The sequence below is a fragment of the Dermacentor variabilis genome, chromosome 5 (assembly GCF_050947875.1).
Source record: "Dermacentor variabilis isolate Ectoservices chromosome 5, ASM5094787v1, whole genome shotgun sequence".
Taxonomy (NCBI): Eukaryota; Metazoa; Arthropoda; class Arachnida; order Ixodida; family Ixodidae; genus Dermacentor; species Dermacentor variabilis.
In genome coordinates, this window is record NC_134572.1 from 17,752,597 (window position 1) to 17,824,685 (window position 72,089).

Below are 72,089 nucleotides of genomic sequence, written 5' to 3' on the forward strand. Positions count from 1 at the left end.
ATAAATAAAATATATAAAAAAAGATAAACTAGAACACAACCGAACCTACTTTGATTTCTTAGGTTTCGGAAATGTTCGGCGTCGCTGGGTCTGATCTTTTGGAACGTCTTCGTAATACATTTTGCCTTTTCTACGCGTATTACATCAAGTTGAAGGCGTTTGAAAAATGGTCACAGAGATAGTTCCGCATCTAAGTGGCAATATCGCTTGAGAGTGTATTTCCAAAAGTGTCAAATGTACGAATCGTGTATAGGGACCCAGTAAATGAATTTGCATTGGCAAGATCTTTATGAGGGCTGGTTGGTCCATATTTAGAACTCAGGTTAACCAGCGTGAATCAAACAAGGACACAAGGAAACAAATACCACAAACAAGCGCTATTTGAAATGATCCCGCCATTTATACCTTTTTCAGCATAGGCATTCGTACACCAGTCGCAAAATCATCTGCGAAATCAGCAACATCATAATATTTCATCCAAAAAAGCTATTTCTTTTCCCGACAAGGCAAGAGATGGAGCGCTTACACATTTATCTCCTTCCTTTCTTATGCAATAAGCCTCTATTATCTCCCTTTCCCTCTTACCTTTTCCTTTCCCTAAGAATTTTTTTTTCAAAAATGGGAGTGCAGTGACACTTGTTACAATAACCTGCTAAATGACTCCCATAGCCATTCTGTTGGTTACCGCTGTGCTGACGAGCGCATTCATTGAAACACTGTCCCGTTTGACCTATATAAGCTTTTCCATAGCTGAACGGTATCTGATAGACAACGCTGCGCCTGCAGTCAGTGAAACGGGATTTATGATTTCTCGTTCACAGGGGCCTTTCGCACGTTTTCATATGATTACATATCGAGGAAAGCTTACACGGGGCATTGAAAAGCAGAATAATATTATGTCTATTGGAAACTTTCTTTAGATTGTGTGACAACTTGTGCAAGTATGGCACCACCTGCGCTTGTCTCTTGTCTCGATCCTTTTCTTTTTGTGATTAAAAGGACGTCTTGTTGGGCGAGTTGGTCCCAATTCATCTTGGGTACTAGGCGCCAACACACACAACAAACAAGGAAGGAGACGGGACAGGCGCTCTATCCCGTCTCCTTCCTTCTCAAGATGGATTCGCATACTGAAGTGATCACAGAACTGGGAAAGCCTGCGTTCGGTAATCGCGCAATCTGATTAAAAAAATTGATAGCACTCATGCTCACACGACTTACTAAGTACTGCCTTGGAAGATTTAGCTCGGGTGCTCCACTCTAAATACATGTAAAACGAGAATTTGTTTTTCTCGGCAACCTCTGCACGAAATTTGACGAGGTTTGTTGCATTTGAAATAAAAACTTAAAATCTCGTGACTGCTGGTTTCAAATTCTTTGTTGTGGTTGTCAATTTTTTATTAAAAATTGGCAAAAATATAAAATTTTCAAGAACGAAACTATCAAGTTTACAACTCTGTAAGTCAGCAACGAAAAACTATAGTACAATGCTGTGAATTGAATGTATTAGTACATCTAAAGCAGACAAAATTGAAGCAGACACATGAATCCCAAAAAATTTAGTAATATGGAAATGCAGCTTTTGCAGAGCCCTTGTAACAATCCTAACCGATTCACGTAAGATCTAAATTAATGTATCGAAATTGTCCGCTTTCAATCATCTAATGGATACCGTTTGCAGAACCGCGATATCTATGCTTAATTAAGGGGTATGAATTTCTAAACTTCGTGCGTCTACTTTTTCCAAACGTCCGCATTTTTAGAAATCTTTTTTAAAAAATTCAGAGCCTAAATCAAAATTCCGCTTCGCGCAGTCACTAACATTCAACTCTCTCATTCAAACGCAGCAAATTTCATTAAAATCGGCCCAGGAGCTATCTCAGAAAAACGTTATTGCGTTTTACATGTATTTGAATAGGCCGCGTCGGAGTTGGGCCCGAGCTAAAGCTTCCTCTTAATGCACGTAGTTGCTATGCCTCTCTTTATCAACTTGGAGTGTGCGCTGTCGTAGCGCCGCAAGGTTTTCTTAGATATGGGGTAATATCCCCGGCATACCATGCTCGTCCAAAGAAAAACAGATATTAATATCTAGAAACTGAATACCGTTCTTAATTGGCAATTCATACGTACACTTAAGTCCTGCCGATGAGTTAAGGAACAAGTCCAAAATTTCTTCGACCGTCATGAAAATGCATACAGGTATGTTTATTCGTAACAATTAAGTAGTCGTCAACGTATCTAAACACTCGCGTTACAGGCACGTCCACCAACTTATTACAATGTCAAAAATTACATTGTCGACCGAGGATAAAAAATGCCACCTAAAATTGGGTCTATTGCTGATCCTATACAGATGCTATTGCGTTGGATGTAGAACTGCCCGTCATAATTGACAGCAGTTGAATGAAAATAAAAAATCTGAAAGCGTTAAAAATTTGTCTCTGTTCACACCAACAGAATTCTGAAAATTGACTTCTCCAAAATCTTCTATCCTATGGCGCACAGCGCACGTAATCCATGGCGCGGCACTATACAAGTCCTCTACACCTATTGAAAATGCGGTTAGTGCAGTCTCCTGGTCTTCATTTATCGCCAAGATAACTTCTTAAAAGCTTCTTACCAAAAAAGGGTCATTTACCTGCAAATTCTTCAGATGGCCTTGCAGAAATTTTCCTATATGACATTTCCATGACGTCTTCTCGGAAACAATAACCCTAAAAGGGCATTCAGGCTTGTGGGTTTTGCAAGTGAAGAAAACTTCAAGGAGCTCCGTCTCCGCTTTGTTCACACGCTGCCGTAACAAGTCCAGGTGCAAGTCTGAGTAGCTTCAGGGTGGGTTACTTTTTCGGGTCGAAAGAAACAGCTTTGAAATTCTTCGTAATAGCTTGCTTGGATTATTGGTTCATAAGGTTTTTAGGCAGAACGACAAAACCTCCTCCTTCATCTGCCTGTAGTACTTCAAGCGCATCATTCTTTAGGTTCGTCACAATTTTCTTTATGGGTGGCATACCTGATTTTCCACATGGTGCGTGCTTTAGGACACAGTCTACCACTTCCCGACACCGTACATGGTCTTGATCCTCAGCTGTCTCCTATGCTTCTACCCATGGCTAGGAGCTGTGGAGCTGTAAGCTTTGGCTCAAAACTGTATTTCGGGCCTTTTTCCAGGGTCTCCTAAGTTGGTCCGGAATCGCAGCCTCCCCAAGCGTGGTGACTACGTTGGCTCTGGTGATCCTAGCACACGGCTTCGGTGAAAAGATCCTGGTGCGTCGCCACAAGAACTGTGTACATTTCCTGGAAAGTGTCTCGTACTCGCGCAGCGTTCGGTCCTTTTTGCAGGGATATTTTCTTTCTTCAACGAGTTCTTTCAACCAATGATTGTATAGTCGTATTTGGCGCCATTTTTCACACATCAGTAATTTGCACATCCTTTTTGCGTGTCCCCAAGAAGGTTCTACGAAACCAAAAAGGCCTATGATTTCAGCTGGCGTCATGCGTCTTCTGAGGTAGTAGCCCAAGGAACATTACTGGCAAGTAGTTATGGCAATGAGGTTAACACATACGTATGCTGGGTCTTGAAAGGCTGGTGATGAGAGGAAGGAGCCCATTGCAGAAGAAATTTGCATTATTAAGATCTTGTTGAGGGCTAGTTGGTTCATATGTAGAACTGGGGTTACTGCTGTTAATTGCGATGGCCAGTTCTACATCCAATGCACTGGCATCTGTTTAGGATCAGCCATAGTCCCCATTTTATGTGACATTACTTTATCCTTGGTTGACAATGTAATTTCTGCTGAGTTGGTGGACATGCCTGTAACGCGAGTGTTTAGATACGTTGACGACTACTTAATTGTTATGAAGAAAGATACTTGTACGCATTTTGATGACGCGGTCGAAGAAATTTAGACTTGTTCATTAACTCATAGGGAGGTCTTCAGTTCACGTATGAATTGCCGATTAACAACCGTATTCAGTTTCTAGATATTAGTCTCTGTTTTTCTTTGGACGAGCATGTATGCTGGGGATATCATCCCAGATCTAAGAAAATCTTGTTGCGCTACGACAGCGCGCACTCTAAATTGATTAAGAGAGGCATAGCCACCACGTGCATTAAGTAAGCACTTGGTAAGTCGTGTGAGCATAAGTGCGATCATAGTCTTTAAAATCAGGGGCTGTATAACGTAAAACTATTCTAATACGTTTTTATTCCAACCTCCTGACGTCAAATATGCGTAACCACCGACGCAAGCATCGGGCGGTCATCCGCAGCGTTGTCTGAACAGGCCAATCAAACGCTCTACTTGTTAATAGGAGGCCACTTTTGTTTGCTTGAAAAACGAATAACATTGCTTACACTGAACAGCTTGTCATATCTAATTGGCTCAGAAGAGGCGAGGAGCATGCTCAAGTGGAGAAGGGTTCGATGGGGCCGAGCCACTGCATTGAATATCGATAGCCGGATGAAGAGGGTGGTGAAGGCGTCTGCGATTGGTCCGCGTTATCTTACTTAGGTTGCGGTGGCTCGCCAACAATCGCGGCGGCATGCAACGGAAGCTTAAGAATGACGCTAAAACGGGTGCTCAGCTAAGAGGAGTTGGCAGAACGAGGTCGTAAACGTGCCGAAAGTTGTCGAAAACGTTACACGGCCACGCAAAAAGTCTTTTTACACACAGATAAATCTATGCTCTCCGGCAGACGCCAGTAGTCGGTGCCTGAGCGATTGGCGGCAGCCATCTTTTATTCCTTTCGGAACGGGGCAGCCTGCGGCTATTCAGAAGAAAATTCAGTTTTGTTCGGCATATTAATGCATCTTCGACGCCTACACGCCACTTTGACGCGGTGAGCTTTTGCGGTTTTGTGACGTCGCGTGACAGGCAGGTGAACTGGGTGCAGCCCGAAAACTTTTGACCAATAGCCCAGGGCTAATGACAAAAAGGCGTCGAATCAGAAATAATTACTGTTATTTTGTTCGGTCAAATTATGCACAATCAGTGTGTACACATCACATGAGCAGGGGAGCTATCGCGGCTTTCGTGACGTGGCGTGACAGACAGGTTAAGTGGGGGTGGTCCAAAAAGTTTTTGACCAATCGCGGTGGGCTGATTGTAGAATTGGAATAGAAAAGTTTGAATAGTTTTACGTTATAGTGCCCCAGATAGCGCGATTACAGAACGCAGGCTTTCTCAGTTCAATTATGGGGTTTTACGTGCCAAAACCACTTTCTGATGATGAGGCACGCCGTAGTGGAGGACTCCGGAAATTTTGGCCACCCGGGGTTCTTTAACGTGCACCTAAATCTAAGTACACGTGTGTTTTCGCGTTTCGCCTCCATCGAAATGCGGCCGCCGTGGCCGAGATTTGATCCCTCGGCCTCCTGCTCAGCGGCCTAACACCATAGCCACTGAGCAACCACGGCGGGTGCTTTCTCAGTTCTGTGATCACTTCAGCACGCGAAGTCATCTTGCAGAAAGAGAAAATAAGTTCATAAACATCACAAAAAGAAAAGGATAAAGACAAGAGACAAACGCACGTGGTGCCATACTTGCACGGGTTGTCACACAATCTAAAGAAAGTTTACAATAGACATAATATTAATCTGCTTTTCAGTGTCCCGTGTAAGCTGTCCTCGATATGTAATCGTATGAAAACGCGCGAAAAGCACGTGTGCACCACAAATCATAAATCCCTTTTATACTGACTGCAGGCGCAACGTTATCTGTCAGATACCGCTCAGCTGTGGAAAAACTTGTATAGGTCAAACGGGACAGTGTTTCAATGAAAGAGGTCGTCAGCACAGCAGTAACCTAAAGAATGGCTATGGGAGTCATTTAGCAGGACATTGTAACAAGTGTCACTGCACTTCCATTTTTGAAAAAAAATTCATAGGGAAAGGAAAAGGTAAGAGGGAAAGGGTACTAATAGAGGCTTATTGCATTAAAAAGGAAGGAGATAAATGTGTAAGCGCTCCATCACTTGCCTTGTCGGGAAAGGAAATAGCTTTTTTGGATGAAATATTATGATGTTGCTGATTTCGCAGATGATTTTGCGACTGGTGCACGCATGCCTATGCTGAAAAAGGTACAAATGTCGGGAGAATTTCAAATAGACTTCCAGTTGGCAGTCAGCGCTTGTCTGTGGTATTTGTTTCCTCGTGCCCTTGTTTTATTCGCGCTGTTTAGCCTCAGTTCCAGTGGAGAAACTCCTGGCGTAGCTTCTCTTGCGCTTTAGTTTTATTTAACGGGGCCCGTGTACGTATAAGCGACGTCATGTTCTCGTATAAATTCTGCTTAACATAGAAGAAACACGCAGCTGTGTTTCGATTTCTGTGTAATATTCATTATTATCATTATTTTTAGCCTTTCTTATTGAGCTAATATGAAAGGAAAGGAAATAAAGAAAAAAATTGCTCTTGACTTCATGCCATAAACGACGTCTGTAGTCGCTCAGGTGGACCTTCGTTTACCAAGCCTAAGAAAGTCCTCTCCCCGAATCTGCCAGTGGATTATTAAAGCTGTGCATTAATAGCCCTCGATCAAGTGCGGTAGGACAGACGCGGGCATCTAAAAGCAATCCCGCTCCCGCTCCCTCCCACCTACACACACACCCATGCAAGCATGCCACACACACACACAGAGAGACAAAGAGAGAGAGAGAGAGAGACGCGCGCACTAGAATACGCGTCAACAAGCAAAGGCGGAAACACCACATTATTATATAAACAATTACACCAACTCTGCATATAGAACGTTTAATAGAGGTAGCTATTGCTCTCCAGAATTATTATGGTTTTTTTTTAAAGTTGAGCATTACTATTGCAGTGTTTTTGGTCACACTTCGACTTGACCTCATAACAACTTTTAAATGCCGGAGCCGGATTTGCGCGGATTGAGTCGGATTCTCAATTCTCCGCACAATCTTGATAAGCGGGACAGCAGGCGCAATTTCAGCGTCTTATTAAGGATGTTAGATGAGACAGCAAAAGTTTCACTTTCATGCCGCTTGCAAAGAACATACGTGAAATTCAGTTTGCAACAAGAACTGTAAGATGTCAAGCGCAAATTCCTGTTCAAGCAATGAGCAGCAAATCCAGCTTCGGCTTTTTAACCCCATGTGCGTCATCCTGGTTTGTATTGCAGGCTATAAGATGCTGCGAGGCGAAGTCAAAGCATTACCCAACACGTTGGACTGCTGAAGCTGAATTTTAAGATTTGCTTTCTTTGTTAAAGTGAATATTACCAAATGTCTGCGTTGAGAATTATTTAACTTCTCAACGAAATCAGGTTCTCAACGCATTTCTTCAAGGTTCATTTCAGAGTGTTACTAACAGCTATAATCATGACCGAATATAATTTGTTTGTTTTGAACTTAGAATTTTGAGAGCCGATGGGCAGTATTCAGCTTCACATAAAATTTTATCAGTTAGTACGCTCGAGGCACAATTCCATAAATGTAGCTTCAGGTGTGATGGGCGATCACTGTTGTCGAATAATTTCTATAGAATGCTATAATTTGGACTTCCTTAAGTTATTGTTAAACCAAAGAAAACAAGAAAGCATTGTGTAAAAACATTTTTAATTAAACAAAATTATGAAATGATTACAAAAGTTTAATGCAAAAATGCCTGAAACGCTGAGTTATTGGTATCGTCTTCCCTGATAACTGGTCAGCTTTAAATTGCCATCATGTATACGCATTTCTTTGCCAAAATATTTCGGAAAAGTAAAACAGTGTACTTTTTTGTACCTTTCTGAAGGAATTCGAAGATGGTCGAGCGCTGTCCGTTTGGTATTGGCCGGCGTGGAACAACCCTTCTCTCAGCAGAGTCACGAGAATCTATACCACATGCACCGCAGTGGGGAACGTATATATATGTGTTTACTGGCCTGCTAGCGCAACCAGAAAGGACTGCCAAGTTGAACTGAAATTTCTGCAGTATAATTTTGCTGGCCAAGTGTTGAACACAGGATTTATTCGCTGCTTCGATTACGCGAATCTACAATTGGAAGCTCAAAGCACGCCACTTTTGTAGTAAAAACTGAAATATACTCGGCGTATTAAAACGGCAGCCTAAGTGTTAATTAACAGTTGAAGACATCTTTGTATCTCAAACTGCAGACATGCGCGAGATAAGTTTGTCGTCTAGTTTGTGGGGTTCCGAGCGCTCGCAATAGTTGTGCGACGCCGTTCCATTGCGTTGCGTTGGCGAGAGTTCTATGTCCCTTGCCTACCTGCCTGGACGGCAGGGAGGATCCCAAAACACTGTACTTCGACTGTCATCTCCGGCTGAGAAGAGGCTGCAGCTGAGAAGAGGCGACGCCGAGTCGAGGATGACGAGTTTCGGTCCAGGGAACGCGAGAGTCAGCGCCTGAACGCTCGACGTCGTCAAGAAAGTGATCTCGGCCTGCGAGTGCTCTAAAACTTCCAGCGTCAAGCCGGCTGAGACACGGGGGATGCGGACGGCCGATTCCAGCACGAATTTCTAGGCATATAATTTGGGCACTGCTGTCGCGTCTGTGACCTACACGGAAGCTCGGCGCCCGGCTCAGCGGGACTACGATAGACGAAGGAGAGCCGATCGTGCCCATCGCGCCGAGGCCACCACCGACAAACGCTGTCGCCGAGCCGAGGATCCCGAGTTTCGGGTCATAGACAACGAACGCTGATGACTGAATGTTCGGCGCCTCCGGGAATCGGTCACCGGTTCACCAAGAACTTCCATCGCCAAGCCTGCAAATCCATGGGAAGTGCGAACGGCCGCTTCCAGTGCGAATTTCTGAGCATAGAGTTCGGGCACAGCTGCCGCATCTGTGACCGGCTCTGGTTCGACGTGAATTTCTCCACGGTGAGCTGGGTGCGGAACTTTCAACAGAAGAGTTCTGCTTTGCAATTGCTTTGCGAAGCTTTCCCCGACGCCACCGACCACGATGACGACCACAACTACGGCCGGACGTCGAGAATCGACGATGGTGACGACCAGGGGCGTAGCCAGGGGGGGGGGGAGGTGGCTTATGGGGCTTCAGCCCCCCCCCCCCCCCAATTTTTTCGTGCTCTCCATGCACCGCCTACCCAAGCAAGCCCCGGTGCCGGAAATCATTCTGAATTTTCTCTAGGATGTCTTTTTCACGCTCGAAAAGACATTTCAGCGCGAACCTTGCGAACTTAGGCTGGATTTCACGGCAGCGCCCATGCAGCGGGAGTCACATCACGCCAAGCAGCCCCATCCGAGCACAAAGTTTAAGCGGCATTTTGAGGGCGAACGGGCTCGCCACGGCATCTTGCGGAGGCCGCGGAATCTACGCAGCGCACGTCAATTCCGAAATTTATGGGTATAAAGTTCTCATAAACTTTTGATGTGAAAGGTGCATTGACATTTCCAAAGTTGTGCTTTCGATTTTCAATTGCGGAACTTTGAGTGTTTTATGTTACTATAAATACTGGACGCCAAAGGTGCAATGATTTTTCTAATGTCTTACATCGGACCATACAACAAGACAAGCCAAATCAACACAATATTAGACAAGTTGACAAAGCCAGCAGCGAGGTCGGATGAGATGAATCGTTGTGGGGGTTAATTTGTGCCGTCATGACACATAAAAAATATCAACATTCTTTTTTTCACCTGCGTGAAAGCATACGTGTCCAGACACTAAAATCAGCCAAGGTGACTACGTTCTTATTCATTTTTCCTACTTCGACTTTTATTCGCGAGGACACATTGAGCCTCTTCAATTTTTTTGTCCTCGCTACCCTACCCGCGGGCTACCAGAGGTAGCCAGAGCGAATGCGTTTTTCTCGTGTTGCTCCGACCACCGCGCGGCGCACTTCGGTGCGCTTTCTCTTTTCTCTGGCCGAGTGGATTTTCGCATGGCAGAGTTTTGGGAACTTTCTGGCTATCAGACAAGAAAAAAACTATCGTCGCTCGCCGCATCACTGTGGGGACTCGACGAATTGCACCGCGTTCGCTTGAGCGCAACCTCTCCGGAAAGTCTTGTCTCGCCAGTGTAGGATACCGAGCAGTATGCGTTTGGTTCTCGGTGGACCAAGCGTCTCACGTTTTCTTCGATATTCTTTCGGTAGCTACATTAGGTGCCCAAAGTAGGCATTCGATTGTGGCCAACATATTTTGGGCTTTTTCATTTCGGTGCCCCGGCCCCACAAAAAAGAAAAAGACATTGTTGTGGCACAGCGAATTGTCGTATGGTGGAAGTTCAATTTTGTTACTACTTCTTTTGCTGACAGTAATGGGCCACGGGACGCTTCAGTTGTCGAACAGTCTTATTATATAGTATTGCGATAGCAATTATATCGACACCCCAGGCGCATTCCTGCCGTTGCCGTCGCCCTCGTGTTTCGTATAAAGTCCAAGGGCGATAACATCGTGACCGCGCGCCGCATGCTGTATGCGCGAGTGAAAGCGTAGGGAGGGGGATGGGGAGGCTGGAATGGTTGAGACGACGATGGTGGCTCAGTCTTGTGTGCGCAAAAGAGAAAATTGGGGAGCAAGCGCGCCGCCTTCCGTCGCGCGCGATACATCGGGGGGGTGGGGGTTGGATGGAAGGGGGGTAATCTAGGAGTCTGTGAATCTCTAATTGCTCGATATGTTTATTTGCCTTGTTTGACGCATTGTATACAGTGACTTTTTTTAGATACGTAGATTTATTGGAGACTTATACGTATACTTAAATATCTTGTTGCGGGGTTTTTTGTATACGTGCCGTGACTTTTGTTTCCAGTGACACTTTTTAGCCTTTTATCAAGCTGTACCTTCGCATTGGTATATTCCATTGTACCTTCGGATTTCTAATGTAAGAGAGCGAGTTAAATGAAAGTGAGCCAACCCCCCCCCCCCCCCCCCCCCGCGCAATAATTGTTCGGTCCATTATCTGCGAGGCATGCACGTGACACACAGGCATCTCGCTATTACAAAAGTGACACGCAGGTGTGAGTAACAAGCTTGTTTAATGCTCTCATAAACTGGGTTGAACATGGTTGCGCGACATAATGGACGCTCTAGAAGTTGAGCAGTGTGGTGCCCTAAGGTTTTTGACAGCTGAAGGTATTTCCCAAAAGGAAATTAGTCGCCGTATGGCTGCCGAGTACGTTGAACATTGCATTTCATTGGCCACTGTGAAGCGTTCGAGCAAACGGTTCGAAGAAGGACGTGAAAGTTGCAAAGACGACCCAAGGCCGAGCCAAAGCCATCATGCAATCATCCCTAACAAAATTGCAAAGGTTGACGAGCTGATGAGACAAGAATGGAGGATAAGCATCGACGAACTGGCAGAGCGCGTGAGCATCACTCACGGTTCGGTTCACGCCATAATTCATGAACATCTCGGTTATCCGTTCTTGTGTGCGCAATGGTTGCCCAAGATTTTTGAACTACCGCCAGAAGACGGAGAAGTTCAGCGCTGCCTTGACTCATCTGATCCGGTATCGTAATAAGGGTGATGACTTATTGTCTCCAATTGTGATCGGGGACGAACCATGGTGCCACTTCTACGAGCCTGAAACACGACAGCAAAGCTTACAGTGGAAACATTCGAATTCGCCACCCCCAAGAAAGGAAAGGCCGTCATTTCCGCCGGCAAGGTGTTGTTGACTTCTTTTTTTCGATCGTCAGGGGCCATTACTGATAGAATTTGCTAAATCTTGAGAGACTATCAATTTGTTTCGTTATTGTAAAACGCCAGATCGACTGCGTGTCACAATCAAGAACAAACTGCGTGGAAAATTGACGAATGGGGTCACCTTGTTCCACGACAATGCCGTCCCCACGTCGCTGATGTGGTTAATACGAAACTGGCAATGCTCAAGTGGGAAACACTGCAACATCCGCCATGCAGGCCAGACCTGTCGCCTTGCGACTTCCACTTTTTGGAGCATTTGAAAAAAACAGCTCAAGCAAACCAGATTCGTGTCGGACGATGACGTGAAAGAGCCAGTTGCAGACTTTTTGAAGCAGCAACCAAAGGAATTTAATGAGACGGGAATCACGCGACTCGTTAGACAACGGGACAAATGTCTAAATGATCATGTAGACTACCTTTAAACAAGGTACCCCGTTTTTCATAGATTCGAATCGGCTGACTTTTATTTGACTCGCCCTCGTTTATTTTGCAGAACTCCTGCTTTCTATACGTGCTCTCTGTTACGGCTATAATTTCGGTGCAATTACTCACGATACACGACCGGTGACAGCTGCTCCTCCGTAATACATTGGAACAAATGACAGCGTCATTGAGATTTTTCACTGGCCGTTGCATATGTCCAAGAATCTAAACAAGGTTCTCGAATGACAAAGTTTCATTACAATATTTGTCCACAGCTTGTTAATTTCATAGCCTTTACATTTTTCATATCAGCGGCATGCACTGCCTTGCTGGTTTCGAACTGATATAGTTCTAAAGTCTAAATTCTAAAGTCTAAAGTTTTAAATAGATAAAAACATGGAAGCATTGATATCGGTTATTTCGGACACAATTTTTGGGACATACTAGTGTATTTTTTCTCGAAAAAATGCATATTTTACTTGTGTTGACAGTGCGTAGCGTTCAAGAATTCGTTTGCAGCATCTTTAGCAATAATGACAATGCAATGATTATTCAGGTATTTCATCACCAGACAAATTGTTTAAGAGGAAGCTTTAGCTCGCGCCCAACTGCTATGCGGCCTATTGAAATACATGTAAAACGCAGAAACGCTTCTCTGTGATAACCCCCGGATCCCTTTTAATGAAATTTGTTGCACTTGAGAGAGAAAGTTAAATTCTAGTGTCTGTTGGAAGCGGAATTTCTATTTAGGGCCTGAACATTGTTTAATTATTTTGAAAAACTCGAAATTTAAAAAAAAATAAAAGCATGACGTTTACAAACTAGTAGCTCTGCATCAAGCACACATGTCGCTGTTCAGTAAACGGCATCTGTTATAACAGTCAAAGCGTACAAATTTGGTGTGTCAATTCATACCTTACGTGAATTGGTTACATTGTGTACAAGGATTCTGCGAAAGCCGTATTTCTATAATGCTAAATTTTTGGAGATTCACGTGTAACATAGAAATTTTGGCCGCTGTAGATTTACTATTAGGTGCAATTCACAGAATTGTGATATCATTTTTCATTGCTGAGTTTCCTAGTTCTAAACTTAAACGAGAAGAAAGGGGGTTAACCGAGGGGCCCGATTTTTATTAGTCATATCATAAGAAGCCAACAAACACTGACACCAAGGACAACGTAGGGGAAATTACTTATGCTTAATAAATGAAATAAAGAAATTATAGATTATGGAAATTGCAGTGGATTAAAAAACAACTTGCCGCAGGTGGGGAACGATGCGAAGGATGTGGGATCGTTCCCACCTGCGGCAAGTTCTTTTTTTCATCTACTTTAATTTCCATTAATTTATCGTTTCTTTATTTCATTTATTAAGCCCATGTAATTTCTCCTACGTTGTCCTTGGTGTCAGTGTTTGCTGGTTTCTTATGATATAGTTTTAAAATTGATAGTTTAGATTTCTGAAAATTTGCGATGTTGGTGAATTTTTAATAAAGAATTGACAACCTAAATGAAAAATTCATAACCAACAGTCACTAGAATTTAAGTTTTTCTTTTAAATGCAACAAACCTCGTCAAATCTGGTGCATTGGTTGCCGAGAAAAACGAATTCTCCTTTTACATGTATTTGGATACGAGCACCCGAGCTAAAGCTTCCTCTTAAGGAGGAGACCGAGCTGCAATGTGAGGCCCCCCCCCCCCCCCCCACCCCTAACGAAATTTCGGGCTACGCCACTGGTGACGACTGGTAGTGGAGCACTGTGCACAATAAATTATGATGCACGTACTGCGGTTTGTATGCGTGTGACTTGCTGGGGCTTGTGTGGCTTACCGGACTGGGCATGCATGACCTCTCAAAATCTTGCCGAAACTTAGCAAATCTTGGCGACACTTAGTATGAGCATAGCTATGTCATGCATAACCTTGTCAGACTTATTAAAACCTAGAAACACTTAGTGTGAACCTAGCCAAGTCATGCATAACCTCGCAAAACCTAGCAACACTTAGTATGAACTTGCCCGAGCCATGCATAACCTCGCAAAACTTAGAAAAACCTAACAATACTTAGCGAAAGCCGGAACTAGCTCCGCTGTGGCCCACCCTTGCACCACTAGTGGTAACTGCCCACATATTAATTACTACTTTCCGATAAAAAATTATACAGTTTTTCATCATAATTATCCTTCGCTAATGAAACTGTTCCTTTAAATATAACCGCAGTATACTTATAATTACTCCAATTAGTAGAGCACTGGTTTAAAATAAGTTTCTTCATTACAGCTTTTCGGCGTCTATAATCTCGTGCGCCAATCACTATTCCACAATAAATAATCAGTACTCCCTTTCGTTGACGAGACTACAAACTCAGATTTTTTAGTGGTATCTTTCAATATTGCAGAAAGGCTCGCCGCTTTAATATCTCTTTCCATACCTGTGATAGAAGACAAAGTTCAGTGTAAACTATTTAAAAATGTTTAAGAGTCCACAAAATTCTGCGCATGCTTTTTATCGAAATCAGAGGCTTGTTAATATCAATCACAATGGGGCGGCGGTGGTATCAATCACCAGTGGCGGCATCGACCACAGCCCAAGAAGAGATGTAAACACATGAGGTAGCAAATGTCATAGCTAGGACAGATCGCGACTGTGAACGCACGAAAGTGACAACTTTAGCATTTACACATGTGAAATTGTTGACATTAGTCCGATCCCATAAACGTTTTTCAGACTAGTCATTGCGGAATCCCCATGACAGATTATGAACAGCCTGTTGAAAAACCACCAGAAGAGAAAATTGTCCCAGTCCTCCCACTTCCTCCCGGTCCTCCCAGTCCCACTATACGGAGTCCGTTAAAGCACATATCCTCATCATCCATACATGCCTACATAGAGCACGCTTCAACAGACGCTTGGTTTTAGCTTACCATTTATTGAAACGTACGCTGTCCTGTGCCTTCTATGCATGATTTTAATGAGTCTATGCATAGTTAGCTTCACTTTGAGGGATTGTAGTCTCTGTATTACGAGGAGGATGAACCATTGCATTTTTCCTGGCTTAAGGGGTTATGAGGCATTGCTGATAATGGTAATTTTTGTTTACGGACTGACACGAAAAATGCCGAACACCGAGAGGCTAACAGCTTCGCTGTAAAAGAAAACCTGTACTACCGAAGAAGCAAAGGCTCTTGGTCTATTCATTTGCTTTTCAGCCGCTCTAACCAGAAACCGCCGTCAGCACTCGATCCCCATGCGTAAAGAACGTCTCGCATGAAGTTGTGGTCATCTGTGCATGGCGCAATGTACTATTATCCCCTAAGCGAGCAACCGCGCCGAGGAAAACTACAGCACACGAGATTCCGGTTTTAAGGAGGCAGCGTAGACATCTGGCCGAGCTGAATGGGTAACCCAATCGTTGGGGCCTCTCACATGAAAAGTTGGCTGTTTTCCACGTGCCGCGTGACACGGGCGCGTAAGTGCGTTTGCATTTTACTTTGTGCACGCTCGTGAGGAGCGTTGTCTCAAATAATCGCGTCAGGAAGCAGCGAAGAAAAAACACACACGTGAAAATAGAGGGACGGCAGGCTACGATTACGAATAAATCGTACAACAACAAAAGAAAACAAAGAAAGAAATAAAGATAGATAGATAGATAGATAGATAGATAGATAGATAGATAGATAGATAGATAGATAGATAGATAGATAGATAGATAGATAGATAGATAGATAGATAGATAGATAGATAGATAGATAGATAGATAGATAGATAGATAGATAGATAGATAGATAGATAGATAGATAGATAGATAGATAGAGCAGGGGCTGTAATAAAAAGATTCTGCTTACTATCACAACCATGACTTCACTGCACAGTCACATATATTATTGAAAACGCAAGACGTTAAACGGACTTTTTTTGCACATACGCTGCTGCAAGAAGTGTTTGTCTCGAAGAGACTCTTCGCCTATTAAAGAATTTTGTGAGATTGATGCATGAAGATTATCTGCGTGCAAAGCAGTCACAAGTATTTTGTGGAAGCTGCAAGTTCTCGCAAATACACCAGAAATAAATTATCTCCAACAATGCACTTTACTACGCCTTGACCTTAGGCCAAAAGACCGATCAATAAAACAATAAATCTTCATTGAACAGAACATAATAAAAGCAAAGAAATTCACTGAGATTTTTTATTAAAATAAAAATAAAGAAACGAAAATAAGTCACTTTATAATGATGACGGCTACTCCTTTTGAAGTTGTAGGAGCATTAACAATAAAAACGTTGAGAGATAAGAAGAAACTCCCTCTTGCATCTATGTAAGAACAGCTATTCAGAAAGGCCGCTCACCTTCGCGAAAGCGAGAGAGATGGTACCCATTCAACCAGGGAATGACACGCCGATCTATAAATAAAACGTGGGCCGGTATTCAGAAAGGAATTCTTAGGTTAGAGTGCTTTCTGAGAAAAGATAACGACCACGTGTGACCGAGAACTTCACAGCAGCGAAGAAAGCTGGTGAACGACAAGCAGTTCTCACGAAAAAAAAAAAAGCTTTGTGAATTGGGTTCTGAAAATTTACCACAAATGCCCAAAGTATAGCCATTATTAGGTCACGCACTCGACATTATAACCAAAAAAAGAGTAAATGTCCGAATAATGAATATTCGAGTGGATTTCTGAGAAAAAGGCAGCCCAGGCGGTTTAGCATAGGGGTTTTCTTCGCTGACTGTTCAGAGTGAGGTTAGGAGAGGGCCTGCCTTCCAAGCAAGGCACGTGAGCCCGGATTTTATAGGACTGATCGAGTTGCGTGAAAATAGCTCTGTTGTTGAATAACCAACTATTTTAATGAGCTACATTATTGATAGACGTGGCCCCACGCTCTTCCATGCATAATTAAGTTAACATCTGCTCTTGGTAGCGGAGAAACCGCAAACGTGTAAGGCGTATTTGGCAGCAGAAATCACGAAAAACAAAGGGCACTGCACCAGGAATCACAAGACAATCATAAGTGTTTTGACTGTTATGACAGGTAACAGGCAGGCGGACAATGTAACGAATTTATTTATGCTTTTGGGCGAATGGTGCCTAGGCACACTGCAATGACGATGAAGTACGCATTAGCAGAGTATGCGGAATAACCATTGTGTAACGTGCGACAGCAGTCGTAGATGGTGCTATGATATCCGCAAGTAGCAATATTCACTCTATGGAAAGCGGCGTCAAGGTTACAGATAGCCCGCAAGTGCAGGCTACCTGTGACGTCTAGATGAGGGCAAAAATAGAAACGAGCAGCATACGAAACAGCTTACGAGGAAGCGCGGTTTCACCCGTCGAGGGCGCTTTGCCGAGCCATTCCGCTTAGGGTATTTTTTTGCAAGGCGCACTCGAGCGAAGAATCAAAGGAGCAAAGGCTGTTTTATGAGAATTCTAAATGGCGCGCTACTCACTATGCGCATGGAGCCTCGCAGCGGCGCTTGTTGTCGGGGCAAATTTTATGCCCCCTGTGTACAGTTCAAATTCGGAACCCATTGTGAGCACCAACACGGGTCTTGTCGTAGGAAAGCGAATGAAGATGAAGGAAGCAAATGTGGACGCATTCCTCGGTATACCGTACGCCACAGCTCCTACCAGTCACCTGCGCTTCGAAAGACCGCGACCGCCCGCAGCCTGGAATGCAACGTACAGAGCCACAACGATGCCGTCTCCTTGTTGGCAGACTACGCTGCGCCTGCTTGACGGCGCGCCTCTCGACTACTACTCCAGCGCTTCCGAAGACTGCCTTTACGTAAATGTCTGGAGACAGTCTTCAATTTGTTCTGGTTCGACAGGATGCGAGGCCAAGAGACCCGTAATCGTGTTCATCCATGGCGGGGGATTCACATGGGGCGACTCGGCGCTGTTCGTTTATGATATGGCGAACTTTGTCTCCCTGTCAGACGTCGTGTTCGTCACCTTCAACTACAGGCTGAGCATCCTGGGCTTCCTGTCCTTAGAAAGACCAGAATTTCCCGGCAACTTGGGCCTTTGGGACCAGAACCTAGTGCTGAAATGGGTGCGCGCCAATATCGCAAGCTTTGGTGGTGACCCGGACGAAGTGACGCTCATGGGTCAAAGCGCCGGCGGTATTAGTGTGGCTCTACACGCCGTGTCCCCGCATAGCCAAGGACTGTTCAAGCGAGCCGTCATGATGAGCGGTGCACCACTGTCAATGATTCTTGGCTCTTCGCACAGGGGCGAAGGGAAGTTCGTAAACATCGTAAGTACCTTGGGCTGTTACGACTTCAAAAGAACCCTGGACGACCAGCTTCGTGACGCAGTGGCGTGCTTAAAAAGATTAGACGCCCATTTCATTTTCAAGACACTGGAAGGTGAAGACCCTATGGTGCAAGTGTTCGTGCCTACGTTCGGCGACGATTTTTTCCCTGAGAGCCCATTTTCGGAAGATACATGGAAGAATATTCCCGTCAAGGAAATTTTACTCGGAAATGTGTTAAACGAGGGAACACTGCTTTTGGACAATTTAGAATACGCATCTCCGCGATTTCGTGCGATACTGTCTACAGACTACAGACTTGCCATTACGCTGGCTATGCAGCCCATGTTTGGCATATCCGTGTCACAGGCGAGGCACATAGTCGAAGCGTACTTTGGAGATCCGGAAATTGAGCACACTCAGCACCAAGTCAGAAAGCTATACAGCGAGCTGCTGGGAGATGCTGTATTTGACTGTCCCGTTCAACTTATGAGCGAATTAACGTCTAAGCAAGGAATGAAAACGTATCGTTATTTATTCGCTCACCGCGGATCGTACAGCTTTTGGCCGGAGTGGATGGGCGTCGCTCACTCAGAAGAAACTATGTACATGCTCGGATCGCTCCCGTTCTTGAATGACACTGCCCACAAAATTGAAGCAATGGCAGAAGTAGCAGCTGAGATGATGATGTCGAAGAACTACACGACCCAAGAAGAGAAGATGATGGAACATATCGTCAGCGCTGTTTCCTGCTTTGCCAAGGCTGGGTAAGCTGTCAATCAATCAATCAATCAATCAATCAATCAATCAATCAATCAATCAATCAATCAATCAATCAATCAATCAATCAATCAATCAATCAATCAATCAATCAATCAATCAATCAATCAATCAATTAATTGATTGATTGATTTAGCGATTTTCTTTGAATTTATCAACGGTATTTGTAAAGAAAGCAGGCACAGCTGGGGAGTTTATTTGTCAGTTTACTTGATCATTTTTCCCTCTTCAGGTCGTCATTTCTTAGTTTTGAGGCAGACAATGCCACTTCGTTCCAAAATTTCTCCTTTAAATCCTGAGCCGGAGTGTATTCTGCAATACTGCCTGACAATTATCGTTTAAGCAGGTCATGAGTCTCGTCCTCCTTCATCAGTGCGCAGATTGTTCGACCTAGAAGCTCGGGTATATGACGCGTGAGCTGATTCTCTGACCTTGGTATTGCAGAACAAGTCAAACTGCCCTTATTCTCTGCACGCACTGGCCTTCTTTCTCCGCAGTTTCTGTTTTTCCGGTCACGAAGCCTGCATTCTTAGCATGGTAACTTCTCAAAGGGACTGAAAGCTGAGCCAGCCTGAACGGCTTAAATTTTTGGCGAGGAAAAGCGCAAGAAACACATCAAGGCGACCGTGAAAAAGCCATACACAGGCATTTATGTTTAGGTGCGTTTGTTTCGTCGTCTCTGCGTCTTTCTTGCACCTCTCTTCAGCCGCACAAACAACTTTCACACAGTGGGCAATTTCACATATGTAGGCAGTCGTCACTTCTTAAGTAGTTATATTACGATAACAGACGCGGAGTTTGAAGGTTTTCGTAATTTTGTTTTCTTACCGAAAGTTAACGTCGACTGCAGTAAAATTTTCCGGTCGAGTCACAGGCAACTGCGGCGCTACGCATCATGTTATGGTACGTATATATGACAAGTGGCATAGAGGTTGTCTGATAACGGCTTCGGTAGCGTTTCTTTAGTACAGCTCTGCCTCCAGGCCCTGAGAATAACAACGAAAATATTGAAGCCCACGCAGCTGTTAACACTACTTGACGGAAAAGTTGTGATGGTTACTTTAATTGTGAAAAGGGGCCCTATTGCAAAAGTTGGTCTGCCTAGTGTAAGAACGTGAAAATAATTGAAGGTGTAAGTTAGAAAAAATACCAAGCACCTCACTTGCACTAAATAGGGTGTAGCATATGATTCACAGAAGACATTGAACCTGAACTAAATGTGCAAAGGAATTGTGTTATTTCTAGCAACCAGAACTTGCTTCAAGGCGACGCTAATAGCGTGGTTACTTCTCACTCTGTGTGAATGATGAGGAATCCAGGCGATGGCAGTAACAAGATATCAAGCACTTTAATATGTAGCATTTGCAGCTTTCAGTTCTACATACAGCGTGTGGAGTTTCGTAACGAAATCGGCAACGATGAAAAAGGATAGGCTACTCACACAGGCCATCGGTTCGCACTACATTTGGACTGCCATAATGCAAATTTGCTGCACATGTTCCCACAGTGTCACATGTACGACAACCAAGCCATGGCATCCAGTCATCACTGTGTGAAACAAATTCCAATGAAGCAGCATTCGTTGCAGATACCGTGCTGAGCACGCCTGCATCGTCTGTACCGGGTGTCCCTATTTATTTATTTTTTTTTATTTATTTATTTGTTTTACCCTCAGGGTACCTTACAGCACATTACAGAGGGGATGGGCAATCGTACATGAACATATTAGTCTCATAATAGGCAAGCTATAATTGAGAAAACAACACGGGTTAAGCAATATAGCAGCAATACAAAAGCAAGTAGGCACATAATTACAATAATATATACAATAAATATATAATACAACACGCAGAAATACAATGAAGTGAATGGAGTTACACAATTGTTAAAGACCAGCTAATCAACTGCTAAGGCATTTTTAAAACATATGGGGTCACGGATGCCCGTTGTAGACCTAGGAAGCTAGTTCCAATCTCTTGCAGTCTTAGCAAAAATGACAATGAATGGGTAACTGTGTTACTTTTGGGAACGTTAAACTTCCGACGGGGACCGAGGCGCACTGATATGAAAGGTGCGGCATCTATCAACAATAAAAACAGATATGGTTTATGATAGTAATTCTTACATAAAAGGCAGACGCGAATATTGCCTGCGAATGGCAAGTGAAAGAAGTTGTAATGATGCTTTCATGGAAGTTAAGCTGGCTGTTCTGAGGAAATTAGACAAGATAAAACGGGCGGTGCGGTTTTGTATCGCCTTGATGTACTGGGTTAATGTCATATGGCGGGGCGGGGGGGTACCACAGTGCTGACGCATATTCAAGCTGTGGCCGAACGTATGCAGTGTATAAAAATAGTTTAGCGGAAGATGGCAGTGTAAAAAGTTAGTTCGGAAATAACCTAGAGTGCGGTTGGCTTTAGATTTCATATGTTCTTTATCCCAAGATAAGTTGTTGGTTATATGGACACCTACGTACTTGTATGATGCTACTTATTCTAATGGTTGGTTATTTATGAGACAGGAAGGATGTGCAATGCTAGCTCGAGAAATTCGCATGGCCTTGCGTTTACTGATATTGAATTCTATGTGCCAGCTACGGCATCACTCGTGCAGTGTTGAATGGGCACAAACAAAATTTAAAAAAAATCAAAGAGCTCCGGAGAAATCGTACCGACTGTACAGTAGCGGCAGTCGTGTGTACTTACAGCCACAATTTTTTTCATGACGAAGTATTATTTAATTAATTGCTTAAAATTTGTGAACTTCCTAATTATCCGTTGAATCGCAAACATGTCAATTAAAATGTTGTAGGGCACGTTAAATAACCCCTGTATCCAGCATTTATTTCGTTCTGAAGTGTCCTGATTGTTTTTTGGATGAAATAACAAAAGCCCGCGAAATACGCGAAATATCAAATAGATGTGCGTTCATGCGCTGCTACTCAAGCGCTTCCAAGCAACCTTTCAAAGATATACGGACGCATTCATTTATCGCTGCATCGTATAAGGCTTCGTCGTGTAGGATGGCTCAAGAGGTTTCGCTACCTAACTAGCGTTGTGCGACAAGCGTCCGCCTCTGAGGACCCAAGAATGCTGTGCTCGATCGTGAGGCACTCGGGATAGCTTTAACCTTCGCGTATCATGAAACAAAGGTACAAAAAATCAACCAATGTTAAAAAAATACAGTGCACAAAAGAGCACGAAAAAGAAAGGCAGATCTCGGGAGAACAGAAAAAGAGATACTCAGGAGTTTATTTCAATAAATAATAGTCCAGAAGCACGTAAGGCGTCTCAGCCGCACACGAAGAAACATCCAAAGGCGCAACTGGTATAACCATCTGCCTTTTCAGTCTTTTGAACTCCGAAAAAGAGGCAGAACAAGCAGTTGTAGCAAGCTTTTTTTATGTAAGGACAGGGTGAGATCATGAAAGTGAGTTAAACAGTCACATTTTAAACCAGTCTTGAGCGTTTATTTTCCACTGCCACTTATAGCACGTGCTCAAACAGGTCACCGTCTGAAGCAATACAGAACTTGCTTCTTTCCAACACTTGTGCTGTTGCAGCTTTGACCAAATGACGACGTTGTGATCTCGCGGCACACTGCTTATTTTTGCCTTTATGGCGTCCGGTGTGGCAGTCTCGCTGCTATGCACGCGATCTTTCACGTAGCCGCACAAGAACAAAGAAGTCCAGCGGTGTCATGTCCGGCGACTTTGCAGGCCAGGGTACAGGTCCGTGCCGGCCAATCTATTGTTCAGGAAAAAGCTTGTAGAGTCACGCTCGAGACTGACCACCACTATGCGCAGGAACCCCATCGTGTTGAAAACATATGTTCCGAAGGTGCGCAAGTGGAACGTTGTAACAAACGTCGTTCATGGAGCTCTCTTGTATGTCGTTGACGTAGCGTTGCGTCGTTAGTGTGTTGTCAAAAGAGATGGGTCCGATGGTGATGCCATCAAAAATACCGCACCACGCATTAAACAACCACTAGTATTGGTGTCGTGTTTGTGCCAGCTGGTAGGGTTTCCTATCATTCCAGAAGTGCGCGTTGTGAAGATCAACTTGTGCGTTTCTCGAGAAATTAGCCTCATCCGTCCAAAACACCTGCGTGAGAAAGTGAAACATTTCGTGAAAATCCAATTGACAAAGTGAAGTATGCTTTCAAGATTTCCGCTTTTAAGTTCTTGATGAAGGTGTGGTACGTGTGCTGCATATAATGTTTTTTTTTAATCTCCTCCATATTGGATGGCCTCGAAGTTCCCGCCTCGGCACTGGTGTCGCGCACGCTACTGTGAGAGTTAGCAGCAAAGGATGCCAAAACATCCGTTTCCGCTTTTTAAACTACCATCGCAGTCCTGTGTCACTTTCCTGTGAAGCTACCTGTCTCCCAAGGGACTTCGTACGTTCTAAGTATTGTTGACGGACTAACGCGTCCTCCACAAGGCCACGTCCGAAATAGCTTGGCTACGTTCCTCTTCTTACCGTGCGCCACCCCCCGAGCCAGGATCATTTTAGCCTTCTGATCATTCATGAAGGGCATGACTGCTTTCTTGAAGAGCAGGTCACTGGCGTTGTACCGTTGAGATCTCCCGTTATTATCTACGCACTGACACGTCAAGCAAAAATGATTTACGTAATCGACAGCAGCATACGCTGGCCGTACAGATCCGCCAAAACGCATCAGATGGACATATATCGTGCGCAAGGTTTGTTTCTATTGTTAAAGGGAACACAATGAACATGCGTTCCAGGCGCGCCAATTTACAGAACAAGATTAGTGCGAAAAATTACAGTCCCAGGTGCGGCGTAACGGTTTCTCGGCTTCGAAATCATCCCCCCCCCCCCTTACGGCTTCGCTATGCTTATCAATGCGTCAGCGGCGTGTTCCCATGGTACAGCGATCATCACATAGCGTGAAGCCCTGTATCGAGCTGCCGCCGTTAGTAAAGCCGTGTATCTGCGGCTATTCACTTGGGAGCGCTTGAGTAGCGGCGGGCGAGAGCGTATCTATTTAGTATTTTGGATGTTTCGCACGCTCTTGTTTTTTCGCGGAAAAACAAATGAGGCGAAGCTGAGCAGGAAAGAAATGTTGATTCGGGTTGAGGCGCCCTACAACTCTGTAATTGATATGTTTGCGATTCAAGCAATAATTAAAGAGCTCATTAATAAATGCAATTAATGAATTAATACTTTGCGATGAACATGTACTGGCTGCAAATACACACGACTACAGCTACTATGCAGTCAGCACGATTCCTCTAGAGCTCTTGGGTTTTCTTTTTTAAATCTTCGTCCAAGTTAACTGGGGCAGCCGGTATATTGAATTAGCTATGTAAAAGAGGCATTAACCGCAAATCACAAAACATTAGTAAGGTTCAAGTTTGCAACTGTTATTCAGCGACGTTCAGTGAGTTTTACGGTTGTTTCGTATTTTGTACCCGCATTTATACCCTGACATTCAGAATCGGGTCTTAACTCGACGCATTTCTTGGCTCTACCGAATGCACGACAGCGCCGCCTTCAGACTTGAGTACTGACTGCCCTGAAACGCTCTCTTCATTTGTTCGAACCGTGAAGAGTCTTCGCACTAACAGCTTTTATGGAAAGTCAATTGTCTTCCTATAGATGCTGAGAGCCAAGTGGGTACGACATTTTAGTTCGAAAACTGCTCTGGAATGTTGTGGACGCGCGGTGACAAGCTGCAGTGGAGATGATCATCTTTGTGGAGTCAAAACGGCTGTCGAGTAAAGAATCGCTTCAGAGTACGGGGCTTAGATACGTTTTCCTCTTGAAGCCCGACTACGTGTTCCCCAACATGACGGTGCGTGAACAAAATCACCATGCGGAAAAATAAGGAAATAAATTGGGCTTTTAAAATTTTTCAATTGCTTGTAGCAGTCAATAAGTAAGTTTGCGACACCGTGCCAAATTCAGTGCCTATACTCTGCTGGGATACTCATACCATGCAATGCCGTGCTTTCGATCCTTGGCGCCCCGTCATATGAAGCAAAACAGCCATTTAGTATCTGCTCTGTTCAAATCGCATCTCAGGGGTTCATTAAGCGCATTGAATGCGCCTGTGTATTTGCGCTTTACCAACATAAAACAGGTGTTGACTAAAGTTTATTTACCTGCAGAACAATGGAGAGCTGGGAGAGTTGCAACAATTTTGGAATACTAAAGACAGCGCAAACAGGATAGTCGAGGGTAACCACCGTGTTGTTTCGCTCACCGTACGTTCTCGTTTTTACGCTGATTCTAGTCTTCGGAAAAAGTTTATTTAGAACTAATTCTGTCTTAGGGAGCGAGAGATACTAAGACGCCCAAAGCTATAGTTGCAACATCTTATCGTTTACCCTCGCCGGCCACAAACTATTCTAGAACGAGAGAGAGAGAGAGAGCAAGGACAGGAAAGGCACGGAGGTCAATCAGACGAGCACTCGGTTTGCTACCCTACACTGGGGGAGAGGAAAAGGGGAATAGAAAGAGGAAAAGAGGGAGAGAGAGAGCCCTCAGCTCTACAACGATGTATCTTGGAAAAGCATGCATCTGGTGGGTTGGGAGAAAAAAAACGCATGAGCCTCACTAAAGAGTCTATCCTTCCAGCCTTATGAAATATTCGTGAATACCTCGTGGTTGCTAGATCGTATAATTCACGGGAACAGCAAAGCATAAATTAAAACGATGCCAACGAAAAATAGCTGAAGTGCAAATTCGCTGAGGTTATTTCCCCAGTTGTTAAATCCAGTCGTTAAAGATGTTTTGAAGGTCCCACGTTAGCAAACGCAGAAACCGAAATCATTCCGAGATCGAAAGACGCTGCTTCGAACGATTATCTTGCTACAGGCACTTTTTTGAACATGCAGAATTGTTCGGTTACTTCACTACTCTTAAGCTACAACTTCATTGAAGGCTCCTTCACAAAAATAACAAGTGTTACGTAGCCCAGCGTCACTATACCGCTTTCCTTTATCACTATCACTATTACGACTATCACTATAGACTTTCCTTAATCACCGTTCCACTCCTGTAAATGCCCTTTGCTAGACCGACATCACCACTAAATACTAAGTAATAAATAAATAAATAAATAAATAAATAAATAAATAAATAAATAAATAAATAAATAAATAAATGTTGCCGCCAGCCGTGCAAGTGAGCATACTGGTAATAGAGACGCTAAACAATAATTTTTTAAGAAAGAGCGCTACGCAAAGGAAATGACAACGAAAGAAACTCTCTGAGCTTCGTCATTTGCTATATTTCAGATTCGTGGCATTCGTGCTTATCAAAAAGTGTTTTGCTACAAACTCGCCGAACTTCCCCTTCGCTAATGCCCAGTAGGCAAAGGCAACAGACTGAAAATACTCCATGCTCGGATAGGTAAGTTATGATATAAACCGGTCTTGCTTGCTCGACGAAGCTAGCGTACTACTGTTAATCAACGTGAGCGTACTTAATTGCAAACAGGAACAGCTATGCCAGCGAAATTTACATGAAAGCCTGGCAGACTGCCATGTCGCCGAATGCATAAAAACACGGCATGCGTCTTCAACCATCGTCAGCATCTATATCAGGTGCTCAGTACTTCTGACATTTTAAGTATACATAAATATTGCTTCACGAGCCGAGAATACGACTGTACGATGTCTCGGTAGGCTTGATCTTACACATTAAGAGATGTCCACATAAATAAAATTATTGTACGATACAAATGGCCACTTCAGGATGTTTCATTTTGTTGTCTAGGACTACATAGATACTTTAGGTGTGCTGTAAACAATTCACCTACAAATGAATACACACTTTGCAGAAAGTAACACTCCCACAATTTCGTTTCTATGGACTTCATAACCCTCGATGTACGGTGAAAGCGTGGCTGTACATGTGCTCTTGCGCACCTGCAATGCTCACTCCTCTCAAGAGCACTCATGTCGTGCCAGTTGAGAGGGCAAAAATAAATATATAAAGTAAGTCGCAGAACTACGTCTTTTCATACTCTAGAATGTGTTTTTTATATATTTATTTAATTATGTATTTATTTAAATACCTTACACACCAGAAGTATAGGCATATGAAAGCATACATTCAGAAAAGATGCCAAGAACCTGGTTTAAGAGCATCCTGTGAATTCCATTTAGCAGATCGCCCATTCACCAAGAGCATTTTAGCGAATGCGTTCGTTTGATGCTCTTGATCCTGGGGCGCACTGTTATTAGAGCCTATCAGCTGTCGGTGCCCCTCATGATTTACCGATGTGAACTCACATCGGTCGTTCCAAGAGCACCGTACATTTGTTTTCTGTTTTGAGCATTGAAATGCTTTCAGCTCCCGTTGTCTGCGACCTTCAAGTGACCTTGAGCCAAAAGCCAGAGCCATTATCTGGGCATGTTGCTGACAAGGAAATTTATTCACCCGTAGGCACGCTTACAACTGTGGTATGAACGAAAAGTACAATGAGGTACAGCACATGTACCTCATAAACTTGATGTACTTGATACTTATGTAAACTTGATACTTGATGTAAACAAAACTTGATGTAAATACTTGATGTAAACAAAACAGATTAGTAAATGAAATAACAAATGGTGTCAGCTTGACACTGGCTTTGCTACACACAACAACAACAACAACTAAACTCATTACAGCGTCCACGCAAAAGCATTATTGTCAGCCTCGAATTTATTAAAGGTACCCGGGGCACATACAGATACAGTGTCAACTGAGGCAACAGAATTGAGCTTTAATCTGGCTGTAGAGAGACTTTGCCTCGGAAGACGGTTATGTACTGTGTAGACCAGCGGCGAAGAAACTCGGCTTCACTAAGTTTGAACAACTGTTCTTCAAGATGACCCCATACTATCACCCGTAATTTTCGCATTCTGGGGTACATTGCTCTATTTGACTGCCGAGATCGTTCTGCGATGTTGCGGAAGCACCACAAAACCTAGCTAGCGCTGTAGTAGACGAGACTGGCAAACAGATCTCGGTACTGTGGTGGCCGCACGATGGATATTCCAAACATTCTTGCAACTAGCTTCCAGAAGGTGCGTGCTACAACGCAGTCCTTTACTACATGCGCGTTGGTTTCTGTTTGTGCGCAATATATGCACTTATCATTCGCTACCATATGCCAGCGTTCAAGCCTGTCTCTTGTAGGTAGAATGCCCCACTGATATTGCCAATGAAAATCCTTCACTTGAGAGGGCAAATCAGGTGAAAGCACGGCTGTCCATGTTTGTGCAGTAGCTGTCCGTGGAGGTACAGCTGTCTCACACAACATTTCACAAAGCCTGGAAACTGGTGTCGCACGCCACATTGTAATTCTTAGTTGTACAAGCTGGCTTTGCAAGCGCGCAGCCGCCGCATACTGCGGTTGCGAGAACGAAATGAAATCATCCGGGCAACCAGTCAAAACTTAAGAAAATGCGGTCTCTGGCCCCCAACCCTTTGTGTAGGACCGCATCACGTACGCTAATTACTGCTCAAACAAGTTACAAAAATATTGTTTCCGAGTTCTTCCTAATGTTTGTACACACTATCACTTAAGCTGTAACTTCTGGTACGCTGACCTTTTATTTGTCCAATAGCGACGTTCAAAAGGCACCTACAGGGCACCAGACACTTCATTGTCATCTTTTGGCGCTGAGACAGGGTTGCCTATGCTCTTTTGAACGCCAGCGGCCCGTGATTCCTGCGGCGCGGGTTTCGCGTCGTCTCGAGAGATGGCGCCACGCTGCGTGGCATCTCCTCCAGGCGCATTTCTTCTAGCTGGGCACTGGAGGCATAGCGCTTAAGAGGAAGCTTTAGCTCGGGTCCAACTCCGACGCGGCCTATTCAAATACATGTAAAACGCAAAAAAAGTTTTTCTGAGATAAGCCTTGCACCGATTTCAATGAAATTTTTTGCAGTTAGGATTGAAAGTTAAATTCTAGTGACTATTGGAAGCGGAATTTCGATTTAGGGCTGGAATTTCGTTAAAAAGATTTTCAAATATTCGACCACTAGAAAGAAATAGAAGCACGAAATTTACAAATTCATAACTCTGCATCAAGAACTGACATCGCGGTTCTGTAAACGGCTTCCATTAGATCATTCAAAGCGGACAAATTCAATATGTCATTTTACATCTTATTTGAATTTGTTACGTTGGTTACAAGGGTTTTGCAAAAGCTGTATTTCCATATTACTAATCTTTTTATATTCATGTGTAACATATCAGTTTTGTCCACTTTAGGTGTACTATTAGATTCAATTCACCGAATTGTATTATCATTTTTCGTTGTTGAGTCAGTGAGTTGTACACTTGATGGTTTCATTTCTTGAAAATTTTCGATTTTTGCAAATTTTTAATAAACATCGACAACCTAACTTAAAAGTTAGAAACCAACAGTCACTAGACTAAGTTTTTCTTTAAAATGCAACAAACCTCCTCAAATTTGGTGCAGTGGTTGCCGAAAAAACGAATTCTCCTTTTAAATGTATTTACATAGGAGCACCCGAGTTAATGCTTCCTCTTAAGCGTCACGTACAAAGACAGACATGGAAATCCATGTGTCTCTGTCTGAGCTCGCGTCACTTAAACGCTAGTATTTCAATATATTAAGCATTGAAATACATAGCCTTTCTGTTTTGAAGCATATGCTAGCGTTTATTGCCAAATGCGCGAAATTGGGAAACCAGACACCACACTAGAAGAGACACACAGAAAGATTGCACTCTATTTTTCAGTGTGTCTCTTGTTTTGTAGTGTCCGGTTTCTCAGTTTTGCGCATTTGGCAATCAGTAATTGGAGCAAGCCAACTGGCACCTAAATACATTTTAATTAATGCGGGTATTCCTGCGCGTTTTCGTGCCAGTAACCGCCAGATTCATTATTGACAGGACCACATGTTTCGGAATGTCTAGTGCTTGATATACTGGAGAATCGTTCGTGATTAGAATAGAAAGTTCTAGGTCACTGTTCCCGCAGAAATTCTGCACTGAAGGCTATATTTGAGCTGCTGAGTTCTCTGAGGTCAGATCTACGGCCTACATAACTAACTTTAAGAACCCAGCCTGGTACCACTAGATTGTGCATGAGATTAACTTTGTGTTCCTCTCTCTTTTCATTTCTATACTCTTAACCAGTCTTTTCGTACAGGATACCCAACACCACCATTGGTTAACTCCCTGCATTTCTATACGCCCTTTACGCATAAACACAAACAACACCAGCTCAATTTTAAAGCCGGGGCTTTTTATGGAAGGTAGTTCGAGGATTGGAATTAGTAATCAAGCCCCCACTCCTGGACACATTACAAGGCTTAATCCCCATCAGGTGGAAACATCTGTCGAATACTTGCCACTGTCGTCGAAAGCGATCTATCTATGACACCCTCGCTTATGCTTGTGTCAATTGCTTATGCCTATGACTCAACACTACTGAAGCATTGTTTAATATGTAATCTGCTCCGGTATGCTAACCGTAGGAACAGCCGTTCCCAACAACTTTATACCAGGTTCCATTATGTTCTCACAGCCACTGCCACTTTGAGCATCCATCTTTCAGACGAGCCTCGTGTTGAATCGGAGGCGACGTGTCTCGGCCCGAATAGTTCTCAGTTCAATTAAATAGCGATGAGGTTAAAAAATAACGACAAATAGTTGAAATACGTCGCTTCACTTATAAAGCGGGTTGTCCTTTTCAGTAAATGAAACAATGACAGATGAACCGTTCTTATAAAGTGAGAGCACTGTATCAATTTGTTTAACGGCGAAGCTGAAATATATTTTTCTTTAGTACTGTATTTGTTTCGATGATGACATGCGGTCGCGCCATGTCGTCACTCTAGGCACAGCTGCTCTTCCCATATAAGTGGTCAGGGAAACCAGAAGAACGTTAAATTAATGTACGGGCCATGCGCGCAGCTTGATACTTGGATTTCAACTGCTCAGGCTGAAATGCAAGTAAAAAAAATGTGGCGATAAATTTCCTTCCTGTGCGCTTAGGTATGAAAACTCAACTAGATTGTTACTTGCAGCGAATGTCGCAAGTTCGTGAGAAGCAATAACGTATCAGCTTATTGAGTATTAGCTTACTGACGAATAAGCTAACATTTGTAGTTTATTCACACTGGCGATCGAACAGCGTGCGGCTGACCCAAAGCAGTCACTTTTCAACCAACCAGACGATGCGATGATGATGATGATGGTGATTTAGTGGCACTCTCTTTGAAGCGGAGCGGTGACAAATAGTCACCCAGACTGCTTTAGTTAACCAGGTCAAGCTACATGCAGCATGCAACTCCCAGATGCAACTGCTACACGTCGGGACACCAGATGGAGTACAACGTATAGCCTCAATGCAAATTTTGTAGGTATCGACGCTACGCGGCGTCCATGTCACATCGCGGGACAAGTGGTACAATACGATGCTAATGGTGATGATGGTGATGATAATGATGATGATTTATTGGCACCCACTTTGACACGCGGTGGTAACAGCCACCTAGCGAGCTTGGTTTAATTAGGTATACAGTACGTGTTATTTTATTCTAGCATTTTCGTATACATCTCCTTAATCTTCTTTTCCTTCCTCAAACCTTCTCTATCTACCTTACACCCCTATCTATGTGACTGCTACATGGCGTGCCACTGAGTGGAATAATATTCAACTGCAATGCGAAGTGTGCATGTCTCGACGCTACGCGCAAGCATATGTCACATCACGTGACAAGTGGCACATTACGATGATGATGGTGGTGATGATGACGATTTATTGGCACCACATTTGAAACGGGACGGCGACAAACAGTCAACTGGGCGGCATGATTTAATCAAGTATGCCGTGCATGTTTTTCATTCTAGCAATTTAGCCTACATCTCTTTAATTATCGATTAATTCCTCAAACATTCTCTATATACCTTGTGCCACTCCCTATGCTACTGCTACATTGCGTGCCACCTTGCGTAATAAAACATTTAAGGAGCACTCAGTTATTGCTACATGGGTGAATGCGAAAGCATTGAGGCCACTGCCCGATGCTTGGACATTATGCCACAGTGCAAGGTCGTGGGTTCGAGTGCATTAATTAACTATATCTTAATTAACAGTACCTTAATTAACTTCGCCTTAACCTTAGACCAACTGGGTCGCGTGATTTCTGTGGGCCGCTAGTGGGAATGAGCCCTACTGCTCAGACCGCAATCACTACTCACACCGCCATTTCGGCATCGTCGAATGCAAAACGTGCCGTTCATTTTGAAAGAATTATCCAGTTTCATCCCGCGTCGTCCTATCTATCACTAACCTACGTGCATATGCACGAGTCCTGCTCTAAGAGCGCCAGCATGTAGGATGCACATCTGGAGCATAATCGCAGCTCTTGGAACTGTCACGGCGGTAATGTTCTACATTGCTCAAGCGCTCACTAGTATAGATGAACATGGCTTTCGGTCTCCACCCTTCTTACAATGAACAGCGCACGCAATCTTCCCCAATTGAGACTACTTCCTTTAGCATACACAAATACACGTGCTGAAGTACTTACAGTTGGCTAACGACAGTCTTTCTTTGCCCTTGCGGCGAATCAAGCAATTTCACTTCATGAAGTCAGTTGATTCAATGACCTCAGATAGTCGCAGTTACAGCTTCCGTGCTTCCCCTTGCGCATAAACTCCGGTCTGCAGAGTAATTATTGAACAGCTTGCTGTTTAAAAGTTGCTGGCGAAGCGACTCCGTCTCGTTCCTTCAGGGATCCTGGATCCTGGAAGGAACGAGATCCTGGATCCTGGACTCAGGGATCCTGGAAGACCAGACAGGCTGCTTGGAGTGAAACCACCCAGAAGCACAAAGCGCCCACGATTGCTCTTTTATCCCGTGTACCTGGCTTAGTTTAACGCACTGTTGACGAACAGAAGGAAGAAAAAAATAATAAGTAGCACTCGGAGCAAAAACTACAGACTAAAGCTTTTGGCAATGCTTCAACTTTCAAGGGAAACGATTGGCACAGGCTGAGCCTTATTAAAGCATGCACGTGCTTCCAAGCCGGCAGCTCAAGGCCGGAGGGAATAATCAATGCAACCACATAACTTCCAAGAAAAAGAAAAGAGTCGAGCGCTTCTGCGGGTAATGTAAAAGAAACGCGTGCTTGGCCACCATAAACCGCTCTTCGCCGCTCAGCGACCACTAGTGTGCACTTAGGACCTGAACAAGTCGGTACGAGCGACTCATTGTCCTCCCAATCATGAAATCTGTGATTTTCGCAGTTGTCAGGTGGGACATATGCCCATATAATGCAGTAATTGCGAAGATATATGTGCTGTTTTTGCTGACAGTGACGGCATTGGCAAGTGATGCACCTGTCGTGCGAATAGATTCGGGACTGGTCACCGGCCAAAGAATAGAGGTCAGCGGAAAGCAACTATACGCCTATCTCGGTATACCTTACGCGCAACCGCCTATTGGTGACTATCGTTTCCGAAAGCCTGTACGTATTGCTCCTTGGGAGGGAGTGTACAACGCCTCGAACAAACCTAAGCCCTGCCGTCAGCTTCCAATACCTCTGATGGGACGCCTATCACTGAACTACTCCGGATCGTCAGAGGACTGTCTTCACATTAACGTTTGGACGCCTTCATCTGCTTGCCTATATAGTAAGACGGAGAACTGCAAGAAGCTTCCGGTAGTCGTCTTTATTCACGGTGGTGGTTTCCAGTGGGGGGACTCGGCCCTCTTCATGCACGATCCGGCCAATTCCGTTGCCCTGTCAGGCATCGTGTACGTGACTTTCAACTACCGGGTGGGTCTTCATGGATTCCTGTCTCTCGAACATTCCGAATTGCCCGGAAACGTTGGCTTTTGGGACCAGAACCTGGCCCTGAAATGGGTGCGCAAGAATGTTGCCGCCTTTGGTGGAAGCCCTGACGAAATCACTGTAGACGGGCAGAGTGCAGGCGCCATATCGGTGGCTCTTCAAGCTGCTTCACCATATAGCAAGGGGCTGTTCCAAAGATTGATTCTGCAAAGCGGATCACCCATGAGCCTTGTTCTGGGTGACTACTTTAGAGGAAACGGTAAATTCATCAGCATAGCTGGGACTCTTGGTTGCTACGACTTGAAGAGAACGCTCGACGAGCAGCTCACCGAATCTATCGGCTGCCTGCGCAGTCTGGAACCCGCTGAACTGATAAAGAAACTCCAGTCGCTTGACATCGTGCAGCAGACTTTTGCGCCCAATGACAACGATGAATTCTTACCTTTCTCAGTTGCCTCTCCGGAACCTTGGAGCAATCTCTATGTCAAGGAGCTGATTGTTGGAACGACGGAGAATGAGGCTGCGATCTTCTTCCATCTGGCCATCATGACATTCCCAGATCTGGCGGAGATCCTTATGACAGAGTACACGACGGTGTGCACGATTGTTATAACTCAGGTACTCGGGCTTCCCATGGTGCAAGCGCGCAGAATAGTGAGCGCTTATTTCGGTGACGTCAGCGACGACATCAGCTACGAAAAGCTCCGAGACGTTGTCAGTCAGATGATTGGCGATGTACTCTTCGACTGCCCTGCGCAGATGTTTGCCGGTACGACGTCTAAAAGTGGCGTCAAGACATATCGGTATGTGTTCGCGCACAAGGGATCCCACAGCTTCTTCCCTAAATGGATGGGTGTAGCGCACGGTGAGGATGTGCTCTACACTCTTGGCTCGCTTCCTTTCCTCAAGGACAAGAGCCGATACACCGACCCGCTTGGCGACATTGGCAAGAGATTCCTGGCAACCCAGGACTACAGCTCTGAAGACGAGTGCTTCATGAAAGAAATCGTTAGCGCCTGGAATTCCTTTGCGAGCACAGGGTGAGACTGGTCGTTGCCGAGAACGACGTGACCTCGGTTTGTTGTTGCACTGTCACACTACTCATATTCTGACGTTGTATTACCGCGAATTAGCCTTTTCTTTATTTTTATTTCGCTACCATTCACATTCTGGCTAATTATAGCTTCTCATTATTTTCTACGCTTATAAGCGCTTGTCAAATGAATTGTAGAAATCATGGAATAAATTATAGGCGCAAAGCACCACGGCTGCTTTTAGTACAGCATTATCAATATACATTCAACTTCTACGCTTAGGTTCATGTAATGCTTACTTCGTGAAAGAGGAGGAGCAGCAAAACAACATACTGAGTGTATGGTGGATACAATGAACTGTAATGAGGAGGAAGCTGCGCCGAATGTTCACGATCACTTATGTTACGGAATTTTTGAAGATAACGCGACAGGGTCATGAACGTGCCAGTAATGTTTAAGGACTGACAAGTTTCCGCAACATTTTACTGTAGCTGTACGGACACTCAAGGCTGTTCGCGCAAGTGGCGCCGCCAGCGTCGTCGCCGTGCTGTCATGACATCAGCAGCACACGCGCGCCTCACGCGTGGGAGGTTATTTCCTTTCATTTCATTTTATTTCAACATTCTTTTTTTTTACAGCCGAAAAAGAACACTAGGGCAAGAACAAAAGGCTGCAAAACAGCAGCTTGACTAGGTCCTTGCCCCTTTTCTTGGCAACAGGCACAGATTGATACATACATTCAGAGTACATATATGCATATACACACACTCATACCAAAAAATTTCCTGTTAATTTGTCAATAAGAGAGACAGAAAAAAAGAAAGAAGTGCGCACATATTCACCGATAGAAAAAAAGAGAAGTACATTTATAGCATTTTCTTGAAACATTGTTCTTTAAACATTGTTACAGCATTCATTTTTCAGAAACTTCCCATTGCAACTCATACAGCCACTTATAAGGGTATAATTTAGTACAGCAACATGCTTTCGCACAAAGGATACTCAAGAAATATAAGCAAAATACCGTTATATACGTCATTTTAGTCATTGCTCAACCGTTTGCGTCACCGGTTCCACGCAAATGCGCCATACTCTGAAAGTTGTGCTGTCAACGTTCGCCTAGAAATATCATTTAGGGTTATACGAACACTCTGTAAGGCGTTTAGTAACTTCGGTACGCGATATTCTAATCTAGTAAAGCCATAATTTGTTCTTGAAAATGGCAGTAGCCAAGCATTCTTTTGCCTCATATTGTACGGTACATGTGTAGGGAAAGTTAATTTGCATATATCTAAGAAAAATGTGTTGTTGTATAGAAGACTGTTTTTGCACTTTAAAACAAAGTTTGTTTCATACGAGTGTTGTACGGGAATCAGATTAAGGGAGCGAAATATTGCAGCTGTATTAGCATCGTAAGAGGCATTCACAATATTGCGAACGGCTTTTTTCTGCAGGACTAGTAGTCTCTGAAGATTCGTTTGGGAAGTGGTTCCCCATACGAGATTGCAAAAATTTATATGAGGAGCAAGAAGGCTGTTGTAGATTAAAAGTTTAATTTTAGGGGTAAAACATGTCTGAATTTGCATAGTATGCCACAAGCCCTGGCCAAAGACGTTGAAACTCTGGCGACGTGATCATCCCCCAATAAATGCTCATTAAAAACTACTCCTAGAGTCTTTACTGTTTTTACAAGCTCTATCCTTTCCGCACCAAGCGTTAAAATTATGTTTCTATCAATTTTTTTCTGTGGTGGAGCAAACAGAATAGCTTTTGTTTTCGTACTATTTATTTCCAACGAGTTAGTTTTACTCCAATTAAGTAAACTACTCAGGGTGTTATTTGCCAGGTTCGAAAGGTAATTAAGCCAGACTAGTTGTCTGGAAAAACAAGCTGCTGTCGTCGGCATAAATTATGGAGCGTGTTTTTTTTTTTTTTTTGCTGATATGAACGATGTCATTTATGAAGATGTTGAACGATGTTGGCCCAAGAACGCTGCCTTGCGGAACTCCTTGCAAAATTTTTTGAAGAGTTGATTGGTGGGATTTAATTGAGACGCACTGCTTTCTATGTCTTAAATATGACTGTATAAGTGCTAATGGAGTGCCGCGAAACCCATAATGTCGTAATTTATCAAATAAAATTAAATGATTAATCCGGTCGAACGCTTTAGAATAGTCAATAAAAACTCCTATTGTTATCTTTTTATCTTCAAAACAGTTAGGAATGAATTCTTTTTGTGACAGTAAAGCAAGCTCTGTCGACATTCCTTTTCGAAAACCAAATTGTTGCTGGGATATGATAGAATGTTTTTCGCAAAATGATCTAACCCTTTTACAGATAATTTTTTCTAATCCTTTTGAAATTACAGGTAATACTGAAACTGGTCTGGAATTTGAAAATTCGTTTTTGTTCCCCGATTTAAACAGTACAGTAACTTTGGCATGTTGCATTCCTTCGGGAAAGACTCCAGTAGATAAAGCAATATTGAATATATGAGTGAGGACAGGTGACAGAAGATCGAGCACAAATTTAATGGGTATTATTTGCAGCCCGTCAATATCACGCGCTTTGCTGTTTTTCAGGGATATGAAAACTAAGAAAACCTCTTCCGGAGACGTTGGCTCAAAAAAGGCTGAATGTTTATTGAGTAGTACACCCAAAAACTCAATTGCTGTTTTGTTGTAATTGCTTGAGGCTAGAGAAGTAAAGTAGTCATTAAAGCTGTATACTAGCTCTTTGCCCCTTAACGAATTGCCACCCACAGTAACTTCCAACACATCTTCACGGTCTGGTCTTAAAAGCTTGTTAAGTTCACGCCAGACTGTTTCGCTTCGACCATTTGCTTGATTAAACTGATGTTCAAAGTATGCACGTTTTGTGTTTTTCAAAAGTTTAGTTATACCATTGCGGCATTTCTTGAATGCTGCGAGATCATTAATGGCCTTTGTTTTCACGAATTGAGCATATAATGAATTTTTCTCGCGAATCATTTTGAGACACTCATTCGTAGCCCATGGCTTGCGTATTTTAGTGGACCTTCTTACCTGTTTAAACGGAAAACAGCAAGTATATGCTTCCTTCAGAATGCTTATAAACGTATTGTAAGCGTTGTCTTTCTCCTGCGGTTGCGCGTCGGCTGCTACAGCACGGCCGCCCGATTGCACAGACTGCACGGAACTGGCAGCCCCGCATGTGTGGAATGCGGCGAAGAAGAGACTCTCGAGCACCTCCTGTTGCATTGCCCATCCTTTGATGTTGAGCGCACTGCGCTTTGTGCCTCGTATCGTCGCGTGGGTCTGCCTTGCGACACGGAGGGAGCCCTTCTGTTTCCCGCAGCGCACGCCTCTATCGTCAAAAGAGTGCTTGCTGCCCTCCTTGACTTTTGCTGCGAAACGCAGCTGAGAGCGCGGCTATAAGCCCCGCATCGCTCCTTCTTCAACCTTGTCCTTTTTTTTTTTTTTGCCGCTTTCTTTCCTTCTCTTCCTGATCCTTTTCTCCCCACTCCCCTTACCCTGTGCAGTGCTGTTGAGGTGTCCTCCTTTGAGAGACAGTTACGGCACTGCACTTCTCTCTTCCTTTCTTCTAAAAATCACTACACATTGTAAGCGTTGTTTGCATCACATACTTCAAGCACAAATCTCCAGTTTATATTTTCAATTTTAGTGCGAAATTCCCCTAATGTTTTGCCGTTGATTTTTGTACGAGAAATGTATCAGCGTGATGTGTATCCTTAAAACAGTGATTAAAACGGCAGAACATATAAATTGGTAAATGGTCACCTAAACTAGTGACAATCACACCTGAATCTGTACAATGTTCAGAAGAATTCGTTATAAATACATCTATTAAACTATCAGAGAGATGGCCGATGCGTGTAGGCTCAGTAATAACATTAGTACAGTGATACGACTCGAGAATCATTCTCAATTCAGAAGATTTTGGTGTCTGGCGTAAAAAATTGATGTTTAAGTCTCCTCCCATAGTAAGGCGCAGTTCGGTCACTGACACAAAGCTGAATAATTTTTCCAAAAAAGAAAAAAAGAGAGTTGGTGTTTCCATCTAGTGGGCGGTATACAGCGACAAACACGCATTTTCCACTCTTTAGTGCTAAAACTTCGTAATCTGCGGTAGCTATGGAAAAGTCGTCGAGCAATCTGCACGATAAGCGCTCTGACACAAGCTGCAACACGCCACCACCGCGACGAGAAGGTCTGTTGACAAAGAAGGTGTTGTAACCAGGCAGGCAGATTACTTCGTTTTCAGACACATACCATGTCTCGGTAATCATGATAACTTGAAAATGGAAAGAAAATTCATTGAAAGGTGTAGTGAGCTGGTCATGCTCATCAGTGAGATGGTCTCAAGAGACGCAAGAGAGGCACAGTGCATTGTTTGTGATGAACATTCGGAAGGATTTGTAAAAAACTTTCGCTTTAACTAAATCAGTACGCGAGAAATGTTTTGATGTAACACACTAGAAACAAGGAGAGCAACTGCAAACCATCGGCGCAACAACTGGAGGCTATGTAATGTTCTTTTGTTTTTCCACACGTTCAGTTTTCCTTTGCACTTGCACGCGTATCTAGCTACACGAAACCAACAGCATGAACAGTTACACTTCAACGAGAAATGGGCCTAAATATTAAGCATTAGTACAGCTATTTGATGTTGCAGGAAGCTATCGCAATTCAACTGTTTTTCTTCTTCATCTTCGTAATTCATTTTCAAAGAACATCAATCACATTTCACGCACTTTCGTTTCGGCTGCATTTGCACCGGAAGACAAAAAGGTAAACCTTAAAGGGTCAATAGGGGCTTGCTACTCATAACGTTGTTAAGCGCACGCGCGCTGTTTAAGAACACACAAAAAAGAAATTGATGACGCTTACAAATTGCGAATAACCGTTTGATTTTAGAACGAACAGGCATGTCTATGCAAAACTCTTGTGTGTGCATCCTGGACTCTTTGACGTGTGTCTCTAGATGCGCCACTGCTTTTTCTGAATTAATAACTGAAAAAATCATGAGCCATTCCACACTGTGAAGACGGATGACCAGCGAAGCCGTTTAGCACAGGACGCAGAGGTGACAGGGAATTTTGAACCAAAGTACGAACTGATTTACCATGATTTTCATATACATTCGCGTGGACGGTGGGACCGCGGCCCCGAGGAGACGGAGGAAACTAGACACGCGTGACGTTTCGACGGGACCAGCACCACGGGAGAGCGGAAGGAAAGGAAGATAGATACGCGAGCGCTTGAAACGCCGACAAAGAAAGGGCAGTGCGAACGCAGACGTGGCCGACGTGGGTCAAAGTGCAGTATCTCTTCTTATCAGTTTAATATGTGGTGTGAGTTCTATTTGGACCAAAGATATTAAACTTATTTTTGCAAATTGGCGGAGTGCTTGTAGCCTTGCTTGCTGAACGCTTGTAGCCTCGGCCTTACGGGGGTATGAACAATTGCTTACGGTGGTGTGAGCCATTGCTGATGATGAGGTTGTCCTTTATTGAAACGTACACTGTCCTGTACGTTGCATGCGTCATTCGAATGAAAGTATGCACTCTTCGCTTCACTTTGGTGAATGCTTGTAGCCTCTGCAATACGAGGGGGATGAGCCATTGCATCTTTGCTTGCTTAGGGGGGTATGACCTTTTACTGTTGACGCTCATAAACATAGATAGAGCCTTAGCCATATACATATTTGCTGTACTTGTTATTTAGAGCTTCGTGGGCATCGTTGCAAGACTTCCTGGTAGTGTTATGTGTTCCGGACAGCACGCCAGTAAATCAAAGGTGTGATAATGAATTACAGAGACACTTCAATATATTCAAGTTTATGCTTTTAGCTCTATTTTCTGTACTTTCCTATGTGCCATTCCATTGGATGGTGCCATTTTTTACTTCTTACGCGTGCTAAGTTTGCTTTATTTAATACCTATGACGATGCTTCCAGAGTGGGACTTCTATGCGTGCGCAGCGCCGTCTACTGTTCAGCAGTGAACGCGAACTACTTTGGTGCATCGGCCTTTGTAGCTTCTTGCCGAAGCAATGTTTGCGATTCTGATTACACGCAGTCACTTGCAAGCGCCGAAGGTTACCCAGGCGGTTCTGCATACTTTAGTAGCCCAGTGGTGCGCGCAGTTGCGCATATGTGATGATTGTTTGCCTCTCTCGGATACTTGAATGTTCTCACTTCGAACTGCAGGAAACCGGTCATTCCTCATTCGAATGTCGACTGGCCCGAGTACACAACAGAAAATCCCCAAATGCTCGTGCTCAAGCCCAACAACTACACCGTCGTCCGAGAGATTAAGCGAGAACGTTGCAAGTTTTGGAAACCACTGCTCTACAAAAGGTAAACAAAACGAAATAATTATCCAAATATAGAAAGAAAGCAATTCGTGATTAAGATGAAAGTAATTAGCGCTTTCTTTTTAACAGTGGGGCGCAACATATAATGCTGAGCCGTGCCCTTGAAAATAGAAGATGTGTGCCCGGAATCAGCTACCTGCTTCGCTAGGCAAAAAGGCTTTTCCTTTTCCACATGGAATAAAGCGGTAGCAATCGCAGAATACTAACTGGGAAATGTTTCAAAGCGAACCGTCCCGGATTTAACTGACCCTGGCTACCGGGTGTTTCTGCCGTTGTCTGGCCGAATAGCTCACACAGAGGACGGCACCAAAATAACGAATTGACTTATATTTCGCCCTGTATGTGCTACCCCTGCGGATATGCCGGTAACCGGCTCTGGAGGAGCTTGCATGAACATTTAATAAGGAAAATAATAACAAATTTTAGAACGCGCTCCTGTGTGTTTCATAGACAATGCCTAGCCCGCAAAAGAACGCGTTCGTAAATTTGTTATTATTTTCGTTATTAAATGTCTGCGCAAGCCGCCCTTGTTCTCTACGAATTACGCAATGAAACGGCAAGCGTAACCGAAATATCTTCACTGCAACAAGTGTACGCCTTCAAGCGTATCATTCCTTTATCAAAGTACAACTTTCTGCTACAGCTTCTGCTAGACCGGCTAAGATGGGCCGAGTAAGATGGGCCGGCCTTTGAGATAGTGCTATAGTAAATTGAGCTTATGCCGGAGATGGCGTGTTCAGAAATGGGCCGATCCAATAGATAGTGTAATATGCGGTCTCCTGGATCACGTTGGAGTTGGAGTTTTCCTGTTTTTCAGAGGCACGTAATAGCTATGCTGCAAAACACGCTTCAGAAGATGAAACGTTTGCAACATGTCAATTAACATTCTAATTAAAGTATCGCTTCAAATAGATACAGAAATGTGCATTGGATCGACATAACTTTTTTTTTCATAGAAATAACAATTTATCTTGGTAGCTAACGTTCTAATTTTCGCAAAGTAGAAGTTCACGACTTTTTTAAAATCAATTTGTAACGAAGTAATCAAATGCGAAATATTTTCTCGCAACTTCAGTATTCCTATTAAACTAAAGCATTCGTTTACAAAATTTCAATTATTGACAACGTGAACTAACCTGTTTCTAGGATAAAAATTTCTACATTGTAGTGGCCGTCTTGTAAACTACAATAAATTTGGACCGCTACCTTTTCATCCTTTAAGCGCATTCCTATATCGGCATAGCATTAAGATTTTAAGTTCAGACTTTATATATTTTGTACTACTAAATAAGTCGGAAAAAGGGCTGAACTTACTAAGAGGGTATAAACAGTTTGATCGTCTGCACTTTTTATGTTATTCCTGAAATGAGAAATTTTACAACTCGGACTGTATGAGGTTGTTGCTAAGTAAAGAATTTTGGTCACAAAATTTGAAAGCAGAGTATGCATTTCTAATTAATGCGAATATTCTATCCTCTGTTTCAGCGACGACTCCTTAAAGACTAGGAACGCGCCGAGCACCATCGCTAAGCCCACCAAGCCAAGTATGCGCACGTCGACGAAGAAGAAAATATCGGGCCTTGGCAAAGGGAACATCGCATCTGCGTCTCCAGCGATAAGCCACTCATCTGACGTGTTGATATCCATGCTTTTAACGTGTTTGTTAATCTGTTTTTGACGCGAGAATTTTCCACAGCTGAAGACCGGTGTGGATACTTCGCTGGTGTACTTTAAAAGATGTATATGTACTCTTTTGTTTTCATTCTTGAGAGTGACTGCTGACGCAATGATGGTGGCTGGGGTCAAGAGCAAGTTGTCAACACTGCTTGAAAGATCCAAGATAATCTCACTCAGTGGTCAGAGGAAATGTTTCGTGTTGTATTTCTTAAAATTATTTTTTTTTTCACGGCAAAAGCATCGCGACCCGCACTCTCACGTGGTTCCCCGCTCACATGGGATCCATCATAGGAGGCCCCACAAGCCTCAACGATCTGGCCCACTCCAAGGCGCGAGGTCTCGCTTTCCGCGACCATGGAGAACTCCAACGCCTGCCCGCAGTGGTCAAGAACAGAGATCAACCGACCCAATACAATGAAATTAGGCAGCAGTTTTATCTCTGCTGGAGAGACTTTCCCCTTCCACACGAGAAGTTAAATAGAGCGTCGGCATTGACCCTCAGATTATTGCAAACAGGCTCGTATGCCAGCCGGGCTTTATTCCACAAGCTTTATCCCGACAGTTATGCCACTAGTTCTTGCAGGCACTGCAATGACTTCGCTAGCCTAGACCATATGCTCTGGCGTCGCCCCACGTTACAAGGCACAGAACAAATAAAAGAGGACAAGTGGCTCTCCACTATCAAGAGTCCGGATGCCGGGACGCAACTATGGGCTGTCCAGAGCGCCCACGATGCGGCCGTCGGGCATTAGAATTAGAACAAATGACTGAGGACCTTAACAGAGAGAATGTAATAGTGGGGCTGAAGATTAATATGCAGAAGACAAAGATAATGATGAATAGCCGGCCAAGGGAACAAGAGTTCAAGATCGCCAGTAAGCCTATAGAATCTGTGAAGGAGTATGTTTACCTAGGTCAATTGCTCACAGGGGACCCTAACGATGAGAAGGAAATTTACAGAATAAAAATGGGTTGGAGCGTATTCGGCAGACATTGTCAGATCCTAACTGGAAGCTTACAATTACCATTAAAACCAAAGATGTATAAGTAATGCATTCTACCAGTGCTTACATATGGGCAGAAACTTGGAGGCTGATAAAGATGGTGGAAAACAAGTTAAGTACCGCTCAAGGAGCGCTGGAACGAAGAATGTTAGGCGTAACGTTAAGAGACAGGAAGAGAGCGGTGTGGATCAGGGAGAAAAAGGGGATAGCCGATATTCTAATTGACATTAAGGGGAAGAAATGGAGCTGGACAGATCATGTAATGCGCGGTTTAGGTAACCGGTGGACCATTAGGGTTACAGGATAGGTTCCAAGAGAAGGGAAGCGCTGTCGAGGACGGCAGAAGACTAGCTGGGGTGATGAAATTAATGAATTCGCAGGCGCTAGTTGGAGTCGGTTGGCGAAGGACAGGGCTAATTGGAAATCGCGCAGAGAGGCCTTCGTCCTACAGTGGACATAACACATGCTGCTGCTGCTGCTGATGATGATGATGATAATTTGTCAATTGCAATATATCCGTAAAATATTTAGCTAGAAGTGAATCAGTAATAATAGTTGATAATTGTACAGTGGATGTTGATTTCGCGTGAAAATAATGTCCGCCTCTTCGAATGATACCTCTGATAAATCAGAATTGTGCTATCTGCCACAGGCAATTTCTAAAAAATCTGCTACATCTAACAACAACAACAACAAAATAACGACTAGGACGTCACGCCCACTTTATATAACGCATCATCATATAACTGTGGTGCAAAACTGTGTCATGCTGGAACTTCAGTAATATTCCATAGTTAGAGTCGATTAAAAGGTATACGTGCACACTTTATGGGCAGTTCATGTTGGAAGGCAGTCACTTTTTGCAATCCCTCTCGCATTTGTCAAGTGCCTTGGTGCAGGGTATGTTGTGATCAGGTAAGTAACTGTAGATACTCGTGAAAGAAAAAAGTGTGCTAGTAAATATTTCTACCTTACAAAAGAATGTGTGTCTACTCTCGACATGATGAACTTCTGGTCGCAAATCACGTAATGGCAATGTGGGCTGAACATGGCAATGTTAAAATATCACATAGCTTAATTTTCCCGCACCGGAAGGCAACAAAGGGATACCAGAAGAGGAAGAATAGCTTGTATTGTACATAATAAGCAACCTTTCTCGCGCCATCAATGACTTTCTGTCCTAGAACTTCTTGCTTAATAAAACGCGCGATGTACAATAAAAATACCACGAGCGCTTTCCACCTGGCTTGAATCATATTGCATCACGGAGAGGGAAATGACTTAGTACCGATATCGCTTTTGCGGAAGAAATGCAAAAGCCTCTCTTTAGGCGACCAAACGATAATTAATTCATGCAGATTTCTAGCCTGTAAAGAATGTTTTGTTGGTTCAGTATGAAAGATGTTGCAGAAAGAAAACTGTGATTTTCTGAATCTATTTCAAGTCCAGCAGGAGCCATATACGGTGAATGGTGCTGTGAATGTTCATATATTGTAAGGAGTACTAAGAAAAGTAAACTTAATAGTTGTACAGCAACAAATTCAACAAATCACGCATTGCAGGTGTGAAATTACAAGAACAAATAGTAGACTACAGGAAATATTTGAGTTACCAACAGCCTCGAAAGGTCTGGCACTTGTACCTTTTGCTATTACTCTAATTGAACAAGTAAAGTCAGTGCAAAACATGAAAGCACACACATGTGAGCACTTACAATGCATATGCACTATGTATAAAAAAGGTCCTGAGAGCGGTTAAAATAATTCGAAAGGTGCAATGTAGATCAAGGGATAAGATCTACGGTTCCACATGAAATACGTGACAATAAACTAGTAAAGCTACTTAGTCCCTAAATACTATGAGCTTCTGCTTAAACGAAGCCAAACTTGAAAATAGATACACAATAGTTTTGCTTATCCGAAATTTCGCTTAGGCGACGCAAGAGTAAATTATGAGATATCCTTTTATTTCAAAAATAACCGAGGAATGATAAAACTGCAGTGCAAACTTCAGCTTCAGCTTTCTTCAGCTTTCTTCAGCTTTCTCACATTATCTTAAACAATGTATGCGAGCGTGCGCAAATTCTCATCCGACAATTCTGCGCAGTTGTCGGGTTCAAAGTATCATTGCATAACGCTGTTTAGATCAACCCCAACAAACTTGCTCTTTCTTGTGATCTCACTTGTGGCACGACGGTACAACCATCCGCTTTGACAGCGTTCATGGTCAAGCGAGCATAGGCGCACTGTACGTTCGCTTTGTACTATTTCCGTCACGATACAGAGCCCGAAGAGAGGGCTAATAGGTTATATCAGCGTTTCTCAAACTCCGGGTCACGACTCCCCCAATGGGTGATAAGCCTTTTGTAGGGTGTCTTGCAAGGTCCAACAATATGTATACCCGTGAGAAAAAGTATATATACGGACCAGGGATTGCGCGATGAAGCCGATTTCTTTACTCTGCCTGTGAAAGCAACTTGAAATTAAAGACTGCAGTCCAATCTTGGCATTGCGAGCTTTCTAGTGCACTCGAAATTTCCATTTATGAATGTTAATTACAAAGAAATTTAGTTTTCTTAAGCGACATGTGGCCCGTGTACTTACGCCCACGTGTGTACATTGTTCTCACTGGAGCAGAGATCAGTTTTCAGTCTCGGTGCCCCTGCTTTTTCTATGCCGTTTTATTTAAGGGCCCATATACCACCATCACAATGCAGACAGATGCCATCAAAGCTTTCCTGGATAAGCTAACTCTTTAGGAGAAAAAGGTCGAGAGCGGAAATGTGGCTTCCTACCAACGTCCGATGAGGTCTTTGGTGAAAAATCATTTGCAGAAGAGCTACAACAGGACCTCAAGCAGCATTTGGCAAGTCTCCAAAGAGAGTTCAGACACTATTTCCATGATATCGTTGCACATGTTGCATATCGTTGCTTTCCGAAGCACTGTGAGCATTGTGGGCGATCTTCCTGATGACGTGCTACGAAGAGCTCCAAGAACAACAGTTCAGATATTTTCCGCTTTCTATAGGATCAGCTAATTCGCCCAGAAGGTTATCCTTCCTTTCTCATCAACCTAACTCCCTGATAGTGGTTTTTCGACTCTTTTAGTGATCCACTGAAAGGCCAGGAACAGGTTGAGTGTTGTAGCAGACATGCGACATCCCTTGAGCCACACATACAAAGCTATTTATTTGCTCGAATAAAGAAAGCAATTGAGTGTAAAACTGGGCAGTTTGCTGATCTTCATGATGAAAGCAGGCATCCATTGTAATCGATTGGTACATGTACTTGTGTTCTTTATAACATTCCACTATAGTGTGGAAGAATGTTAATTAGACCAAAAATAACGTACAGCGCGAAGGACAAGGACAGCGCCAGACGACATACACAGCGCTGTGTATGTCGTCTGTCGCTGTCCTTGTCCTTCGCACTGTACGTTATTTTTGATCATGAATTACCAACTAGCCCAAGCAACCACCCTAGTTCACTTCATTTCTAGTACAATGGGCCCTTTCCCTTCGTCTTTCCCCTGTTCCTCAGCAAGTCCTAGTGTTTTGGCAGCGCTGTGTATGTCGTCTGTCGCTGTCCTTGTCCTTCGCGCTGTACGTTATTTTTATCATGAATTACCAACTAGCCCAAGCAACCACCCTAATGTTAATTAGACACAATGGCGCCCGCCTTAGGTAAAGGTTATGCCAGCACAACAACTTAAACGGCACACCTTCATCACATCTGTCAGCACATTGTCGTTAATGTGGCTATAAACCATTTTTGAAAGAACGCATGCCATCTTCAGGCACGTGGATCTAAAAGCACATGAAATCATTGAAGCTCTCCACGTAAAGAAAAACCATGAACACTGCATTTCCGTCTCAGCACTCAACCTGCACAATTGTGAAATCAGCCTCCCCGCGAGTTGTGGCGAATGCCAATAGCGTGAAGGTGCACGCGCAGGTGGACTGCTTGCATTTATTTATTCAAGTGTGAAATAAACCAATCAGTTGTTAGTTCAGCGCTTGTCCTGTGTATTTGTCGCTCTTCTGTCGCCGTTATTTTTGCGCTTCTTTTAGCACTAAAAAGACAAATACAGCCTTACATTAAAACACATCATTTAATCAATACTGGTTACACAAGCATGCATGGTCTGACCTGGCTAATGTATTTTAAATAAATTAAAATATAAATGTCTCTGCGCCACCGAAAAAAGTAAATTTTCAACAGACTTAGGAAAGTGGCGCGCAGTGGGGGAGGGGGGGATGTCATGGTAGGTTCGGTACCACTCAAGGGAGTCACGTACATCGAACAGTTTGAGAAATACTGGGCTATACAAAATGTGAGCACATCAGCGTAGTGACTGGCATCCCACACTGTGGTCGGACTTACAGTGCTCAGCACATTATCAACAGTCCACTGAAAGATACCAAATCTTCGTTCAAATTGCATTGAACCGAAGTTTAAGAAACGAAAATGTTCAATTTTAGCGATGCAGTTTGTAATTATGCCTGTTGGTGACCAACCTGGTCAGTATTAGAGTTCTCCTAGAGCGATTTTCGCTTACCACAACAACAAACACTGAACAAAACCTCGCACATTTTTTTCCCGAGAATGAAAGAAAAGAGGCTAATGCAACTGTGGAATATTAAATAAAGTATTCGACAGTTTAGTCAACTGTACGAATACAGAAATAGAAGCAGAATGAAGCCATCGTTTGGAAACAAGAACAAAAACTAGTAAGAAGACAAGGAAGACCACAGGACGATTGCCGGTCTTCCTTGTTTTCGTATTATTTCGGGCTCGTGCTTGCGTATCCTTGAGCTCCACTAGCATGTTATTTTGCTTGTGTCAATCTCCACGCAAATGACACACGTGCGGATCATAGTATCTATATGCCGTTCCAAGACCTGTAGTTTTCCTGCCTAATCGAGCATTTTTGTTCCTTCAGCAAAGCTGCACAATGCTGCGCAGTTAATCTAGGACCGCACATCAGAGAGAGAGAGAGAATAAACTTTTATACTGAGCCCTTAGCAAAGGTTGGTGCGCGCTGGCACCAGGTGGGGTGGAACCTTCTTCTCAGGTCCCATATGCGTCCAGCAGTTCCTGGCCAGCGCTAGCTGGGTCGGTAGGTCGGGGATTGACAACAAGGTCTCCCATCGCTCGGGGGGGGGGGGGGGAGTGGGCTGGAGCTGGGGAGGTTGGGGGGTAGCGATGGTGGGGGCTTCATGAGCGTAGTGCACTCTGCAAGGATGTGTGCTAGAGTGCATTTTGATCGTCTGCAAAACTGGCAGGAAGTGTCATGCTCTGTTGGGAACATCTTGTGCAAGAGCACGGGATGCGCTAGCGACTCCGCTTGCGTGTGTCGCACGATCGTTTGCTGCATTCGGCTGAGTCTGCACAACAGACTCTTCGCAGGTGATGAAACATTTTCAGGAAATTCGAGCACCTACGTTGTGTGTAAAGCGCTTGATTACTGCTTTCTTTATGAAATATTTTGCATTACTAAATTTCATAGTTTCGTAAAAAGAGGCACCTAACATCTTTATGGATTGGATGACTACGTGGATTTTCTACGTGGATAAAATAGCTCTACTTCTGCCTTACAGGAATAAATTTATGGTTACGCTTTAGGGAGCCTTTAACAGTTTCAGTAGCTACTGAAGGTACCTCAATAATTGTGAGCACCCATGTTACCAGAAACAAGACTGACCTGTCATATGGTGTATGAGGTTATAGATATTGAGAACACCAAATAAATACTCAGTTCCCTTAACGACGCCCTGAACCACTTCTTTATCTGAGTCGAGAAATGCATTTGCAGTTAAAACATACCATTTCAGAAACACTTTGGGGAAAAAACTACTTGAATACGTTTAGCAAAAGCGGAGTTATTGGTAATCAAAGGTGGCAGCCAAGGATGGCGTAACCTTCACGGTGCTCCCACTCCTTCTTCAATAACTTGCACTGTGAAGGCTACGGAGGAGCGAGGCGTGTGCACAACGCTCCGCCTTCTGAACATCACTGTGGCTCGAAGGTAAAATTTGATTTTGGTTCTTCACGAAGAAGCCGCCACGCCCGATTTTCGCGCCTACGACGCTCCAAACGTAGCCAAAAGCGTTTGTCCTCACCGAGCCGCAGGTAGCTAAGCCAGTGTACTCGCTTCGACACACCGCGGCGGCCGCGGCATCTTCGGTATATAGCAGGCTGAGGCTACATGCAACTGTAGTGCGTATGTGTGGCATTTTCTTTGTTAACGACAGGGCTTTAGTGCGTGCTCGCGCTCATATGATCCCGTCTGGCCGTGCTACGTGCCGTAAACCGCTTTCGTACCGCACCAGATTCACCGACGGAATGTAGCCACATCCAACTTTCGTAGCTCAGTATGAAGCGAGCTCTTCCAAGGCGCCTAGACAGGATCGGCCAGGAGTGAGCGTTAGCTAGCAAGCGTGCGTGTGGTCTGGCCTTAAAGGTATCCTCAAGCACCCCTCGGGCTTGGTGAAAAGTCATTGTCCGCGGACAGCGTACGCTGCTGTGAAGACCTCAGTCAAGTTTTGCAGCCGTGTGTAGTGCACGGAGCTCCACGCCCTGCGCACGACAAGCGGAAATTGGTGCGTTTTAACAATGTATAAAGTACAATTAAGAAAATCTTTTAGATATAACAACACAATAATTTATTAGCCCGTTAGAAAGCTTGCCTCGTCCACAAGCGTTACACACCACGAAATTATACTTTATTCATACAAAGAAACACCATTAAAATACTAAGCATGCCATCTTCATGGCCTTGTTAGTCTTGCCGATGCATTTCAGGGACCCATGAAGTTGAACCGATATATCATCTTGGCCAGAGATACGCTCGGTTACTTAGATAATAGATAATTGTCCTAGAAGGCAGCGAAGGCGCTTTCGTGCTTCACGGGAAAAACTCGATCGTGCAAGCCAGTTTGACTGACGTAGTGCTGTCCGTGCATGTGCACAGATTCGCCGCATTCCTCTCTCTCTCTCTCTCGCTTCTTTTTCTCTTTCTCTAGATAATCAACTTGAATGGTTCTTGCATATGTATCTTCTTTAACTCGGAAATTCTCAATTATGCTTCTATCAAGCTGAGGCCACAGTGCCATCGACTTATTTGATAAAAGCAGTCAGAGGCTTCATAAAGAAGAAATGTTGTCTTAAGCAACAGGATCCTCTGTCTTGATGGTACTGTACAACAGTCTTACTGCACACCGTGCACGAATCTCTACATGAACACAAAAGAGTCCTTTCATTCCTACTGCATACTTTCCATCACCACTACTCAAGGTATGAACGTGGCATCATATACCTCCATTTGGATCTCTCAGGTTGCGTCTCGGCTTATCAACATGGCGTATGAGCGACGTAGAGTTAAGCCACGAAAAGTGTTTGCGACCAGCGTGATTCCGTAAACTTGGGTTCAAGAAATGAAATCGCACTGAAGCATGAAATCTTATTTGCATGAACGCGCCAAATGTAAATCCAGCACATAAAGAAATCCAATTCGGAATAACTGAAAGCGCATGCTCTTTGATCAGACTTCTTTTTTCATATTTTAACCTCGTTTTGAAGAACACACAAATAACCCACTAAACGTTTAAGTTGACAGGAAAAAGTACCTGTGTATTTCTGCAGGCGCATTCACTTTTATCACCATTTAATTTTTTGTAATGTTGCCTATGCAACGAAAATTTTTTGCGCTACATTTTCATCAGCTATTTTTGCAGCTGTAGCATGTCCTAAAGCAATTCAGCCGCAGAAATGGTGCTTGGGGTGCCGTTAAAAGTGCACCGGCCACACCCTGGTTCCATTGTTCGCTCAACATTGGAGAAACAACCACTGCGTGTTTTTAATGACATATTGGTCGGTTACAGATAAGTATGGACAGCTGGGCTAGTTGGTTATGACTGGCATTATGAAACATCGTTCCAACGCACAATTGAACACGGACGTGAAGAGAAGGACACGGAAACAAAGAGCCGGAGACCGGAAACCGAACGCCGGAACGCCGAAAACCGGCGTTCGTGTTGTTCTTCTCTTCTCGTCCATGTTCAATTCTGCGCTGGAACGATGTTTCACAATGCCGGTTACAGATATGCCGAATGTCTTCACCAAGTTTCCGCAATACTTTTTAGACTTTCTGGCACACACGCTGGTGCGCCCGCCTGCATCGTTCTGACTTACAGAAGTAAACATGTCCCTTTGGAATGACCTTATACTATAAATAACGAGCGTTTGTTTTTGCTCTGTCTCTCTATTGTGAGGTAAACAAAGTGCCATTTGTCTCTCAATTCTTTACTTGCAGACTAAGGTAGCTGACTATATTTTTCTTAACTGCAAGAAAGGTACTACAAGAAGCAAAACAATATCTCAAGACTCCAGAGACTCCTTATTTCAAAACTCAATTACTATACGAACAGCTCATATGAGCTTCCAATCGTTAGATATATTTGAACACTCCCCGTGAACTGCAGAAAACGCCCAGCTTTTCCTTTCTTTTTCTTTTTGGAACACTCGAAGAATTTCAGTGTCTCCTCATAGGCCGCAAGAAACTGCGAGGACCATGCAAAAAGGGTACTTCCGGATGTGAAGAAGCAGCCAGCAGCTTGCACCATTGGCATGGTTACCTGCCATCTTCCACTCTCTTGCGCTATGACTTGTAGCAGGCTAGAGATAAGATTTCCTGCTAACTTCACCGACTTTCTATTCATCAAAACCTTTACAACTTTGTCAAACACGCGCACGAGCGCGCGCGCGTAAGCACAACATACACATACACACGCACACACTTGCGTGTATAATCAGATTTGACGCGCACTCTCCGCAGTGCAACCCATTGGCAAGAGAAGACACACTTGATTATCAAGTCCACTGCGAGGTGGCCTTCAATGATTTAATGAGTCGTTTATTTCTCGCGAGATCGTTTTTTTTTTTTTTGCGTGCTGGGTTTTTTTTTTTTTTTGCGTGCTCGCAGACCGTCTCGCGCTGTAGGTGGACCAGCATTTCAGGCGCCGCGTCTCTACCAAAGCTGTGGTGTGGTGCACGAGATGAGCCAGGTGGAAAACCAGAATATCCTCATGGTCATCACAAAAATGAACGAGAAAATAAAGACAGTTAGTGGAGGCGCAATGCCGCAAGTAATGTATGTATTATGCAAGTCGCTTGCGCAAAGCGGCTTTAGCGTAGTGGTTCGAATGCTAGCTTTGATCATGCAAGAGCATTGGTTCGATGCCCTGTACCGAGTCAAACGCATTTACGTTACCTCGCTACATGTCTGAACCGTAGCGTGATGAATGGTCCATTTGCTAGCTGACAACGGCTGGTGGTAAAGGCACGACTGTGAGCGAGCCTGAGGAAAAAGCCACGGGAACACTGCAGGAGCAGAGCACGGCGGTTGCTTCACGTCTCGCGACGCACAGCCCTACATTTACTTATCTACAATAGCGGCATCTGGCGGGCTTTTTCTCGGCACTCTGATTTGTAGTCTTTCTCCCTACTGGCAGCTGCGACTACAAACAATGACTTCGTGGATCACCGAATACGCGGAAGATTCGGATATCCCTGTGAATTACTTGTGACAGCAGAAAGCTGAGTGGTGTGGGCGTTCTTTCTCATTCTTTTTGTGTTCATGTTTTCTATGTCGACCTTTCGAAACCATAAGATCTATCCAAGGAGACTTTTACTGGTATAATAACGGTTTTAGTCCACAAATATTATGCGCACTCATCTAAAGCGAAATAATAATAATAATAATAATAATAATAATAATAATAATAATAATAATAATAATAATAATAATAATAAGGTCGCACACTTTGCACATTAAAATAGTGCGCATCATGTATAGATGGCAAAATCATTAATGAATAGCTCGATCTAACATTAACATGTCTAAAAAGAATGTTAAAAGAAATTGTGCAACTCTAGCACGCAGTTTCTCGATTAGCTTCTCGCAGCGCCGGCACATTCATGGTTCTATGAAAGCGCTATAAAGACGAAGGTGTAAGCGAAAAGGGCTGAGAGATTAGTGAATTAAGAGTTTTTCTTCTGCCGAGTTTACCACATCGTGCTTTTATCACATTCCCTAACTATTTTTGCCGCAGACGATGAAAGTTAGAGAAGAATGTTTGCCGTTAAATTGACTTGCATGATTTAATGTGTGCATCATATATAGAAACGGCACTGTTAGCACACTCCTCTGCCACGTTGTGAATGAGCCATCGCTATATTGCTCGTATACTTATTTTGTGCATTTTTCACATAAAGTCAGTGTGCATTTCCTATCGCTATTTAACTAATTAAGCGTCTCTCAAGCTTTCAAACATTTCGTTTAATTTTGCCTAGAACTGCACACGTCAATCAACATATATCGCCTTCTCGTGATCCACCTAGCCTACCGTCTAGTAAAAACGCTGGTTACGTCCGTACGTCCGCTGGAATACGTCCGTCAACAAAAGCTTTGCGATTCTACACATGTTGTCAAATATGTGCAGTAGAGTTTGGTAGGGCTACTGTATACGAGTATTATCGCAGAAATCAGCATTCTTACAATTTGCGTCAAGCAGAACTTAAAGTCACATTCATTTCCATTACGAATTATTCACACTGTTTTTAAATACATGTGCGCTGACTTTTTTATTTCTTGTAGTTCGAAAAATAAGGTTCCATTTGATTATTTTTTATGCCAAGATAATACTCTTGCTGCTCATATTGAGATGCAAGTTAAGACCATAAAAGACAACGTGGAGAGAGCCGACAGACAAGGAAATAAATACGAGTAGTAGTAACCGGGCTAACACGCTGTGCGCTGAGATGACCGTAGTGATGAATATTCAGTAGGTTTGAAATTGAAAGGGGGGAAGTGAACCGCGAACAAAAAAAAAATGAATGGACAAAAGCGGCAACTAGACATTCACGTGCCTGCTCTTATATTAATGGAAACACATACGGCTGTATCAAACGCGGATCCTACGTAAGGCCCCCGTTTAAGTCCCCTCTCTAAATAAAAAGTTAGCCTTCCTGCGTTATAATGGCGCGGTAAATGCTCAAACGAGGCCTATTTGCATTTGAAGCTGGTGACCTTTTCGCGCCGATAATGCATGTTCTCCGGTACCTGGCAGATGCGCGAAGGTCACTGATCCTCTCTTTGCCGGAATAAAAATACACAACTACCTCTCCGAGAAAAGCATCAACAAAACAAGCACGTTCTTCGCCCACTCAAGACTTATTTCAAGAGGACGTAATAAAGATGGTAGGAAACATTACGTTCTTAGTCTGCAGAAGTAAGTCGCTACGAGGTTGATGCCAACTTTCTTTTTTTGACGTCGTCTAGCTTAATAGCGCCCGTGGACATATCCTCAGAAAAGAAGAGCTTTCTGCGTGGTCAAGACCAGTCAGATAGTCGATGTAAGCATGTGGCACATTTCTACGGCGCAATTTGTGAGGAGTAGCATCCACAAGCTTATTGTTTTTGTGGTTGCAGTCGATTGTGTTTGTTTCGCGTTGCTGTCAAAGACCACGGCGCACAATGCCGCTCCTGTAGTTCGAATAGGCTCCGGTCTCGTGTCGGGTCTGCAATTCGAGCTCGCAGGTAAAATTGTGGACGCCTATATTGGGATACCGTATGCTCAGCCACCCGTCGGAGAGCTCCGATTTAAAAAGCCTAGACCAGTCTCACCGTGGGATGGCATCTACAACGCGACGACGAAGCCAACGCCTTGTCATCAGGTGCCAGTTCCCATACTTGGACTGACCAAGTTGAACTACACCAAGGCATCTGAAGACTGCCTGTATGTTAACGTGTGGAAGCCATCGCAGCCTGGTTGTCGGGAGCATCGAAACTGCACGAATGAACTTCTTCCAGTTTTCGTGTATTTTCACGGAGGCGCCTTCCAGTGGGGTGACTCGGCGCTGCTAGTCTACGATCCGGCGAACTTCGTGGCGCTGACAGAAGTCGTCTTCGTGACGTTCAATTACCGCCTGGGAATCTTCGGATTCTTATCCCTCGAGACGCCGGATATGCCGAGTAATGTGGGCCTCTGGGACCAGCACATGGTACTCGAGTGGGTGCGTGACAACATTGCAAGCTTCGGAGGTGATCCCCGACAAGTGACCATCGGCGGACAGAGTGCGGGGGCGACGTCGGTGGCTCTGCACGCCGCGTCTCCGCGAAGCAAGGGACTTTTCACGAGAATAATCACACAGAGTGGCTCCCCGCTTTCCATGGTGCTGAACATTTTCTTCAGGGGTGAAGGGAAATTTATCAACACCGCCGTCTTGCTGGGTTGCTACGACGTTAAGATGACCTTTAGCGAGCAGCGTAAACAGGTCATCAGCTGTCTTCGTAAACTCGATGCAAGCTTCATAATGCGAAAAGTCGAAAACCTCGACTTCTTGCAGCAAATTTTTTCGCCCTTCGATAAGGACGAATTCCTTCCCTTTTCTGTTTTGTCTCCAGAACCGTGGAAACAACTGCACGTTGAAGACGTGCTACTGGGAACCACCACTGACGAAGGAACAATGTTTTTTAGCTTCCTCTCCGACTCATTTCCTCACGCTTCCGAAATATTGGCCACGCAGTACAGAACTGTTGTGACAGTCGTCATATCTCAGGCTATGAACATTCCTGTGTCCACGGCAAAAGAACTAGTGCTCGCTTATTTCGGAGGACATGAAGTCGAGCACAGCTACAACGAAGTACGAGACATCATCTGCGAAATTTTCGCTGATGCTGTTTTTAACTGCCCTACGCAGCTGTTTGCTGACAGCGCGGCGGAGCAGGGAATACCGACGCACCGTTACTTGTTCGCTTACAAGTCGACGCACAGCTTTTTCCCAAAATGGATGGGCGTGGCACACACGGAAGACCTCTTTTATACTATGGGATCACTACCGTTCCTGAGAGACAAAAGCCGTTACACCGATGTTCTCGGCTCGTTGGGAAAGAAGTACTTGGCCACTCAGGACTACACAAGCGAGGAAGAGCAGTTTATGAAGGATGTCGTCAGTGCTTGGGGCGCCTTTGTACGAACAGGGTAAGCATGGATGCTTTCATTGTTTATTCAATTTTGAACGATATGTTGCACTGCCTCCAGAGACATAGATAAATACGTCCATACCATAATGCTGAATAAGGTTAAAATAATGTTTGAGAATAACAATACGCCCAATTATATGTTACTCATCACAGCCTTTCAGACTTTGTTTCACATGAATACAATAACTTCAGATGAAAACCATATATGTCTTCCTTTACACGAACAAAACTTTGAAGGACAGGGCTCGCGTATAGTTTCTAGCAGCGAATACATCCTTCGTTAAGATTCTATTGCACACTATTTGTAAGCTAGAACAGAGTCCGACTGCATAAAGTTAAACGATGCATTTGTTCTTCAAACATTCGAGGTGTCGTAAACTAAATAACTGCGCCCATGCACTCGCACTTATACGTCTTATTGCTCTCCAAGCCAATTAGCGTGGGACTTCAAGATATGTAATCTCTCCAGGAAACCGACGATTCCACGGGCCGGCGTGATCTGGCCCCTATACGGGGCTGACAAGCGTCAGATGGTTGTTCTTAGGCCAGAAAACTTCACCATCGTCAACGACATGAAAACAGACCGCTGTGCCATTTGGAGGCCAATTTTCTACAGGAAGTAAGTGCGACGGAATGGCTTTTTGGCATCTGTACTTGTTTTGATCAGGCCGTTTCACCAGCCAGATCGAGATTATATGTTTCCTCATTTTTAGCAAGGCACTTTGCTGAGTGAATGTGTCATTTAGCATGTCGCAAGTTCAGTGCATTCTGCATTTATCACTTTAAAGGAAATGCGGTATCGTACTCAGCGCTCATCCTGCTATCACAGTACACTATGGCTCGCCGATGATTACTTATCCTCGTACGTACGGGCAAGCGCATGGTAGCAGCGCGGCTTGAGAGACGGGGCACTGTAAATTAGGTTTTTTTTACGTGCAGTGAACCTTCCATATGGAGATAGACATGGTGTAAAACATGCGACACCTATATATTGTTCGGGTCGCATGCTTATTACAAGAAAAGTATTCTGTTAGCTTCGATTTCCAAAAACGGTACTAGTCCTGCCAAGATGTGAAGTCTCGCACACTGATTCTCTCGCGAAAATAAATATTTGCTTTTTTGCCATGGCTATTTAATCTTTTTAATTTCGTGCTACTGAACTATCTGCAGACATTCAGTCAGAGTTACTGACAGCTGATACAAAGCGTTATCAACAAAGAGGAAGGCAGTTTTATGAGTGTTACGTGCCGTAGCATTTGAAGTTGCGCCTCCTTTTCAGGCCAGTACTTATCACAACAAGTGGAAATGGCAACAATGGTTTGAGCGATGTAACAGTTTAGTAAACGGCGAAGTTATCGCTCTTAAAGCATCGATGAGCAAGCGGCATAAACGTCTCTTTATTTGTCAACGGAGGTACAGGCACGCCATCGCAGATACAGTAGATACTTTAGAAATGTCTCTTTGTGCAATATATGCCACAAATTGTCACACGCTTACTTGGAGTTCGCCGTGCATTGATATCCGGATGTTGGAGCCTAAAAGCCGGTGAAGCTTCTTAACGAGCTCACTCGCTTGAAACACGAAAAATTATGACGTCTTATAAAAGCGGCCTAATTAATCATGGTGTGCCACCTCTGCCAAATGCTGATTTTTATTAAAAATTCATCGACGACTAGAGCACTCCCTAAAGCGAAATTTGAACGCAGCTCTATACGTGTTTTCATTCCGTGAAATACTGGCTGGCGCAGACGATCTGCCTCGCGCGGCACGCTGCGCTGGGGCAGATCGTCTGCGCTGGGAGCGAAGCATTGCAACACAAGTAGTAACGCTCAAGCACAACGATGGCGACGAGCAGAGTCGGAGATCGTCAATAATCTGATCTGCGGGTCAAGCGCGAAGGATCTTATACATGGCTCGTCGAAGGTTCCAGTGTAATCGCTGGTGCCTTCGCGACTTCCAGAAAGTGCTATACCATTCGCCTCGCGCATACAATCAGATCACAAATGCTATGGCGCCATCTCGCAATCTCGTGCGTGGAGTATGCCTCACCCTTTCGCCATACTCACCTCCCCCGCTTTCCGCCTCATGCTTTCACTGTAGCCTCTTACTCCGCTTTTCTTGCGCTCTCCTCTTTCATCTCCCGCTACGCTACGCGTGCGCTTTCGTATTTCGCTGTACTCATTCGCTCGGTGACGAGGGACAACACCGACGCTCGCCACAGGAATGGGCGCCTAAGACCTGCGCTCTAAAAACGACCTCGAGCGAAGACTTTGTTCTGACTTTTTATTTCGCTTCAGTGAAAAAAATAAATCTGAGATGGAATTGAACCGCCCAGCACTGACACAAATGCTTAACCGACAATGCCATGACCATCCGATGTTTGATAGCAGAAGGAAGTTTTAATTTGCTCCCAAATCTACTTCGTTATCATGATCCTGAAGTTACTTATTCAGGTAAAGAGCGGATACCTTCACAGGGTTTTACGACCAACTTTACTCTTTGCACAATTTCCCGTGTTATATCATTGTCACACTTTACAATTACAATTACATCGGAAAGCAGTTGCTGCCTAGTACGCGCACGTGTAAAATCTGGTGCAATATTTCAATAAAATTTATGTCATCTTGGTTATTTTTATTTTCATCATTTCAGGGATGCCCAGGAGGTTCCAGTGACAAGTTCGACCACAGCAAAGACAAAGAAGCACGGTAGTACACCGTTACGGAAGACAAAGTATACTGACCGAAAACCAGAAAATGGCGGATCGACGTACCACCAAAACTTATGCGGAGTGTTTCTCGTAGTGCTGTCGACACTAGCAGCCCTTCCACTGTCGCAATCATACACGAGTGCATTTTAATCAATCACAGCCTTGGCACTTCAAAATGAAAAAGCGTGTAAGGGCTGTAATATAATTTCTAATAGTAGAGAGCTTTAGAATAGCGGGAACGTCTACATTTAACTTTTTCATTACAGCTAAAAATGAACTGATTTTCGGCCATTTCATCGTTCAGTTTACTGTACATTTTTTCCCCACTTTATTTATAGTGCTGCACAGTAGCGTGGAGTGTTTCGTAATATGACACAATAATAAATCAGGGCACTTGGACAGGTGGTGTTTAGAGTGTAAGTAATTAGAAAGATAGTCAAGCTGCGGTCGAAAGTCGGCCTGGAATAGACTGCGTGCTGTTACGTGAGTGAAAAGCCCATACGACGGGCAAGATTGCTCATAATGATTTATACATACTGTTTGGATCGCACCGCTGGTACGATCTGTTGGGAACTCGGCGCTGACGCCCGTGGTTGTACCTGGGTCGCAAGCCCCAAGGGTAGCGTTGGCCTGGCGGCCTGGGGTACAACTGGAAGCATCCGAAGGTCCCGGCAAAGCATGAGTCGACTGGTAACAACGAAACAACTTGTTTATTTTAACATCGCAAAGAGTTGGCGGTCAGGTTTGACCGAAGTAGAGAGACGGGAGAGCACTTCACTCAACAGAAGAAATCGGAGCCCTCCTTTTGGCGTCCGGGGGCAGCTGTTTTTATACTCTCGCAGTTGAGGGCAAGAAGGAACCCCTCAAAAGACGAGCACGTGAATGTACAATGGGCTAATGGTGACGCACACTGTCGTAGCGCTGCCGTAGCACCATGTCGAGCACAATGTCGTAGCACCCTGTCGTAGCGCTGCCGGTCGGGCACAATGACTGTAATGAGAGGATGATCCCTGCTTTCGCATCGCCTGGTTCGGGCACAATGACTGGAAGGAGAGGGTGCCCCTGCTGTCGCATCGCCTGGTTCAGGCACAATGACTGGAAGGAGAGGGTGATCCTTTGCGGTCGCATCGCCGCAGTCGCGCCTGGAAACACCTGGCGATGAGCGTTGCGGCGACGACGATCGGGCCAAAATGTCTGCCGCCCCGCCGCAGTCGCGCCGGCAAAACCACGTGTCGCAGGCGAAACGCAACAGACCGCCCCGCCGGGGGAAGGAGATCCCGATGGACAGGGGACTGCATCCGCTGTCCGGAGGCATGTCGCTCGATGATGCTCATAACCGAAGTCGGGCGTCCCTCGACGTTTCTTGAGCGCAGCGCACAGAGAAGGCCTCGTTCTCTCGTTCAGGTTCGCACGGGACACTGCAAAGTGACTTCGGGAGAGTTCACATTTTTGTTCTCGTTCCCGGCAAGCGTTAGAACTACGCTGAAACTCAACCGCTCAGTCAGCAAGCACGGCACAACCCTCACTAAGCCCTGCCAGGCTCTTTCCCCTTTTTATACCACTGCCTAGTTCCTTACAGTAGTCTAGCATCACTCAGAACGCGTCCACAAATTGAAAAATTGCACTAGAAAGCATATCATCACTTTGAAACACTAAACAAAAGCAATATGTTAAAAAAAATCCTGCCTCAGGAAGAAAAACATCAGTAACAAACAATTTTGAGGCTGATTCCTACGTTAGGGGCTTCGACTTAAGCCATCGGCGTTACCGTTGAGACTCCCCTTTTTGTAACGCACCTCAAAGGAATATTGTTGTAAAGCGAGGCTCCAGCGCAGGAGGCGGCCATTTTTGGGAGAGATGGTCTGCAGCCATTGGAGAGGGCAGTGATCCGTCTCAATGATAAACCTCGAGCCGGCTAGATAGCATGACAATTTCTGAACGGCCCACACGAGACACGCACACTCTTTCTCGGTGGCGCTATACGCCTGCTCACGACTGGACAGCTTACGACTAGCATACAGGACGGGGTGTTCTACTTCTCCATTTTCCCGTTGGCACAGTACAACGCCCATGCCTCGCTCACTAGCATCGCACTGAACAACGAACCCTTTTGTATAGTCTGGCGATCGTAGCACAGGCTGGTTTGTTAGGGCACTCTTTAGGGCGCTAAAAGCTCTTTCCTTTGTCTCGTCCCAGACGACTGTTTGAGGCTCTGTTTTTCTTAGAGCATCCGTCAGGGGAGCCGCGATATCAGAGTACCTAGGGATGTACCTCTGATAGTAGCCGGCGACACCCAAGAACGACCGAATATCGGTCTTGGTGCGCGGTTGCGGAAAGTCTCGCACAGCGGCCACTTTTATTTCAGAGGGGCGGCGACGACCCTGACCAATCACGTGACCGAGGTAGACAACCTCGGCCTGTGCTAACTGGCACTTAGGAGCCTTGACTGTCAAGCCCGCTTCGCGCAGGCGGGTTAGCACTGCCCGCAAGTGTGCCATATGCTCAGACCAGGATGCGGAGAATATCGCTACGTCGTCTAGATACGGTAAAGCGAATTCTTGCTGTCCCCGCAACACTTTATCCATGAGACTTGAAAAACAGTATGGCGCGTTCTTCAAACCAAAACTCAACACTTTAGGACGGAATGTTCCCATTGGTGAAATGAACGCCGCATACCTACTAGCCTCTTCTGTAAGTGGAACCTGCCAATAACCCCTGACAAGATCTAGGGTGGAAATAAACTGAGCGCTACTAACTTTCTCAAGGCGCTCCTCGATGTTAGGGATCGGATAAATTTGATCCTTAGTGATGGAATTAAGCCTGCGGTAGTCGACGCAAGGACGAGGTTCCTTGCCCGGTACCTCAACTAAAATCAAAGGGGAGGTATAATCACTCTCACCTGCCTCAATAACACCGAGCTGTAGCATTTTCTTTACCTCAGCCTCCATAATATCGCTCTGGCGGGGTGACACCCGATACGCCTTGGATCGTACTGGCTCTGTGGAGGTAAGTTCTATATCATGAGTAAGTACAGAAGTCCTACCAGGCCTCTCAGAGAACAGACCTTGAAACTCTTGTAATAGCTGGTGTAGTTCGGTTTTCTGCTCGGGCGACAGCGGTGCTTTACTGATAAGGTCACTAATGACTTGACCGGTGTCTTCCCTGTTCGTCACTGAGCCTAGTCCCGGAAGCTCGACCGGAAGCTCTTCAGGAACGTTTACCATCATGCACACCACTGCTTCCCTTTGTCTATAAGGTTTGAGCAGATTACAGTGGTAAACTTGCTGTGCTTTCCGCTTTCCTGGCAGACTTACCACGTAGTTAACGTCCGACAGTTTCTGAACAATTCGTGCTGGGCCCTCCCACTGCACGTCTAGTTTGTTGTTTAGCGATGTGCGCAATATCATGACCTCATCGCCCACCTCAAAACGACGGGCCCTGGCTGTCCGATCATAATAAACCTTGGCCCTCTGCTGGGCCTTTGTCATTGCTTCACCTGAAAACTCCTGTGCCCTTCTTAAGCGTTCGAGGAGCTTAAGTACGTACTCTACCACGACTGGGTCGTCGCCCCTACCTTCCCACGATTCTCGAAGCATGCGAAGCGGAGATCGAAGCGAGCGACCGTACACCAGTTCAGCTGGCGAAAACCCCGTAGCCGCATGCGGCGCGGTCCTTAAAGCAAACATCACCCCAGGCAGACACAGCTCCCAGTCAGTTCGATGTTCAAAACACAACGCTCTCAACACGCGCTTCATGACGGAGTGGAGCTTCTCAACGGAATTCGACTGTGGGTGGTACACTGAGCTGTGTAACAGCTTTACCCCACACCTTTCGAGAAAAGTTGTCGTCAAAGCGCTAGTAAACACTGTGCCCTGATCTGATTGGATTTCCGCAGGGAAACCAACTCGCGCAAATATGGACAGTAGTGCATTAACTATCTGAACTGAGCTGAGTTCTTTAAGCGGCACTGCTTCAGGGAACTTTGTCGCTGGGCAGATCACAGTCAAAATGTGTCTGTACCCCGTGGCTGTTACCGGCAGAGGTCCCACAGTATCAATAACGAGCCGTCTAAAAGGCCCCGTAATGATAGGTACCAATTTCAACGGCGCCCTCGATTTGTCCCCTGGTTTGCCCACCCGCTGACAAGTGTCACATGTCCTCACGAAATGGTCTGCGTCCCGAAAACACCCTGGCCAATAGTACTCTTGCAAGAGACGGTCCTTAGTTTTCTTAACTCCTAGGTGTCCGGACCACGAACCCCCATGCGTCAAGCGCAACAGATCCTGACGATAGCATTGTGGAACGATCAGCTGATCGAACTCCACTCCTCTGCGGTCTAGATACTTCCGGTACAGGACTCCACCTCTTTCCACAAAACGCGCAGTTTTCCTGGCGATACCTTCTTTGACATTGCAGCGTATGTTTTCTAGGCTACCATCCTTCTTTTGCTCGGCTATCAAAGCCGACCGGCTGACTTTTAGCAACCTATCAAGTCCGTCTGACGTAGGCGCGATGAGCAAATCAGTAGATAGCTCTTCTAACTTTCCCGTGTCGGGCGTTTCCTCTCCAGTATCTGGCGCCTTTAACGTTACAGACTCAAGTTTATTCAGTTCGGGCGTGCTCTGAATATCAGCTTGCTGCGCCTCTGACCCTTTTTCGTTGTTTGATAACGTCGGCCCCGCAACTACCGCCTTTGCAGCGAGCTCCCGAACCTTCGATCTGGTTAAGGCCTGAACACTAGCTTCACCAAACAGAAGCCCCTTCTCGCGCAGGAGGTGATCGGACCTGTTTGAAAATAGGTACGGGTACTGGGGGGGCAGCATAGATGACACTGCCGCCTCCGTCTCAAGCGCTCCGAAAGGTCCTTCAATAAGCACCTTTGCTACCTGCAGACACACGCTATGAGCTTCCACGGCTTGCTTGATCCACGCGCACTCGCCCGTGAACATATGGGGTTCTACGTAAGACGGGTGAACTACATCCATCGTAGCTGCGGAATCGCGAAGCACTCGGCACTCTTTCCCGTTCACGAGGAGGTCTCGCATGTAAGGCTCGAGAAGCTTCATGTTCTCGTCAGTGCTGCCTATTGAAAAAAACACAACTTTTGGTGTTGTTTCCGGACACTGCGCCGAAAAGTGACCCGGCTTCTGGCACGTATAACAAACGCGCGCTTGCCTCATCTCGAACCGCTTTCTGCGTTCGGCTTCGGCTGCCGCCGTCTCCTTATGTTCGGTCGCACTGCTTCCACTCGCATCCGCACTACGCGTGTTCCCCTTTGCTCTCATGGGTGTGAACTTCGGCCTCTCAAACTTCGAGCCAAATTCACCCTTTTGACCGTCCTTAGCTCCGCGAGCCCGACGCGTCACAAACTCCTCGGCTAGCTCAGCGGCTTTAGCCACCGTACAAACGTCTGGCCTATCCAAGACCCAGTATCTCACGTTCTCAGGTAACCGACTATAAAACTGTTCTAGCCCGAAACACTGCAGAACTTTATCGTGGTCACCAAACGCTTTCTCTTCTTTGAGCCACTCCTGCATGTTCGACATAAGCCTATACGCAAACTCTGTATATGACTCACTTCTGCCTTTCTCATTTTCCCGAAACTTCCGACGGAACGCCTCCGCAGACAGCCGGTACTTTTTTAGCAGACTCGATTTTACTTTGTCGAAATCCTCTGCTTCCTCTCTATCCAAGCGAGCGACTACGTCGGCCGCCTCGCCGGGTAACAAAGTGAGCAAGCGCTGTGGCCACGTTTCCCGAGAGAACCCCTGCTTCTCGCTCTTTCTGTTCTTTACGTTCACGCTCTTCTTTTTCTTTCTGTTCTTTAAGTTCGCGCTCCTGTCTCTCTTTTTGCTCTTTAAGTTCGCGCTCCTGTTTCTCTTTTTGCTCTTTAAGTTCGCGCTCCTGTCTTTTTGACCTCTCCTCAATAGTCTCAAGGCATTCCGACAGCTCGTCATCCTCAGCCTCTAACTCAAGAATAGCCTTTAGCAGTTCAGGTTTTCTTAGTTTGTCTGAGACATCCAGACCCAACTCTCTTGCAAGCTCCAACAATTTCGGTTTGCGCAACGACTTCAAATCCATGGCTGCTCTGAATGCTGCTTTCTCTACTGCTTACTATTGTCTTGCCGCAAACTAACCCGGCAGCAACGACAACCACAATTACCAGCTCTGTTTCTGACACTAACAAAAAGCCTGGCAAAGCTCAGAAGAAGAAAGTCCCGCACTCACCAAACCTCGCAGCCAAGAGTCCAGCGCAGTCGTTCCGCTGCAGGCAACCAGTCATCACACAGGGCTCGTTGCACTGCTCCCGGATCGTCGATGAGCTGCTCAGCATACAGTCAACTGCATCTCTTCGCTGCTGGCCTCCGTTGTCGCGATCTCACCGCTGGCAGACAGTTGTTTGGAGTCGGAGGCGATCTCACCGCTGCCAACCAGATGTTTGGATCGCACCGCTGGTACGATCTGTTGGGAACTCGGCGCTGACGCCCGTGGTTGTACCTGGGTCGCAAGCCCCAAGGGTAGCGTTGGCCTGGCGGCCTGGGGTACAACTGGAAGCATCCGAAGGTCCCGGCAAAGCATGAGTCGACTGGTAACAACGAAACAACTTGTTTATTTTAACATCGCAAAGAGTTGGCGGTCAGGTTTGACCGAAGTAGAGAGACGGGAGAGCACTTCACTCAACAGAAGAAATCGGAGCCCTCCTTTTGGCGTCCGGGGGCAGCTGTTTTTATACTCTCGCAGTTGAGGGCAAGAAGGAACCCCTCAAAAGACGAGCACGTGAATGTACAATGGGCTAATGGTAACGCACACTGTCGTAGCGCTGCCGTAGCACCATGTCGAGCACAATGTCGTAGCACCCTGTCGTAGCGCTGCCGGTCGGGCACAATGACTGTAATGAGAGGATGATCCCTGCTTTCGCATCGCCTGGTTCGGGCACAATGACTGGAAGGAGAGGGTGCCCCTGCTGTCGCATCGCCTGGTTCAGGCACAATGACTGGAAGGAGAGGGTGATCCTTTGCGGTCGCATCGCCGCAGTCGCGCCTGGAAACACCTGGCGATGAGCGTTGCGGCGACGACGATCGGGCCAAAATGTCTGCCGCCCCGCCGCAGTCGCGCCGGCAAAACCACGTGTCGCAGGCGAAACGCAACAATACGCTGCCGAAGCGCTGATGAATAAAGCAACAAACAGTGGCGAAAATAACGTTGCACTTGGTATTAGTGGTACATATTTATCAAAATAATACGCACTCATGAGTGTCTACCGTTGTTTGAGACATCGTTAACGGAGCCTATCCATCGGGTTAAAAAATTGACAACTCTAGAGAAGCTTCTCTGTCTGCACTACTTCAGTAATTTAAAGATTATGTTGCCGAGTGGACGAAAGCGTAAAATATTGTGTATTTATATTGAAGAAGTGCTAGGAGCAGTGGAGGCTAGATTCAACGAAATATGTAGTGGAAGTTTCATTTTTCCACACTTAATTCTTCCAGATTATAATCTGCTAAAAATTGCCAAATCTGGAAAATATACGTAAAGTTCAGTCTTCATTTCAAATGGTGCATGATGCTGCTAGTAGAACAATTTCAAAGTAAACGTTCAACAAAACGTAGAAAAACTCGATCAAATTGATCCATTTTTATAGGCGTGATTTCAAAAAGGCTAAATTTGCTCATCTACGCAGCGCTTGGACTGAAGCGCTTCCTGGTGGCTTTTGGTTATTTAGCCGAATTTATTACGGACAATGCTATCGGCAAATGCGCTTTTGCAAACCCATTCTTAAGTCAGGTAGGCTCTAGAGCAAAATTCGCCCGCCACAGTGCATGGATTCCTGATGCAAATTTGTTGCATATCACATGGGAGACCTAAACGTGAACCAATTAACAGTCAGTGTCCAGATCACGTTCTTCAGTCGGTGTAATCGAAGAGAAATATGGCCTAATGTTTAATGACGAAGCAGCCAACTAATGCAATTGTTAGGGCCACAATTCCTTACAAGACGTTCCTAAATCTATACCTCAGTGTGCGCTCGGACTTGATACATAGGTGTCACCATCTTCTAGAGTGCTATTGTGAATGATTAAATTGTTAGTACTAACGACGTAGCTAAGCTATTTAGTGCTTAATGCAGGTTCAGTTTGACCGCCAATTTCAACAGGCACGGATCAAACCTTCGGCCAAGGTCAATCAGCTTGACCAGTCATACATATGCTGAGGAACACTGCGAACCCTCTGCGTCATTGTGTACGTAACACAAGGTATCCCTAGATGTCGGATAAAACTTGTTCTTTCCATACCTACGCTTCCTCGTGTTATGAAGCAAAATAATTGTTTGGCATAGATTCATCCAATTTCAGTCATTTCCTTAAATTGGGCTACGGTTGTAAGTGTGGAACTACTTGAGGCACACAAGCCTGCTGCGTTTGCCTGCTGCTGCACACAAGCCTGCTGGGGTTCCAGTGCCGACATGAGGACCACGCACTTAAGGCTCCTGTTTCTGCAGCTCTTTCAGGCACTTGGAGTGGTCCGCGGCGCCGGCTTTTCGTCATGGAAATTCGAGAGAGCCAGCAAGGACAACGAAATGCAAATCGCTTGGAAATACACAGGGGCAACATGATTTTGCAGGCCTTCTATCGATATCAAAGCCTGACATTGTTATCGCCACCGAATCCTGGCTAGACCCTGACATTGCGGATTCTGACGTATTTCCATCAGACTATGCTGCATATAGAAAGGACCAAAATGCGCGGGGAGGGGGGGGGGGTGTTTGTTCTAGTTCGGGACACAATTGAAAGTGCACCATTTCTTCCAGCTGACGATACCTCAGAGTCTGTATGGTGCAGACTATGCTTTTCAGATGGAAACGCCCTTATTGTCGGTTCTTCCTACAGTCCAGTAAATTCGAACACTGTTGAACCATTTATCAGCCTTTCAAGGTCACTCTCAGTCCTGTCATCTGAAACGATAATTCTTGGTGGTGATTTTAACATGCCAGATGTTGAATGGCGTGACATATGTCCTGTACAGAATAATAGGTCATTGCTTCAGTCTGCATTTTGCGAGCTAATAATGACCTATGGGCTCTTCCAGTTCGTTGATTTTCCTACTCGTTTTGGATGTACAGACGGAAATGTGTTAGACTTGGTCTTTAGTAACCAGAAAGATATCATAGACTTCATTGCACCAGTACCAGGGATTAGTGATCATGAAGTAGTTGCAGGTACTATTCGTTGCAGAAAAATAGAATTTACCAAAATGCGCCAAGAAAGGTATTCTTTTATGAAAGGAGTAATTATGAGGCTATTTCTAATGAGTTAAATGATTTCCTGCCTATATTTGCGCATTACAGTTCATTTAGTAGCATCGACAGTCTGTGGGTCATATTCAGGGATAAACTGCTTTCATTGACCTCAGATTTTGTTCCGTCTAAGGTGGTTTCGACTAAGCGCCGCAAGGATAAACGCTGGATTAATAAAGATCTACGTTCATAAATTCAGACAAAATCCCGAACTTACAAAATATATTGCAAAACAAAAAACCCAAGCATGTACAAAAAGCTAAAGGATATCAGCACAAAACTTAAAAGCGAATTGAAGGTTGCGAAGGATGCATACCTACAAGCCTTAGCAGATAAACTAAAAACGAATCCCAAAGAGGTCTGGCGGTACGTCAAGAGCAACAAGAAGGATGACACTGGCGTCCCGGCCATCACAAATGATGGTAACCTAATTAAAGAAGACAAAAGAAAAGCAGGAGTATTTAACAAGTATTTTCATTCAGTTTTTACAAAGCCGTGTAGCATTGCTATTTCTTACACACCGACACCATTACCGGAAATGGAAAACATAGCCGTGAGCAAGGAAGTGGTGGAGGCTTTGTTGTTTAACCTAAACTTGCATTCAGCTCATAGACCCGATGGAATTTCTAATCATGAATAAAGGGAAAATCAGACATCCACCCGTTCGTAGCAATTGCTACGAACGGGTTTCCGCAGAACTACTACGCCAATTTCTAATCATGTTTTGAAAGAATGTTCGAGACAGATAGCGCCTTTCTTAGTAATATTATCCAACAAGTCACTAGATAATCAAAAACTGCCCGAAGATTGGAAGACAGCCAACGTGACTTTGATATTTAAAGAGGGTGATCGTACACACGTAGGCAATTACAGGCCAATATCTTTAACTTCCGTTTGGTGTAAGACTCTCGAACATGTCCTGTACTCTAATCTGATGAAACATTTTCAAACAAATAACTTTTTCACTTCGGCTCAGCATGGTTTCCGCTCTGGTTTTTGGTGCGTAACACAACCAGCCGAATTCACTCACGACATTGCACTCGGCCTGGACCATGGTGAACAGATAGGTGCACTCTTTCTTGATCTTCGGAGAGCATTTGATGTCGTCTCGCACAATCTACTTTGCTTAAAATTATCATTCCTGGGCATTCCTGAACATATTTTTGGCTGGATAAAGGATTATTTACACCTGCGCAAACAGCAAGTTGTTTTTAATGGGGTAAACTCGGCTCCAGTGCACGTGCTATCGGGAGTGCCTCAAGGCTCTGTGCTTGGGCCTCTTTTGTTCCTTGTTTATATTAATGATTTAGTAGTAGGCCTTAAATCAACAGTTAGACTGTATGCCGACGACGGCGTCATGTATTGTACAGTGAAATGTAAAGCCGATATGTCTGTCTTACAGGACGACCTTGAAGAAGTACCTATCTGGTGCAAGCGGTGGCAGATGACTCTGAATACTGGTAAATGCTACCATGTGCATTTACAAAGAAAAAGAAAAAATTCCCCAGTTCCTATTGCGTAAATAATACTGCACTCAGTACCGCTAAGGATGTTAAGTACCTCGGAGTTACGTTTTCTGAAACGCTTGAGTGGACTAATCGTGTTAACACAATTAGCGCGAAAGCTTACCGTCTTCTTCACTTTTTCCAACGAAATTTTAAGCATTCTCCTTTATCACTGAAGGCAACCTTGTATTTAACAAACGTCAGGCCTATTCTAGAATATGTAGGCGTTATCTGGGATCCATACACTAAAAACCTCACAGAAAAAAGACAACGCGTCCAGAAGCAAGCAGCACGCTTCGTAACAGGAAATTATAATTTTACTATCAGAGGATCCAGAATACGGGAAGGGTTGGGTTGGAAAACTCTTTCTTCACGCAGGAAAATCCTAAGATTGAAATTTCTTTATAATATATATAAAAGTAAAACTGGTATCGACAAAACACTGTTCATCAAGGAGCCGCATTACGTTTCATCTAGGAGAGACCACGCTAAAAAAATTAGAGCTTATCAGTGCCGTACCAATGTGTTTACTAACACGATTAACGATTGGAATGAGCTTCCTAATGAAGTGATGGCAGCTTCTAGTTTTGAAAATGCCATTGAGAGCCATATTCTGTGATTGTTCTGTTATTCATCTCTGCACATACGCTACGTTTTTTTGTTAGTTAGTTACTTTGTTACTCACTTTGTTTTGTACTTTGTTAGTTTGTACTCCGCTTTTGCGAATTTCAGTGCTTAAGCTATGTTGTATTTACTGATGTATTCTTTTGATGTTGCTGAATATGTTTCCATTGTGACCACCTGTATTTTAACCCCCCTACGATAATGCCGTACAGGCGATGTAGCTATACCGAATAAATAAATAAATAAATAAACAAATAAATAAATAACTAAATAAATAAAATGAAACAGAAATTTCGCTCTTTCAAGCTATTTAATTCTAGTTGACGTCCACTTGATAACCATTCCCCCCTGATTTTTTTCAATACACTCCATGTTTAATGCTGTAATCCCCATAAAAAAATCCCTATATGATACAGCTTGCCTCTGCTGGTCATCCGGCTTGTCGCATAAGTATTCATTAAACCGTATTTCTCGCTGTATCGAAGCGCTAAATTTATGTAACCCTCCAGTGCTTCGTGAATAATTGCTACTTGAGCAGAAAAGACTGCGAATTTTCACAACAGTATTGCCTCCAGTCTATGCACGAGTAAAAAAATAATTGAAAAGCTCCAGTTAGCAATGACGCGATGGTATCACAGTAAGGAAACATAAGATACGGTGAGAAGAGAAGGAATAAGCTTTGGAAATTTTCAGAATTGCGGTCTCGGAATAGTCGCTGATTGCGGTGGACTTTAGTCTTGAATTTATTTACTATATCCTGCAGCGCCGAAGCGTCACATCAGGAAAGTGGGTACAAACAACAAAAACAATACAAATAAGCAAACAGATAAACATTTGAAGAGATGATGAAAAGCAAGGCATTCGCAATTTCATAATATGCTACGCAAGCCATAAGAACGGCACAGTGCAAGAAGAGCTCTATTAATTACAAATTATTC

At 44.5% G+C, this 72,089-nt stretch overlaps 2 protein-coding genes across 2 annotated transcripts; both read left to right on the plus strand.

The window, feature by feature from the left end:
• The first annotated feature begins 17,482 nt into the window (after positions 1-17,482).
• On the plus strand, positions 17,483-19,075 carry LOC142582149 (acetylcholinesterase-like). Its single transcript, XM_075691546.1, has one exon. It carries the CDS (start codon positions 17,483-17,485, stop codon positions 19,073-19,075), a length of 1,593 nt encoding a protein of 530 aa, XP_075547661.1.
• A 14,129-nt stretch (positions 19,076-33,204) lies between these two features.
• LOC142582150 (uncharacterized) lies at positions 33,205-60,258 on the plus strand. Its single transcript, XM_075691547.1, has 7 exons — positions 33,205-34,921; positions 41,126-41,275; positions 42,778-42,966; positions 52,956-53,094; positions 55,322-57,015; positions 57,487-57,636; positions 59,670-60,258. Exons 1-7 carry the CDS (start codon positions 33,312-33,314, stop codon positions 59,875-59,877), a joined length of 4,140 nt encoding a protein of 1,379 aa, XP_075547662.1. The 5' UTR covers positions 33,205-33,311; the 3' UTR covers positions 59,878-60,258.
• The last annotated feature ends 11,831 nt before the right edge of the window (positions 60,259-72,089 follow it).

Coding starts and splice junctions, on each gene's coding strand:
- LOC142582149 (XM_075691546.1), top strand. CDS start 17,483: ATGGCGCGCTACTCACTATGCGCATGGAGCCTCGCAGCGGCGCTTGTT.
- LOC142582150 (XM_075691547.1), top strand. CDS start 33,312: ATGAAATCTGTGATTTTCGCAGTTGTCAGGTGGGACATATGCCCATAT. Junction 34,922..41,125: donor AATTCCTTTGCGAGCACAGG/GTGAGACTGGTC, acceptor TTCGAACTGCAG/GAAACCGGTCATTCCTCATT. Junction 41,276..42,777: donor AAACCACTGCTCTACAAAAG/GTAAACAAAACG, acceptor CCTCTGTTTCAG/CGACGACTCCTTAAAGACTA.